This window comes from Muscardinus avellanarius, assembly GCF_963383645.1.
Source record: "Muscardinus avellanarius genome assembly, chromosome: 4".
NCBI lineage: Eukaryota > Metazoa > Chordata > Mammalia > Rodentia > Gliridae > Muscardinus > Muscardinus avellanarius.
The window spans coordinates 109,961,351-110,033,439 of NC_137789.1; the positions used below are offsets into that span (position 1 = coordinate 109,961,351).

The 72,089-nt window shown below is 35.2% G+C and overlaps 1 protein-coding gene across 1 annotated transcript; it reads left to right on the plus strand.

The window, feature by feature from the left end:
- Positions 1-2,292: 2,292 nt before the first annotated feature.
- On the plus strand, positions 2,293-42,018 carry LOC308262388 (phospholipase A and acyltransferase 5-like; the record flags this gene model as incomplete). The annotated part of the gene is given in 6 exon segments (XM_080694808.1): positions 2,293-2,392; positions 18,696-18,927; positions 20,388-20,569; positions 31,137-31,216; positions 41,400-41,855; positions 41,857-42,018. Coding segments are annotated over 6 exon segments (1,212 nt in total).
- Between the last annotated feature and the right edge of the window lie 30,071 nt (positions 42,019-72,089).

Here is a 72,089-nt window from a genome sequence, read left to right on the forward strand (position 1 = left end):
AAGCCAGAAAGGAAGAGAAACTCCAGATAATGGAGGAGAAACCTAAGAAAAGCCAGGAAGAGAGGGTAGAGGAGGAAGAAGACTGAGGTTAATTAACAAAAAAGCTACATTTGAATATGCATATACATGTGAATATAGCATTGTTAACCTGAACACTCAGTATTGGGAGGGAGGGAAAAGGGGCAGGGGGTGGGGGTATCAAGTACTGTGTGAATATATGCCATTATCAACATGATCCACATTATGATGTGAGACTATAGTTCTCCTATTTCAAAAAAGAAATAAAAACATTAGGATCCCTACAAAAAATACATAAAATAAATGTGAGCATGTGGGCCTTTTGTGAGGAAGTAACAGAGATAGGTACTTCTATCGCTATATTTCTAACCCCAATATACACATGTTTGCAAGTACAAATCTATTTTCAGCCCTTCTCTGCATTGTCTTATGACTGGGAGTACTTTTGACACACACATGACTTTCAATTGGATTAAGGCATTGTGAGGTGCCAGCAGGAGGCCAGAGAAGAAACAAGTAGAATTTACTTCTTTTGATCCCTTAATTTCTGCCAGGGACTGTCTTCTAGGACTGTGGCTTCAATCCAATGAAACTTGTTCCATGACTCCAAGCTGTCCTGGGCTCCTTCCTCTTGTCCCCACAGGATTAATGGGGATAGTGGCTTCCCATGGCTGTTAATCCTGGGGTACTTAAGCATCCTCTATTAGCTCCTTTAATTTTGACCACACCTTAGTAAACTGTACTTCATTAGTCTTTGAGCTGAGCCTTGTGCAGATGCCAGCTGTTCCATGCTGAGACTCTGGCTGTGACAAGAGCCTGGTCCATGTTGATCTGCTTGTCAGACGTCCAAGTGAAGATGCACACAGACAAGCAGAAGTGAGTCTGGAGAGATGCTAATGCTAGTAAATTTGGAACAGAAGAGATAACATCAAAGAGTCTTCAGCGCATATTCAGAACAGATAGTCACCACTTCTTGCTTTCCAGTAAAGCACTCATCTCTGGGGATCAGCTACTTGTTAAAACATCAAGAACATTCTAGGTAGACTGACTCATTCATTCTCACGTGCAGGAAGCCTGACTTCCAGGACTAAAACTGGAACTAATTACCTTCTTTTTCTTAAGAGCTTCTCAAGACTAATCTACCTATGCCTCACACCACTGCTTACCTTGGTTACCAAGTTTGCAACATCTTCTTCAAAGACTCTCATTTTCTTGCTGTTGTATACACCCCCATCATATGAGCCAATACTTTCCTTCCTTTCAAGCTCTTCCTTTCAAGTAATTTTAGAATCTCAACAATTTATTATTATGTCTATGCCCATAATGAGTATTTTAAAAATAGTTTGTATTTGTCCAATAAGAGCACAAAATCAGTTCACTTAAGTCACTTGTGCATTGTTAAATTAGCCCAAATGTACTTCATCATAAAAAAATAAAACTCCATGGTAAGCATTTGGCTGTGGGCACAATGAGCCAAATTATACTGATCAGGTTTTTTTTTTTTTTTTTTTTACTATTTTGAGTCACTGACATACATGGCCATAAACAGTTATGGATCTATAAATAGTACCAGTTAACTTTAATTAATTTTCTGTGCAAAATCTCAGGTTATGATAACTCTGGTTATAACTTTGGATAAAAATAAAAATAAAATACCACAGGCGGTTTGTTTTAAAACTTTGACCTAGAATATGCTCTGAGAGAAAAAAAATGAAAGAAAATTGGATAAAGGAGTGGGAAATCAAAGTATGAAAAGATTAGTTACTTTGTAAAAAGCCAGTGTGATTGCAGAAGTATTAAAATCCCTGTAGGAGATTTACAGAGAAGTCTGCCCTGGATTAGAACTTGATATCAAATAATTTAACTGAAGTCATACAATTTCTGTGCCATTTGTAGCTGAGTTAATAGCATATGTTCCTGGAGGATTACAGCCAATGATTAAGGAAATTAGGTTTTGTTTGAATTTAATTTAGTTATATAAAGCTGCTACTATAATTTACAGCTTTGATATTTAATATTTAATAACCCAGATCTTAGAAGAATAGTAGATATAGCTGTGTCATTATGCTTTGAAATATTATTCCCATAAGTCATTTATATTTGCTGGCTGATAAGGATGTTCATCAAGTAGATGGACTCAACACGAGTCCACTGATAAAGCCAAAGCAGTTTTACAGTTTGCTGAGTCCCTTGTATGTTTCCGCTCCATTTCCCACACCTGTAACTTACTGAATCATAATTTATCTGGCCAGTCAATTGTCATAATAAAGAAACATGGCAGCCTTTGCTTCAGCAGCCAGCTGTGGGAATGACTCTGATCCACCTGCCTCTCATATTTTATGTATCTGTGGCTTTTCATCTCTTAAAACCTTAGGTATTTTTCTGTGAATATTGCCCCCTGAATATTTTTTCTTGTTTTTTTTTCCCCTCCGCTTTCTCCCTTATTCTTATTTAATTCTGCAGAATATAGAAATACAGCAGCAGGAATACTAAGAACTGTAGTTTTGCTTGGCACAGTGGCATGTGCCTAGAGCCTCAGCTACTATGGAGACTGAGGCAGGAGGATCGTTTGAGCCTAGGAGTTTGGAACCAGCCTAGGAAACATAGTGAGATCCTGTCTCTTGAAAAAATGTAGTTTTGAAGACACCAGAGGGAGAGAGGAATAAAGTGTCTAATGATGGGTACTCCTAAGAACAAGACAGCTAGTGGTAAGAAGTAAAAGAATAGAACTATAGTCAAATCCAGATGTATTACAAAATTACTTTCAATTACATAAACTTTTAAATAGTCAAACAACTACAGAAGTATTTTAGAAATTATCAGTATTTAGGTGTCAAAAATTTGAGTGTGAATAACATTTATGTCATTTTTAGTTAGTTGCATGAACTTGAATATCATTAAATTTGTGAAGCTTCATTCTTTATCTTTCTCTAAGGAAAACAGTATTAAAATTATCTACATCCTGTACTTTATAGATTTTTAAGAATAGCTACATGAAATGGTGCGTTGAAACATAAAGCACCATTAGAATGTAAATTATTAATATAATTTGGCTTTTTCTTGGTATTCTACTTGTGATAATATTATAGTTTTATCATATTATTTATGAGCAGCTCTAGTTGTTAAGGAGAAATCTATGTCCAATATATAAAAACTCTAACTCTCACACTAGTCCTGGCTATAACCTCTAGTGCTCATAAAATTAAATGTAATCTATTACCTAATAGTAGTTTTAAAAATATTTCATGATAGCTTTCATAATACTCTTTATGTTTTCTATTCTGTATATTAGAAAAGAAAATTTGAGGCTTGGATAGTTCAGTTATTGACATCAGAGCCCTGCATATGCCTTGTTCCACTATTTGCTCAAAATGCAATGCAGTTCCAGGACCTAGAAATCCTAACTATTTTTCTCTAGACTTTCTTGAGCTTAATAATAGCCTTCTTGGGTTGTTTGTTTGTTTGTACTCGGGATTGAACCCAGGGGTGTTCTACCTCCAGGATATGCCCACAGCCCTTTTTTATTTTGAAATGGTCTCACTAAGATGCTGAGGCTATCCTCAAACCTGGAATCCAATCTCAGCCTCCCAAGTACTGGGATTACAGGGGTGTACTGCCACACCTGGTATTAATATCTTTTTTAAAGTTGGTGTCTACATGTGTGCCAGAACCTTGCTTTCCTAGTCCATACACATCACCACTCCAGTAATATCTTCTTCTTATCAAAAGAAGCCTGGTTTGTTCAGATGTTAGAGGGTGATGTGCTAAAAAAAGTGAGGCCTCAAGAGGTGACTGTTGTTTGGTTCCATGGATTCTAAAATATATGGACTTACCTCCTCCTTTGTAGACTAAAATTATTCAATGCTCCCTTCAGAACATTCACAGCCCCCTTATTTTTATTCACCACCACTCCAATTGCACCCAAGTCTACCATCATCCTGTTTGATCATTCCAGCACCCCAGGGGTTTGTATCCCCAACTTTGCAAATCTATGGAATAAATTATGACAATTCTACCACTCTGTTACCCTCATAGGCACATAATATAGTCATGGCCAATGAGATATAAAAGAAAGTCTTGGCGTGGGGGTGGGGGTAGAGAAGATCTCACTGTATATAAGAGATCCAAGACCCCCAAGACCAAAATTCACCTCTCCCTGCCTGGAGGATGTTTACTTCTGTAGCTGTGATGTTTGGAGGTCATGTAAATAATTTGAAATGATGCTTTAATAAAAGTTAAGATCATCGTAGAACAACCAATCCAGGCTCCTTTATCGTTAGCCATTGGATTAGCAGATGTCAAAATTTTTCCTCTCCAGACATTTATATGTGAGGCAATCTGTCAGCCCCACTAGATATTAGCAGGATCTATTGATGCAGGGGTTCCTTCCCTTCTCTTAGATGATCTGCTGCTCCCATAGCTAGTGTCCAGGACCATGACAGTTTTCTACCTTGAGTGCATATACCTCTTCCTTTCTTCTTAAAGGAGCAATGTTAGAGGGTGATGGTGAGATTAAACCTCTTCCCCAAAGCCACATTCTTTAGGGAATAGGATTTATTGGAGCTGGGTGTGAAGCCTCCCCACACTTTGTGTAACATTTTTGCAATGAAGTCCCAGTTGCCTAAGAGGAAACTCACTTAAAACATATCCTTTACTGATTCCTTTCTTTTATTTTCTTTTTATCTTCTCAAATGTCTTTTCTTTGACCTTGGGATAACCCTTTTAGTAAAGTACATATGCATAAGACCTTGTCTCATAGTCTAACTATAAAAAGTCCAAATTAAGACCAATTGGGCATTCTGTTACTTGCAGGTGAAAGTATTCTGATGCAGAAACTGTAGAGCAGCACTGTCCAATAGAATTTTCTGCAATAGTAGAAAGGTCCAACTCTGCATTCTGTATTATGATAGCCAATTGCAACATGTGGCTGTAGAATATGTGAGCTGTGACTAGTACCACTGAGAAACCAAACTTTTCCTTTTAGCTGATTTTAATTTAAATAACCATATGTTGTTGCTGGCTACCATATTGAGGGGCACAGCTCAAGATGCATTCCAGTAAGGACTGAATAATGAAAACATTGCCTCCTTGTCCCAAACATCAGAATTATATGCTGCAATCATACATTTTCGCACAGTAAGGAATTGTGCTAGGCCAGGCTTTGTGAACAATACAAAGATGAGTGAAATAAACAGCTTATGCCTCCTAAAATTCAATCTAGATAAGGAAGCATAATGACAAATATCTAAAAGCAAGATACATATCACAAGAGTGGCAGAAACAAAGCACTATGGGAAATGAGAGGATGCACAGCTTCTGCTATTGGAAGCCAAGAACACTTAACTGAGATAGCACTTGAGTTGGATCTTGAAGAAGAATACATTGCCTTTGGGGAGAAACAGGAGAATAATTACATTTATAATAGAGAAAAAAGTCATAGAGAAGCAGAAAAACAAGAAGTATGAGTACAGGGGGTATGGTAAAGTTGGCTGCAGGTCAAAGCTCTAGGAGAGGTCCAGCATGTGCAGATCTTTGGCCTCCCTAGGGACACTCTTGAATTTTATTATTCTGTGAACAGTAGTCATAAATATGTTTGAGCTTAGGTAGCAAAGACGATGGTGTCAGTGGCATAACTGCTTCGAGAGAAGAACAGTTGAAGACAGAGAAATCACTTTTGAGATTACTGCATTAATCTATATAAGAAATAACATTAATGTGACCTTTTCCAGTAGCGCTGAGCAAACCCACCTCACAAGGGGTCCTGACCATAAGCTGAATGTAGGTATGGGAGAGAAGAGTTGGAGACAGTCTAAAGAGAACTTAAAGGAGGAGCAGGTTTTGGGGGTGGGGGGGAGATAATGAGTATATTCAGGATAAAGATGTTCAGAAGACACTGGGACATGAGAACTTTGGTATTGGTTGTCAGCTGTATCAAAAGATACAGAATATTTATTGTTGTTCCTTTTTCTATGCTGGGATTGTAACCCAGGGCCTCTTGTATGCTTGGCAAGCTCTCCACTGCTCAGCTACCCCCCAGCAGGATGTAAAGTTTGAGTAGGGAGAATGAGAAGAGAGCCTTGAAGTTTACTTATATCATACTTATAAGCCTTGAAGCTTACTTATATCTTAGAAGATAAAACAGTTTAGAAAAGCCAGAGTAAAACCAAGGAGCAGACCAGTTATTTTTCTAAGAACCACATTATGTTTCCAGCTAAGTAAAAGACTGACATTTATTCTTATTCTCTTGCTGATTTGGGTGTATTATTCCAGTCTACTGAGTTTATTTTCTGACTACCAGTCATTGCAATGAAGCATTAGAATTTTTCCAATTTGCTTTTTTATATTTTTAGCCCGAGAAAGCTATTTCAGACCTAAAATAATTGAATAAAAAGAAAAGCTAGTAATTTTCCTAGAAAAAGAAGCAGGATTGTACAAATTGTATAGTGGATACTGGGGCACACCCCGCATTCTAGATGAAGCCACTTATTCCAACAGCTGATAGCTGAGTCCTCCAGGAACTGTCCTTGACTTTGCCCATTACACCTGGGCTTTGGAAGCAACTTGCATCCATTGGTTGTGCTGGGTGGCTCCTTTGTTTCAATTCTGATCAATTTAGGAGAACTATGGCAGTTCCAAGACTCCCTATGAGATCAGCTGTAGGCGCTTTTGTGACTTCATCACCTTTCAGTTTCTTCTTTTGAATCCCTCACTCCATCACAGATGTTATTCCCATAGGCATTCCAAGATAAACTTCCTGCATGTAAATCTCCATCTCAGAGTGGGTTTACCAGAGGTATCCAAACTAAATGAATTGCAAATCAAAATCTCAGTGGGCATTTTATTTTAGCTTAACTAAACCATTTTAGACATCATTTAAAGCATCAGGATTCTTTTTACATTTGAAAAAGATTAATGAGGGTGACTTTTTAAAAGTTCTTTTAATTTAATCAGCATGGCACTGGTACAATAATAAGGAAACAAATGAATAGATGAGAATAGATGTCTCAGAAACAGATACTACTATATACAAGAATTTATTATATTATCAAGGCCATTGACATCAAGAAATATGATAAAGATTAACAGCATAACAAATAAAAGAGGAAGGGAAAGATTATTCAACAAATGATGCTAGAACAATAGGATGGGAAAAATAAATTTAATCTTTATATCATCTACTGAAATAAATCCTAGATAGATTGTTAGTTCAGTTTTACTAACAATCAAGGAAGCAAATTTAGACATCAGTGAGATATTATCTTTCACTTGTCATATTGGTGTGAAAAAGTACCTTCATTTACTGTTGGTGGAAACATAAATTTTTAGAGCTTTTAAAGGACAATCTGATGACATTTACTTGAAAATTTGAAGTGTGTGTATTTTTAAAGAAATATTAAGAGTGATAGACATGTATACATATATATGAGAAACTTCAAAAATCTGTACACATTGTGTACATGTAAAAAGAAATATATCTGGTCAAGTAACCATTACCCAAATCAAGATATAAAACAGTTGCAATACTTTTCTGTTTCCTGGATTGCACCCTCCTCCTTCCCCAAGCTTTCAGAGTGTGTCATGTACTGGAGGTGACAAATATCAACTAAATAATTATACAAATGATTGCTTATTAAAATGATGCCAATATTACAATGGAAAATAAAAGTATGAAAAAGAAAGAAGTGATTTAGATTGGAAAAACTGAGGACAAAATTTAGTTACAAATCTGAAGACATGACACTTATCATGAAAAATGACTAGGAAATAGCCAGGCAAAGAGAGGGAAGGAGAAAGTATCCCAGGGAGGGGAGAAGCTTGTGGTTGGAGTTAGGCAGAGTTTGGAACTATTAAAAAATAACAAACTGTTGCCTAGCAGAAAAGAGGGACAGCAGGAACTGGAGAAACAAGTAGAAGCCAATCTCTGCAATAAGGCCTTATGAAATGGTTCAGAATTATATTTTGATAATTGTGATGGAAGACCACTCAATGGTTTTAAGGGAAAGTACATGTTTAAATGATCTTTGTGGGGCATTGTGATGATAATGAATTGTTGGAAAAATTGATGGACGTTGGGAGATCACTTATTAGGCTATTGCAAGAGATGGTAATGTTTTGCACCAGCAGTGTGCATTGGAAACAAAAATAAAGGAGAGATTGGTAGATGTATTTTGAAGTTAAACCCACTATGCTCAAGGATTAATATGATGAGAAGGATGAGGGTTAAATGGATTATAAATTTATATGCGGCAGAAAATCTTGGAAGGATATAATCAAGTTACTCTCTGATATCTCTGCTTTGGGCTTAGAGGGGCGGGGAAGATGGAGACATCTTCACATGTCATTCTGCTTAGTACACATTAGAATGATGATGGTGTGGTAGTGTTAGTAATAGAAAGGTAGTTTAAGTTATTAAATGGCCTTGAATTATTGCCTGCAATTTATTGCATTGTTTAATAGAAACAAAAGAAATAACAAAATGGTCAATAACTTGATTATATAAGATATTTTTTGTTCCATAAATGACAGATAACATAACTAAAATAAAAAGGCAAAAAAGAAAAACCTGGAAGCAATAACAATGAATTGAGATAATTTCTCTCTAAAATGTACATACAAAGAATTAAGAGTTGGCCTGAGAATGCAGCTAAGTGGAAAAGGATTTACCTAAGCCAGGAATGGTGGCGCACACTTGTAATCCCAGCATTTGGGAGGTTAAGACCAGAGGATCACAGCTCATGGACAGCCTCAGCTACTTAATGAGGCCCTCCAAAACTTAGTGAGACACTGTTTCAAAATAAAGAATGAAAAACAGGCCAGGGGGTGTAGCTTGGAGGTCAAATCCCTCTGGGTTCCATCCCCAGACCCACAATGAAAAAGAAAGAAAGAAAAGGATACCTAGCTTGTACAAATCCATAGGTTCAATTTCTAGCACTGTGAAAAAATGTATTAAAGTCATATGAGGTTCCTCATACTAAGCAGTTCATAAAGAAAAAAATTAGAAATATTTAATAGGCATGGAAGTCAAGAAAATGGAAACCTGGTCTTTTTTCTTCCCTTTGCATCAAATTAACAAAGATTAAACAAAGGAGAATCTGCAGGGTGGGGTGGGGTGGAGGAAGCACAGAGATAGGCCAACTCAACATTAGTGCTACAAGTTCAATTGTTCTGAGTCTGACAATTGGGTAATATTGCACATGCTTCATCCAATATTCACATCCTTTGAAGTGAATTTCTATTTTAGGGACTCTATTCTAAAGAAAAGAAAACAAATATGAAGAGCTTTATTCATAACACAATACTGGAAACAATATGATGCACAGCGGTATGTGTTTATACTAATTTTGGCATATCCATGACTATTATATAGTCATTTAAATTACCATGAAAGACCTGGCGTGATAATGCATGCCTGTAATCCCAATCCTTGGAAGTCTGACACAGGAGGAAAGCAGGTTCAAGGCCAGCCTCAGCAACCGCTTAGCAAGACTTTTTGCAACATAGTAAGACCCACTTCAGAATAAAAATGATGGGGATATAGCTTGGAGATAGAATGCTCCTGGGCTCAATTCTTAGCACCAAAGAAAGAAAAATAAAATAAATGTACAAGGAGAAACTGTCAAGCTGTGATCTTAAGTGAAAGCTTCTTTTTATGTCTTCTTGACCTGATGCCCTTCTTCAGTCCCTTGCTTTGTTAATCACATGTGTAGCCTTTGTCACATTGATACCAGAAACTAGATGTTGCTGGTCTTTCCACTCCATTTCAACCATAGGCAGTCTTTGAGAGGCTCACTTACATACTCGTCCTCTAGATTTTGCCTCCCACTCAGATCTTTGGCTGCTAGGTTTAAAATGGATGTCATTCACTGTCTTTAGAAAACCTGAAATAGAATTCAAGTACATTTGAGTGCTGAAATCAGTGAAATTAGTATATGTCACAAGGGACACATTATAGAAGAATAAGTTATAACTTGAGAATGTGAGATAAGGTGAAATATATTAAAAATAAAATGGCTGATACTCAAATGGTCATTGTAGATGAAAGAGAATACAAACTGGCATGAAGCTTTATAGAAAAAAGAGCTAAGAACCCACACTCCACAGTGAGTACAGGACTCTACCCCGAGTATAATAGGAACTCAAAGTCCATTACTAACAACAATTTTTAAATTACTCTTATCATTCATTAGAAGGCATCGTATATGAAAACTAACCCATATTTATTTATTTTTCCTAAAAAAGATAGGCTGGAGAGAAGTAGATGAAATAAACACAGAATAAATTCTGGGGACTAGGATTAGAGGAGGATAGTAGAGATACTCATTATATTATTTATTCAAATATTTCACATTTTACATTATATTTTTGTAGCAACTGATATATATATATATATATATATATTAATTTTAAGTAACTGATATGTAATCTTATTAAAATGCATAATTATCTTACTATGTTTTACATAATTTATCACTGGTTTTAACTTCACAGATATGGGAAGAATATATATCAACATAAATACATATATCTATATCATCTAAGCTTTATACAAATATCTATATCATATGACGGGCAGACAGATATGTAGCATATATCTATATTACTCATATTCAGACCCAGGATAAGAAGTAGCTACTCAAGCAAACCCAAGATAAAAGTTGTACTGTCAGTGGTGGTGACAGCAGTTACAGTGGTAGAAGTAGTAAAATATTAATAGGTAATAGAAATAGTGCATTACTTTTATGTTTGTTCAATTCTTGTGATTTTAAAACATCATTGCCTTATCTCCTTTGTCCTATCAAACAGCACTGTACAGCCACCATGAAGTCATGTCCCTTTAACTAAAGGGGAAGCTCAAGATATTTGCCTAACAAATGGTGCATAGCCGGCAAATTGTGGAACCAGTACAAAACTGTTATTATTTTTCTAGGCATGTTTAATAATCTCAAGTCAATACACATGCCAAATGGGCACCCCAAATATTTGGGCCAGTAGTACATTATAATTTCAAGAATGCTATACTTCTCAGTAGGAAAAAAGGTAAGAATGAGGCTAACAGTAAGAATGATGATTACAGGGCCTTGTGATTTTTACTTGTCTCATATCAATGACCTCTTCCCAGAGCAGGTGAAACTGAAAAGGTATGAAAGTAAAAACTGGTCAGTCCTTGGAACACATTGTAATTTTGAAGTACTTCTGAGTAGGAAATGATCTGTTATTGTGGCTGAAAATGAAAATTTCCTCGCAAGGTCATCTGGGTTTTGAAAAATATTCTAATGAATCCTAAGTTCATGTAATTTTGTATATGAGCTCTTACCTCACATTAACTTGACCTAATAGATGTCATGCATAAATACTATCTTCCTACCAAAGAAAAGTTCTTTTTTCGAGCAATTCACTTTTTACCCACTAACCTGTGTTTAAAGTACAATTTGAGGGAATTTTGAATTTTAGCATCCATGAAGACTGCTGGCTTAAGTGAAGACTCCCAGTTTAGTGGGTAAGAAATGAAATGATCAGAAATAGACATTTTCTATGACTTATTATCATCAAATGATAGTATTTTGGTATGACATCTTAGCTCCAGTTACTGTGAAATAAGAGTTCATATACAAAATTATATAAACTTAAGATTCATTAGAATATTTTTCAAAACCCAGATGACCTTGCAAAAAAATGTTCATTTTCAGTCACAATAATAGATCATTTTCTACTCAGAAGTACTTCAGAATCACAATGTGTTCCAAGGACTTACCACATTTTATTTTCATACTGCTGTGAATTGGTTCTGAACTGTCATTTACTATTACTTTTCACATGATTCCTAAAACTCTGCCATAGTCTGACGCTCACTGGAATCCTTCCAACTCTATTTTCCCATAATTGCCTGTCGTGAAAACTCATCCTGACCTCACCACCTCCACCATCATTGTCACCCAAAAGGACTTACCTGGTGCCTCCCCAGCTCACACGCTAGTGAGACCTAATTCTTTCCTTGTAAAGGAACCTCTCCTTTTCACTGAATCGTCAAATATCGTATTCTTCTCTGAAGGATCTCAATAGCATTATATGTTTATTTTTGCATTAGTGGGTAATAGTTTTCATTTAGAGATTTATCTCATGAAGATAATATAAAATGATGAATCTGATATTACTGCTGACTTTGAAATCCTAACATTTTACTGGGACAAAACTTTGCAGGGACAAAACTGTGCTATGGACATAATTTGAGCAGAAAGATCTGAAAGCAAATTATTAAGGGAGCATCCCATGAGCAAAAATTTTTACAGTCTAGGAATATTTTACAGCAGAAGACCTTGTAGAAGGGAAAACAAAAGATGAGAAAAACATCTCTTTAACTCATTATATTTTCTTACTCTAGCAATAGAGGGGATTCATTATAAATCAATAATTATTTAAAGCATTTTACATCAATATGTCTTATAAATAAGCATCACAATAACAGTAAAAGCAGTAATCTTTATTCATATTTCTAGATTAGATAACAAAAGCTTAGAAGGGAATATAAATAACTTATTAAAAACAAATAGCTAATAAGAAGCAAAAGTCAAGACTTAGACAAACAACTTTCTTTACAGAGTCTAAACCTTTAGCCAAATTTGAGATAAGATTCATTTTGATTCTATTAGATGAAATAAGTCTAGATTCTAGATTGACAATAAAATTATCAGTAATAATTCTTGAGTATGATATATTGCCTGAATTATATTTTAGTTATTTTATTTATTAAATATATCTGAAGCCCATGATGTGTATTGGGCAATATGTAAGTTTCAGTATTAAAGTTCCAGCATTCTCAGTACAGAGAAAAAAAGAAAGGAAATTATTTTGGATGAATTATGAGGCAGTGAGAGTTACACATTATGGGATAAGAATAAGAAAAGACTGTCTATGCATCAATATAGTGGAAATGATATGGGGCTTGCAACAGATTACAAGTTGCATATCAGTCAGAAATGAAATGCTGTTTGAAAATAACACAGAGGCATAATATGTGGTGACTGCAAATAACGTTCTCTTTGTATTTAACATTGACTAGCTTTTATTGAGAACACATTGTTTCAGTGTGACCACATTATAAGCATGATATGGGAAACTTTAAGAGCCCAGAGGTCTAAAATGAAAATAATTAAAAAATAAGAAGAAAATAAATCTTTGAGGAAATATTTAAGATTTGGGGATTATTGTGTCTGAAAAAAGCAAATATATGAACAAGGAGAGCTTTAATAACTATTTCAATATGTAAAGAAAAATGTTCAGAAGATGTGATACTTATTTCTTTTTTCCACTAAATGAGAAAATAAATAGATGTTACTTAGGAGATGATGCCATACACATGACAAAAAGATAATTATTTATGCTATTCTAGAAGAAACATCTTAAGTCTTCGCTTGGTACTTCTAAGTAGGCAAAACCGAAAATTTTAAGATGATCAGAAGACAAAAGTTTTTCTTCTCACACTTTCCCTGACACACATACCTTCAAAGAATATCCATTTATTAGCCCAACATATACATAACTATACAACATAAATGATTTTCCAGGAAGACTGTACAGCATAAAGGTATGAGAATCTTTTGGTTGGCCATGTATTTTATAAAATTAAATTATTTACCAATATTTAAATTGTTGTTTTAAGAAATAGTCCATATATTTTGTTTCTCCAATTAAAAAAAAGACAAAAGTTTGTGGCAACCTGGCCCTGCATTCTTAGTGGGCTTGCAATGTGTTGCATCTCATAATAGTGCATATTTCCAGTATATCCGATAGCATGCATACCTGACCTAATTTCACTCATTTGTGTTACCTTCCTACAGTCTTTAGACATTTGACTTCATAACTACTGGCATAAGTTAAAAGGATGACAAAAGAAAGACCATTCAATGACTTTGGAAACAGTAGTTTACAGAGTTGCCCCAGAACTATCTCACTCACACATTTTATTTAGAGTTATGCAACCAAATTCATGTTAGTATAGAGTTATTGAACAGGAGTGCACAAAGGAGAGACACAAGAATCCTCCATCGTCTCCTTAAAGTGTTCTATGGAGCGAGGCTTCTCTAGCTAAGATTGGGACACTGTGCCAGGAGCTACCTCTATCCACAAAAATTTGTGACAACCAGATCTCCTTGAAGAGTCACTTTTAGTTAAAGATTAACAATTCAAGACTTAATTTTTGTATTAAAATATGGTGCTTAAGTATGCAGAATTCAAGAACATAACAAAAGTGTGAAATTTCAAAGATATTTGTCATTTGTAACAGAGAACCATGCTTATACCACTGGTCAATCCTTTGTGACACTGTTTGAGAAACAGACTAGGTTCCCACCAATTTCAAAACCTTGCATCTTTTACCTTGTGGCCTCAGCCCCTCTTGAATCTCTTTCCAGAAGTCTTACAGGCACAAGGTTACAGATATATAAGATTATTCGCACCAAAATGAAACAACTCTTCTTTTGGAATGCCATTTTTTAAATGGTTGGAGTACTATTTCAGCATAATGTACTGTTTAAGGACACATTTCTGGAATCAGATTGCCTGAATTCTCTACTACACAATAGCTGTGACCTTAACCTCTACAGACTCTAATTTCCTCACAAGTCCTTCACATGATGATTAAGAGATTTAAAGGTGTCAACATTTATAAGGCATATAAAATAATTACTGGAATATAGTAAGTGATACAAACCTTGCTACAGTGAACGCTGAAGTTCTATTTTTCTAGTTTTATTTTTAGGTAGAAGGAGCATAATTATATTACTCATATAAAAAGTTTCATAACCTCATCTTGAGATAATACCCTTGTGTGAAACACCTATCATCCAATCCTCTGGTGACTCAGTCTTTGATTTAGCACTGTGAGAAAAAGCACAGTACCCCAAAATGAAAACCTTTAACTCTGAACTGCGATTTAAGTGTATTTTGATATCTCAAGAAGCAATAGAAAAACCAGGACAAATGGACGTCCATATAATATTTATTTCAGAAATATGACAGACTTGATCCCCATTTTTTTACACATTTTAAATAAAAGAACAAACATTCAGTGCTCTATTGCATTCAGTGGCATTAAAATTATATTAATTATACATATTTAATTACTGGGTATTTTTAAAGAATTATTGTATTAGTTCATTGCAATTATACATCATAGTGAGGCTCAATGTGATAAAAAATGTGCATGGACACAGCTCTTAGTATATTTCCTTCCACATCCCAACCCTGTTAGAGAAATTGGTTGGAGTATCTTCAGAGTATTTTTTAAATTTGTTTTTGTTTGTTTTGCTTTGCTTTTTCTGTCTAAAAATTTTTAATAGCAGAAGTTCTATTCCAAATACCATATCAAAAAATTAACTATTAAATGACAAAAGCCTGTTTTAAAACAAGGAACCATGGTTTTACTCTATTTTAACAGGCTCATAATTAAAAGGAAATTTATACCTAACAATCTCGGGTTTTTCTGATTAGCCTTGCCCAGTAATTCCCTAACTCTTTAAGTTTAATTATGTTAATTGGCTATATTTTATTATTCTAAAAATGAATAATACTTAATTCCACAAAGTGGAGTTGCCTCAAACATTTCAGTCTCAAAACCACTTTATAATCTTAAAAACTAACAACCTCAAAGAGCTTTTATTCATTTGGGTCATACCAGTACATATTTACATAATTTAAAAATCTTGAAATGAGGAATTTTAAAAGTATTTATATTTTAATAACATTAAAATAACATTAAACCAGATGCATACTAAAATAAACGAAGTACTTTCCTGAAAAATAATTATATTATCCCAAGTCCAGTCATTATTTATAAAAGTTGCATAGCTTTACATCTTGTAAATCACACTAATGTCTGATTTTAGAGATACAGTTGAGTTCTCATATTAACGACTGCATTCAATCTGTTGGGATGCATGTTTAGGATGAAGTATGTGCAGCCAATCTGGCTCTCACAGATACGTACTTTGGAATAAGAAAGTGTTTTAAAAGGCTTTTTTATGCAATTGTGTACATTTTTTCTTTGATACTACACTCAAACCTGAAAAGTGGCAGTTTCTTAAAGATTAGTTGCATACGAAATCTAAAACCATATCAATGAGCATTTTGTACATGTTGTCGTAATATCTGTATTCTATCTTGCACTTTCAATGGATTTTTTTCACCTATGAATTATTTGTAGCATCACTGGCTATTTAGAAAATATGACTCACTAAATTGTATAAACCCTCAAAGTGATGGCAGAGGTATAAAAAATTGCATTTATGAATGTACCATCAATCTTATCAGAAAAGCCTGTCAGAATTGCGATGCTGTCAAGCTTCTGGTGACAGATTTTCCAAAGTTCTACTTTTTGCTTGAAAGCCCAAATGTTATCATTAAGAATAAAAATTGTCATGTGTTTTCTCTAAGTAGGTTCATTGCTAAGAAAGTGCTGAGAAAGTGTTCATTACCAAGAAGTGTTGAAATACTAAGTCAGAATAACTACAGTCTGCTTGTCAGTCATTCTTTCAAGTAAGAAAAAGTGGCTACTTGAGCTGGTAACTCTGCCACACAAATGCTTTCTCCTGAAACCCATCATGCAGAATATTCTACGCATAATTCCTATTTCACCATGCAGAATATTAAAAAGACAATAAAATTCAGGGTTGGAATTTCAAAATTAACAATTATTACTATATCATCAAAGTTATTCTTCATTCCAGAAAATCTGTCATTTCTCTATTTCAGAAAATGCCCCAATTCTAGCACTTGAGATCAGCTACAGCTGGGCGTGATGGTGCACGCTTGTAATCCCCGTGCTTGGGAGGAGGAGACAGAAGGATCATGCAGGTTTGAAGCCAGCCGCTCTGGCTTAAGAGACCCTGTTTCCAATTAAAATATAAAAAATAGGTCTGGGAGTGTATCCCAGAGGTAGAAGGGTTCCATCCCCAGTACCAACAACAACAAAAAAAAAAAAAAAAAGGAAAGAAAAGGAAAAAAAAGATCAGCTACATTTTTCTGGTATAAAGGCAGGTGCATAAGTAATGTAAGCTACTTGAAGTATACCTTCAGAACAGAGTAATTGGTTCATTAGTGGGTACACGTGAACAAGAACAAGAACTTTTTCAGAATAATATGTAGGCCAACAAGTACTTTTTCAAAATAATATGTATGCTAGGAGGAAGTTAGAGATATATGTATGCTAGGAGGAAGTCAGATTATTAGTTATAAATACAATGTAAATCTAGTATATCTCTTGGTCATATTTGCTAAACATGAAAAAATATTCTCTGAGATTCTTTTTTAAAAAAAAGTCAGAAGTCAGATAAGGAGAGATAGACCCTTAATGACCCTACTTAAACTCCTGGGTTTAGGATCTTCCTGACATTGTCTTCCTTCATGATTTTGACTTCTATGAATCAATCGAATCTACTTTTCTGGTCAGAATTAGCTTAAATTAAATTTTCCTTCCTTATAACCAAAAGAATTCTGATATAAAATGAAAATAATATGTGAAAACAAATGTATAATTTGCATTTTTTAACGTTCACAGTATCTAATAATGCCTTGAATATGACAGCCTTGGCTCGCATTTAATTGAGCCTTCTCAGATTACATACCTTTCTAAAATGCACATCTGAGTCCAAGGTCAATCCTGGCTTAAATGTTTCAACTGTCCTTCAACATGGGGATTGAGATAAGGGGAGTAATATTTTTTAAATTTGTCATAATAAAACACTAACCACCTTCATAGCCTCATCTATTTTTTCCACTAGAACGTTTATCTCATTTGCTTGTTCTCAAAATAGCCCTATCCTTTCTTGCTACCAAGACTTTGCATGAGCTATTCTCAGCATAAGCCAGATACATAGTTGATAAACTCCTAATCAATCTAGATCTTTCAAAGATCACCTCCTCTATAAAGTCTTTATGTCTCATCATTTGCCTCCCTTAAAATGTATGCCTTTTGCATTCTTTATCAAACCTTCACAAACTATATTAAAATTGTTTTCATATTTATCGGTTTAGCCTATGAGTTTATGAACTTCTTTACTTCAAAAATATCTTCTATCCATATATCCCCAAACTTGATCCAGAAATTGACACGTACTGTGTATACTTTAAATGTTTATTAAAAGCAAACAACTGAAAATAACAGAAGGATTTTAGTCATTGCCTTTATATCCGCCATTTCTTTGCCCCGTAACCTGTGCAAAATCACTCATGCTACTATAATCCTGCATTTCTTCATAAAATTGGAATAATAGCGTCTGCCTTGCCTAGTATGCTAATTCCATGGACCAACAGGCAAAAAGAGAAAATGATCTCCCCCAAAGATGCCTATGTTTTCATCTCTGCCACCTGTTAATATGTTACCTGAAATGGCAAAAGGGACTTGAAGATGTCATGAAGTTTATAGATATTGATATGGTGAGACGACTCTGGATGATCTGTCTGGACTCAATCAAATCACAGGAATCATTAAAACAGTAGCATTTTCCAGGTGAGGAGCAGAGTAGGGATGAGGCAACATGGAGGAATGTCAGAATGTTTCAAAGCTTGAAAAGGACTTGATCCACCATTGAGAGATTGCAGATATAGAAGGGAGGCCATTAGTTAAAGAATATAGGAAGCCTATAAAGGTTGAGAAGAACCCTTACCCTATACCCTGTATGCAGCAAAGACACAGAAACCACAAACCTACAATGTGCAGTTGAATTCCACCAACAGTGTGAAGGTGCTGGGAAATGAAAAGACTCGGATCCTCCGGGATCAAATCCCTCACTCATCTGAATGTCAGCTTTCCCATGTGTGGCGTACAGAGTCAGCCGAGCCAACTTGTGCCTGTGCTTTTGACCTACAGAACTATGACGTAAGAAATAGCTATTGTTTTAAGCTGCTGAGTTTCTGGTAATTTGTTATGACAGCAAATGGAAACTAATACATATGTAATATTGCATTTTATAAACTAAAAACATCAGGCAAATATGTGCTCTTATCATTTGATACTATGATCTGTCAGAAACTTTGGATTAAGGAATGTACTAAACCAATGTTGCATCTATAATAAGGAAGATAAGAGTGAAAGAAGAAAGAAAGTAATGTTAAACTCATGAATTTAGTTTGCTTCTCCAATGTTTAACTTTGAGGTCGTCTCTTTCCAGATCCCTGGAGATTTGGCCTTTCTGCATACAGAAAGATTTTTTATTAAAGCTCAAGTCCCCCTTATAAAAGCTTTTAAAAGCTTTCTTTTAAAAAAAAAATCGTCCTATCTCTTCTTCTGTACCATTTCCCCTAAATGTAAGAAAGTGCAAAGATACCAAAGAAACATAGGAGACAAAATTAAATCAGGGGGCCTCGTAGCTCCTCCATTATTCATAGCACTTAGTGGACTATAAATGATTTAAGAGTGATACAACCCGACTTCTCAGAGTAAATAGTTTTTATTTCCCTGATTGGTAAGCAGGAGAAAGATTCCATGTTTCTATTATCAAAGACTTTTACTTATCTTTTGCAAAAATATGAGAGTATGTATCTTTCTTCCAGTTTAGTCTGTTTTTAAAAAAAATATAAGTTCAAATCAAGAAAAAAGGAAAGGAGATTACAACTTCATTGCTTTTATTGGGCCATTATGATATGCCAGCTGGCTACAAGACACTGCACAGAATATAGAACTGAGACCCTGAGTACATAAACTATCATTAAGTGAAGTCAATCAGAATCTAATATTACTATTAAGTTCAAACCAACACCATGGCGTTTCTCATAACCACGCTTAGCACTTGGAGTAGCCGAGACTCACAACAGGCTCCCTAAATGTTAATTAATTATGCTGGACTTAGAGTTAATTCCTCCAGTGAATAGAACCTATGTGAAAAGATGAGTCAGCCATAACCCGAAGCTCGCTTTAATTCAGGATTGTGGGATCAGCTAATAACAATCACAATAATAGCTGACACTTGTAATCTTCAAAACACCCTGAAAGCATTTACTAATCAACCATTACACCACCCTGTGGGAAAGATAAATATTATTCTCCTCATTAGTAGCCTAAGAAATTGTAGCTTTGAGTGAAAGGTTTTGCTCAGGAGTCCCCAAGAAAAGCCTAACCGAAGAGAAGAGAATTAGAGTCTTATATAGACCATTAAGAAGAAGCTTGGCAAAATGGAAAGAATAGATGATACCTTCAGAACTCTCCTGCTCAGGGAGTTTCCTTTAGCCACGGTGCATATTTTCTTAATTGTTCTAGGACATTCAGTCCTAAAGTAGTCACCAAACAGCTTCTAAATGGGGATAAAAGACTTCATAGATCCCACAAATAGGCCTGTCTGGCCCACATAGTGTTTTTATTTTTACGGAACATATTTAAGGTGCAGCCACACTTGTCTCTACTCCTTTGCATCTGAGATAATGGCATCTGATGATGCCCTGGTTGTGATACCTGTGAAGAGCACCATGGAAAGATGCCTTTTTACACCCAGAACCACCACCAGCTCAGGAAAGATGCTGCTGCATTTTTTTGGGGGCGGGAAGGGCAACACCCTAGGCAAAAGTAACTGACAGAGGACATGATAGTACCCCACTGCACTGTTGTGGCTTTTCTCTCCATTCTTCCTCCCATTCTGTTTCCTTGCCAACTGCTCATTCCTTCTGCCTCTGCATCTGTCCCTGTGACTACTATTTCAGAGCATCCATGCTGGCTTTCCCTCTGCTGGGAATGTTCTTATTTCTGCTTCTTATGCATCGTTGACCTTCAGAACTATATGGGTCTCGAATGTCTCGAACATGTGCCTAGCCAATGTCATCCCACCTCCCTCTCACTCTCTAGCCTGCTTTATGTTTCTTCATAGCAATTATCAATTCTGAAATTATCTTTTATGTTTTCTTAGTTCTCCTTGAGGACAGGTCTGTTTTATTTACTGCCAAAATACCTAGTTCAGAGCCTGACACATAATAGGCCTGCAAACATATTTAACAATCAATGAATTCGTAAATTGTGAACATATTTCCATGTATATTTGTTATTACTTAATAACTGTATAATATTCCAATAGCATCCAAATGTTTTTAAACAATGTTTTGGTTTTAGAAAATGAGGTAGTTTCAACTTTATTCTTTTAAACTAGTGAAATGTGAAGGTCGTATCAAAAGTGTGTAGAAAGAAGAGATCAAGGTGAAAAAGCACCCTGTCTTTCAATAGTTGGAGGGCTGTTCCAGTGTCTGCGGTGGAGCTGATTTCTCCTGACTACATCTCTTTTAAGCCCATCAGCCCTCTCTGCTCAAATGCCCTCCTGATATATTTCATTCCTAAGTCTAGTTTTCTGAGCTGGGTTCCTGCTTAAAGATGATGAGATACAGAACTTAACGCATCAAGTGTTCTCTGTAGATGTTAAGCCCTTTCCTATCCCTACTCATCCAAAAGAGAGACAACTACCTTGTGCTTCCTTTACCTTTGGGTCTTATCTTGTGTCTTATCTCTTTGGGGGCCAATCATGGATAATGAAATTATACTAACTTAAGATAATGTATTTGTGCAAATAGTTAGAGCATCCAAATACACCCACTACTTCTGAAGCCTTTAGGAAGGATTATTCAGCCGTGTGATTTCAAAAACAGCCCTGGGAGGAGTTGGAGGAGGTCAGGGGCAAAGTGAGGATGTCCGTGACTACTCTCTAGTGAGTCAAATAATCTGGAAAATATAAGTGCTGAGTTCATAGGGAAATCCAGGGCCCTGTTCCTCCCCCACCTCCTCACTTACAGTATGTATATTCAGCCACGAGGATATGTCAGGCCTATCCTAAATTCTGCCCTCAGTTTTCTGATGACAACTCTACCTGAGAGTAAGTGATGGAAGGTTCATGTTCAGACTGTGCATATACTTGGCTGAGGATAGACTTTGGTCTTACATTGCTAATAATCCTCCCTAATTCCACAATGCATTCCAAAATAGAACTATGTTCTTCTAATTATAAAATGCAAGACTGCTAGGTGTATTTCCCAGAGGCCAACAGTATTAATTCGCATACCTGAAATGCTAGTTTACTATGCGTCTTTGTAAAGCATCTGTAGGTTTTGTCATAAACACATAGAGTTTAAGGAAACTAAATTAATTACATGCACTTTAATATTGAAAGCACAAAATAACAAATCCTACCTACAATGAATATTTTACCCGTCTTGCTGAAAGGAAAGACAGATGAAAGAAAAATGTGTAGTTAAATATTCATTTAATAGTGTGGATGGTGAGGGGCAAACGTGTGGATGAAAAATGAATGCTAAAGTCAGATATTTTTGAAATAAATGAGATAGAAACATTTGTGCTTAAAACCTAAGTATAATCTAAGCAACTACTGAAACAAATATCATCACTAATAAGATATTTCTGGAGGCTCACAAAAATATAATCAATTTTTCAGTTCATAAAATTTCAAAAAATTGAATTTACATTTGCTAAACCAATTAACAAATTCTAATTTACACAGTGTTGGTGCTTCTAATTGGCAGCCCTGCATTTTTATGAGTCTTCTTGTTAATCTCTTATGGTAATCAAACTCACAAATTTAAAATTCATTGGTGTTCTTGATACGTGTAACTAGTTAAAATTCTTAATTAAATTAGGGTGACTAAAAGAAAAGTCGTTTTAAAAGTAAAATCATAAAGTGTTATGACTAATGCTGTACAAATTAGCATAAAGTAGGTTTGGGGAGAATCATTCTGAAGACTTCGCAATTAGGAGCACCTGCTATTAGTGCACTTGTTAAACTTTCATCAATTAATCATTACTCTCTCAAATAGCAAGAAAAATTGAATGTTGTGAATATGAAGAGAGTGATTAATTGCAAGTGGCAAATTGCTGACTGGTTCCATTATTACCTGTGCTTTAAGAATTTCTAGAAACAAATGTCTATTAACAGTTTTATGAATACATAAATTATACTAATGTGTTCAGCATTGGTTAGTTTTCTGTCTCACTTATTCTGTAATAATTGTTTTCTCAAAGTTATAAAGACGACTTAGACAGCATAGATTCTGTAATAGGATATTATTATAGCTTCATCAAAAACATTTAACGATTGCATTATTTAATCTCGATTCTCTAAATATGTACTACCCATATTTTCTGTTAAGAGGGGCATAGGAAGAGGGAGCAGTTGTTTTGCTATGGCATAGAAATCAATCCCCATTTGGAGTACAATTTAGGATTAAACAATAGAGCAGTATGGCTTCAAAATGTTAATTAATTCTCAATTTGGCCTGCTGTTCTCAAACCTAAGCATTTAGATTGCAAAGGGCACTTTGGTTAAGACTCATTTTATTACAAGTTAAAATTACAAAAAAAAATTGATTTAGAAATGTGTTTCTAAATCAATGCAGCAATAGCATAGTACCCAAAGTCTTTGCTAAAATGTACTTTTCATTATTCCAAGATTCACACAGGGATCTCTAATGGTCCCTGAAAATCCAGAGATTATCAAGAAATGTGACTTTAAGTACCATGAAATTGCTATAGCTATTTATCTTAGCTATTCATAGATAAAGCCATATAACTGTTAGATGAAAAAGAGTTTCAAATGTAAGAAAGACTTCAGCTACATTTTATATTTTAGAAGACTAGAAGACAGGGTCCAAATTAGAAATACAGGGGAGGGGTTGTGGGAGGGAGATGACCTATAAAGCAAACTTACAAATTCCAAACTCAATCAAAAAGTAATAAATATATAACGAAGATGCTTTTCTTATCTTCTGGAAAAAGTAAGTATTATACTTGGCATTGTCTTCCATAGCAGCTCTGGGCTCATGACTATGTTCATACTGGTCCAATCTCCCACTGGCTTTTTATGTCATGTGTGGTCATGACTGCCTGAATCATGAGAAAGATTTATAATTTATAACAGTTCTTCCCTGGAATGGAAAGAGAGGTCTGAATTAAAATGTCTCTGTGGATATTTTTGGCCAGATCATTTTTTTGTGTGTGGTTGGGGCTCTTGGTAGTGGTGTATGTTAATCATCCCTTGCTTCCATCTACTAGATTCCATGGCACGCCCACAACTCTGACACCCTTAAATGTCTCCAGAAGTGTTAACATATCCTCTGGTTATTGCACACATCCTTGGATGCCAAAATCACCCTCCATTGATTATTATCAGCCTAGATTGATCGAAATTTCTAGATAATATTATGTGGGTAAGTCAGCTAAATTCAGCTCCCGGCACTGATATTTTCTTTCAGAGGTTGGCAGCTATACTTCCTGAATTTATTTTCTAGTTCTACTACATGCTAACCTTTTGATCTTTATTAACTCAAAACTTCATCTGTTCAACTAAAAATGAAGATAAATTCTGGCTTAGCAAGATTGTTATGAAGAGTGAATAAGACAATGAATGGAAATACATAATATAGTGTCTAGCACATTGTTAGTCCCCTGTAGAAGTTGGTTGTTATTTTTTTCAGCATCATTTTTTGTGTTTGTTGATTCAGTATCATATCACTTAGTGAAATTAAAGTATCTAGATGTCATCTCAAGTGGCAAAAAAGAAAGTTTTAAGCAAAAGTAATAATATTTTATAGCACTTGAGCATCTAAATGCTATCACAGAGATTATTTTTTATTTTCCAGCAAATACTTTATCTTATTTTTTTTTACAATCAGCATGCCCAATAGCTTATTGAACATTGTAAAGTTAAAAAATAAGTCTGGTTTGGATGCTCAGAGAACTTAGAATTTAGTCAGAGAATAGGATCCTCTACACACAAAATCATTAAAGGAAAATAGATGTGCTGTTTCATACATATTAACTAGATTGCCAGCTATGTGAGGATAAAGATAATATCTTAGACACCTCTCTAATTCACCAATGGTACGTTATAAGTAGAAGGAACTCCATAAATATTGGCTGGGTGGAAAAATGGAAAGAATGTCAGAATAAAAATTAATTTTCTTCCAAATTGTCCACAGCTTATTGCATAGCCTTGTTGAAAGCAGTTCTGTAAGTTAGCCCCTCAATAAATGGGGAAAGTAATAATAATGCCTAATTCCTGACATATATATAGCCCCAAATAGTTTTCAAAGCATTTCCATTTACATTATCCTATCTCATGGCAATTCATCATCAGTTCCATTCTTTTCTGAGAGATGAGTAATTTAATTGCTATTGCTATATCCCAGGTCTTGTCCCTGGCATTTTTGCAACCTAGGGTATGGTTCAGTCTTTAAATGAACTGGATCCTACAAGAATCCGGGGTAATAGCACAAGATCAAGTTGAGTACATATAAAATTATGTCGCAAATAGAAAATCCCTTAAAATTTATATTTATGGCACAGAATCACAGAACTAGATAGAGCCCTAAGAATCTGGTTAGTCTTATCTTATACAGATGAGGAGATACAGTCCAGCGGGTTAAGAGAATTTCCAGGTTGTCACTTGGCGAGTCTCTGGCCACATCAGAATTAGAAGCTGATGACTCCTCCATTGTCTCATGGCATTACTCATCACAAAAGACAGACGATTTAAATCTAACTCAAATAGTCACACTTTCTTTGGCTCTGCGAAAATGCTTTTCATGTAAGAGTGTGCACATTTGTTAGCCTTTCATTTATGAATCCAATAAACTAATGAGCACATAATTTAGTTAGCTAATATGGAAAGAAATAATGTCATGAACTGACATCTCTTCACCAGTCATTTGCTTCTGAAGTCCAAATGGAATTTTTTCTCTTCCATTTCTACTTTAACATCTAATATATGTTGAAATAATTCCCTTAATTGTAGAGATATTCTGTAGCTGTCATTAAATACAAATTAACTAAATATTTTCAAGCACTCCATGCATCTTTCACTAACTTTTATTTTCATTTTATTCTCACATATTTGGAGACCTAATGAGCTCTATCTATGGTATGCATGATGTATTTCCTTGTAGATTCAGACAGTGAGGCTCATTCTCCTTTTGGACAAATGTTAATTTGCCCCAAAACTAAAAATATTCTCAAATAAATATTGAAAATGTTGGTGGCTACCCACAAAGATTTTAAAGACCACAACTATAATTTATGCACTAGGTCTGCTGAACCATCTTTCTATAATTTGAATATTTATAGAGTTTTTATATAAAAGCTTTAATAATAAATACATAAAGCTGGGTGTGGTGGCACATGCTTGTAATCCCAGCATTCGGGAAGCTGAGACCAGAGGATCGAGGTTCATGGAGAGCCTCAGCTACTTAGTGAGGCCCTCTGCAACTCTGTGAGACCCTGTTTTAAAATAAAGAATAAAAAATAGGGCAGGGGGCATAGCTCGAAGGTCGAATGCCCCTGGGTTCCAACCCATACCCACAAATAAATAAACAAATAAATAAATAAACAAGTAAAACGAGAGATAAATAAGTCAACTAGCAATAACTATATTCAGTGCTAGAATTAAGGACCTTAGTTATGTAATCATTGGTGAACTATGAAAGATAATTTAAACTTTCTTTGAATATGTTCTGAAACTAGGGTCATTTCTCAGGCTAAGTCTGAATGAAAATAGAAAGACTATGGTTAGCTATAAAGTTCTAAAGGACAGACAGCATATTCTATCTATTTCTGTATACATTAGCAAACAGTAGGTATTCAACAAATTTTTAAGCTGAACAACTTTGTCTGTAGATTGCTAAATATTTTTTAGTTCTTTCCTGAGATCTAAGAAGAGCAAACTTTTAAGGAATCCTTTGCTTGCCTTATATGCACAACTCAGTGTAACCATTTGGGTTACTTTATGTGGATGCTAACTAGTTTCTAAATTTGAAAGGCATTATTTTGCTCTCCTTTTTGCTGTGTAGAATTTCATTGTATGGATATCTCATAATTTTGTAATCCATTCATCCTTTGATAGATACCTAGTTTATTCCATAATTTGGCTATTACGAATTGCACTGCTATAAACATGGATATGCACATGTGTATGCCGATTTCAGTACCTTTGGGAAGATATGCAGGAGTGGTATAATCTGAATCATATGGTGAATTCATTCCCAGTTTTCTGAGGCATCTCCACACTCATAGCAGCTGCACTAATTTTCAATCCACCAACAGTGTAGAGAGTTTCTATTTTCTCACATCACTTCCAGTATTTATTGTTATTTTCTTGAACATTGTCATTCTGATTGGAGTTAGATTGAATCTCAGTATAGTTTTGATTTGTATCACCCTGATTGTTAATGATGTTGAACATTTTTTCAAGTTTTTATTGACCATTTATATCTCTTCCTTTGTGAGGTGTCTATTTAGTTCCATTGCCTATTTCTTGATTGGATTATTTGATTTTTTTAGCATTACATCTCTTATGGGCCTGCAGAATATCATGTTAAGTGAGATGAACAAGTCACAGAAAGGGAAGAGTCATATGTTTTTTCTCATATGCAGAAGTTACAGAGTAATTGAGATACCAGAGAGACTTCAGATAATGGAAGAAAAACTCCAAGGAAGCCAGTGAGGTGGCTCCAGTGAGGTGATCTGAGGGAAACTCCAGTGAGGTGGTCTAGAGAAAGGGGTGGGGAGGCAGGACCAATGAAGGAATCACTTTCACTGACATCATGTACATATGTGAGAATACCAATGTCAATCTCAACACCCTCTATGGGAAATATGGGGATGGTAAGGGAGTCAGGGGAAGCCCAGCAAGTGCTATGTGCATATATGTTACCATCACTATGAACTGCATTATGACGAGAGACTATAATGCACCAATAAAAGAATGAAGAAAGAAAGAGAGAGAGAAGAGAGAGAGAGAGAGAGAGAGAGAGAGAGAGAGAGAGAATGAGAGAGAGAGAGAAAGGAAGAAAGAAAGAAAGGAAAGGAAGCTATGCTGACCATTTTGCTTCCCTTTTTCCTATAAAAGTTTTAGAGTCCATGTTGGATAATTTCTATGCTACCCTTCAACCTCCCTACTGTTTTTGATAAGCCAAAACTATGGTCTATTTAAGTAAAAACTTCTAAATCTTAAATCAGTGCTAACTCCAAATCTTAAACCCCAAATCAAAAGAACCATAGCATCCTTAAAAATACCTGGACACCAAGGTCAATTGCAACAAGTACCTAAGAAATAACAATAAAAATTAAGGAGAAGTTGGACAGAGTGAAATCCTAGTAGAATTAAGTAAATTATGTCAATTGTGGACATCCTCTTAACTTGCCAAAGCCCATGAAAGGCTACCCAGGAAAACACAGACTATTAATACATTAGGGGAAGGAACCCATTTATCACAGTCAACAAGCTTATTTCTCTTAGACAAAAAGAGATGGCCATGGCTGGTATTCTCCAATTCTTTGTCCATATTCTTAAGGGACCAATAAAAATTACATTACCAAAGGATTACTTTACCTTTAAAACCTCTCCCCTAATAATACACATATAGTCTAGAAACTTCAATCATGTCTCCCTGCAAGATTCCACTTACACGGGCTTGCTTTTTCTTACAAAAGGCCTGTAACATTAGTATATAACCAATGGGCCTTTACTTAGCTTTAGGAACAGCCCTTTCCAGAATGAGGGGCTGGCCGTCATCCTTCTCAGTCATCTACTCCCGTAGGAAAAAGTCCTTTATCATCTTTCAGATTTGGTTATATCACTAGCAAAGGTATAAACCTCTTCCCACATCTCCAGAAACCATAAATTTCCAAAAATGCAAACTCCTGCTCATAAATGTTTTCCATGGACCAGATCCAAGATGAGCTCTCATTCAGAAACTGCAGGTTCTGGCCTCTCTTCTTCCTATGCAGAAGTCCAACAGCTTCAGTGCTTCATGCCCTCTAGGCTTACTGGTACTTCTTGAAAGGCCAGGTTTCATTATCAAATCAGTGTGTTGCATGTTCTACAGCTAAGAACCAGATGGACTGAACTAGATGGTTAGCAACACAATTTCTATACCAGAAACCTACCTTTTAGGGCATTCACTTCTCCAGATTCATGGCGTTTGATTCATTATGTAGAGCATTGTGCACTCTTTCTTCTGACTTGAAAGAACTTGCAAAATAAATCGCTAGCAAAGGTTGGAGGAGCAACCTTAAATTGACTGCTTTTTGAGTTACATACTTCCTAGAAATAGAATGTCTTCTATTCAGTACTGAGTTTTTTTTTTTTTCTGATATGGTAGGTGCAATTTGTTCTAGCACATAAATTCCCTTGTCATGGAAAGCAACACCCACCTATATGAGTTATTTTCAATCTCGGCTACACATTAGAATTACTTTGAGAGCTTTAAAAATACCAATATCCAGGGTTTACCCTCAATATTCTTCCATAAGTGATCTGGGGCAATGTAAACCAATTAGTATTAATGCTTTTTAATTCCCCGGGTAATTCTAATGGATGCTCAGAATCATGAACTTATGCTTAGATTTATAATCTTTCCCTCTGATAATCTTTTAAATTTATTTGGCTTTACAACATTCTACAAAGGTAATATTCCCTGGAGGAGTGAGGGTAAGATTGATGATGAACTCAGTATTTCCCTACCTAAAGCCACTGGGAAATGGATTGGCCATCACTCCCCACTGGGCCTCTATTTTAGATATAGAAAAATTAACCTAAAAGGGATATTTATCATCAAATGTGTTCATGAACTAAACTTGGTGGTGCTAAATGGTGGATATAAATTCAGAGGAAATATTGCACTTGTCCCTAGATCAAATATTCTTACTTATCATTTATCATCTAAAGACACATTAAAAAATTCTGCCTTAGTGACTCAGGGAAAAGATTTTTCCCTCACTTTCTTTTAACAGATTAATAATGAATTAAATCCAGTCTGCCCTTGATCTTCTAGAGTCAGAATTGGCAAGGAGGGTTGAGCAACTAAATGAATCCCAGGCCACTTTACTATGAAACTCATGAAGCAAAAGACAAATGCTGTTTGTGGTTTTCATACATTTTACATCTTTCTGTGGTGCATAATTCTGGCTCTGCCAGGATGGAGTAGCTCTATTCTTCAAAGGGTCTCCTTTCCACAATTAAAAACAAGCAAGCATTGAACATCACATAAGCAAGCATAGAAATTCTCACAAAGGGGGAAGAAGAAATCTGGCTCAAAGGGACCTTAAAACAATTAAAGAGAACTCAAATAAAGGAGTAGATATGCTGGTGAAGCAATGGAGAAGGTTAAGAGAAGGGAGGATTGGAAAAAGATGTAATGAAGATAATAATTTAAATAATTATATATATATATATATATACAAAATTATTAACACTGGTCTCAATGACATGTATGGGTAAAGGGAGGAAGTGGAGTGGTATCTTGAGTGAAACATACAAAGTATCGTGTGCATGTATATTCCTATCTCACGGTACCTCCTTAATATGTATAATTACAATGCACCGATTTAAAAAGAAAAGACTTGAGAATCAACAAGGGGGTAAGTTCCCTGGGATTCCTTCTTTCTTCCCACTTATCCAAGATGGAGCAGCGAAGACTCCAATTTTAAAAGAGCCAGCAGGCACAGATCAAACAAAATAGTTCCAAGAAAAATCTGCTCATCCCAAGCCAGGGATGAGGAAAATAAGGCCGAACATTAGAACACCTTCTTGGAAATGCCAGTCCTACACTAGCCAAACAGTAAGAGAAAAAAAAAAAATTCCACCTGAACCCACACAGTTTCAGCCATGGAGTGGAAAGTTGATCCCCCACTCGAGTCTCCTGCCCAGGTGAAAATAGCCAACATTCTGATTCCCCAGTATCTTCTCAATGTCCAAGGGGCTGAGCAAGAAGATGATATTGCATACCCAGCTTGGCAGAGTAGGCAGTGCTCTATTTTTTCCACTAGAGGAATCGCAGTGGTATCCAGAGCCTCTACTTTCACCCAACACTAATGATATTGAACAAGGTGGTGCCAGTTGGGTTAACGCATACTCCATTTTCCCCTCCTCCTTAGTGTCATCAAGACCAATACCCTAGCATTAAGGAGTTGAAATAAAGTAGTAAGAGGCTGCATGGTTGATAGTGAGGTGGTTACACCATACACACTGGGATCAAGAAGGCCCATCAAGGGGCTAGGCCTCCATCTCTACCTAGAATCAAAGAGGCAGAAGAGGTAGTGGGAGGTAGGGAAAATTGGAACTCCATTCCTTTTCACCTTGTTTCAGAGAAGCCCCAGTGTGAAGCAGATTCAATCTATACCTTGCAGCAACAAAACAGAGTGAGTCAGGGCCCACCTTTTGCCAGGGTATGGTACATGAGACCTATAAGAATTTGAATATATATACACCACCCATTCTTAAAGGTGCATCTTAATGGCAACATGGCCTACACAAAGAGAGAGATGGTTAAGTAGGAATGAGAGTCTCACAGTACAATATCCAAAACATATAGGATACAGTTGAAAACTAGGCATCACATCAAGAACCTTGAAAAATCGCAATATGAATTTAGAAATTCAACCTACAGATTCACCAACAGGTTCCAGCACCAAGATGAAATAAATGTTGAAAAATTTTGTCAGTAATTTGTTTGTTGGTTGGTTGGTTTATTTGTAGTGGTATTGGGGATCAAACCCAAGAGCATTCTACCTCCACCCCAGTCTTTTTTTTTTTTTTTTTTTTTTTTTGAGACAGTGTCTCACTATTTGCTATCCTTAAATCTGCAATCCTTCTGCTTCAGGCTTCCAAAGTTTGGGACTACAGGTTATAGCCATGTGTCACCATGTCTTGCTTGTCAAGGATTTTAAAACAACCATCATCCAAATTCCCCTTTGCAATCTAATTTTCTTGAGACAATTGTTAAAAATAGAAAATATTAGTAAAGAAATTTTATTTTAAAAAGCTGAAAATTTTAGAATAAAAAGTACAATAACCAAAATTTAAAAACTAATTGAATGTGCTCACTAGTAGATTGGGGATGACAGAGGATAATCCCAGCGAACATGGCAGATTAATAGAATTTACCTAGTCTGAACAATAGTGAGAAATGAAAAGAAAATAAGCAAGGTCCAGGGAAAATAACAAGAGAGAAAACATCCATCTCATCGAATTTCTAGAGGGAGAGCTGAGAGTGGAAGTGACAAAATATTCAAAGAAATAATGGCTTAAAAATACCCCAAATTTGGTGAAAGAATTGAATGAACCTACAAATTAAAGAAGCTAAGAAAACTTCAAATAGAATAAACCTAAGGGAATTCATACTAAAGTACATCAAAATTAAACTTCTAAAAACTAATGACAAACTATTCAGAGTAGCCAGAAAAAGTAACACATTATTTATTTATAAGAAAAAAATGTTCATATCTAATATTGTGGAGGTCAGAAAAAGTGACACACTTCTCTAGTATCAGAAGAAAGAAACTCCAAAGCAAATTCTTCATCTGGTGAATATATCCTTAAAAAGTGAAGGGGAAATAAGGATATCATCAAAGGGAAAATAGAATTCATTGTTAGCAAATCTGCTGGTAGAGAATGGCTAAAGGAAGCTCTGTAAGTAGAAAGAAATATTAATGAAAAATTATTGGAATTTAGAAGGAAATAACAATGAAATTGTTAAGGATATGGATAAATATAATGTGCAATCATACTTCATTTTTTCCTGTTATATTTGATGATTAAAGCAAAAATCATAACACCATCTAGTATAATACCCCACGTAATTAGGGAAAATACCTAAAAAGCGAGGGACTTAGTAGAAGTAAAAGAGAATAGAAAAGACACAATTATTATTCTCAGATATGATCCATCTCCTAGGTGACCTTTTTTTTTACCTTTTCAAAGACCCAACTTTGAATCTCAGTCTCTCTCTCTCTCTCTCTCTCTCTCTCTCTCTCTCTCTCTCTCTCTCTCTCTGTTTTCTCTTTAATTTATTTTTGCTCCTCCTTTTACTTATTAGCTTTAACAGACTTGGGTTTTATTAGCTCTTGGTTTTTGATCATAGAGGCTTAGTTTCTTGATTGCATATCCTTCTACTTTACTAATATAAAAACAAAAACATTAATTTCTCTGAATATTCTGCTTTAAATGTATCCCAGAAATTTTAAAATGTAGTTCTTTTCTTTACATTTAGTTTTAAATATTTTATAATTTCCTTTGTGAATTTTTTCTTTGACCTAAGAATAATTGTGAAGTATGTGGACTTTTTTTTTTTTCCTGAGGAATTGGGAATGGAACCTAGAGGGTATTCTACCTCTGAGCTACACCCTCAGCCATATTTTTTTTAATTCTTTATTTTAAAAGGGGTCTCATTAAGTTGCGCAGGGCCTCAATAAGTAGTGGAGGGCTGCAGTAAGTAGCTGAGGCTGGCCATAAACCTGAGATCTTCCTGTGCCAGCCTCCCACGTAGTGGGATTACAAGGGTGCACAACCACACTTATCTGGCTATTATCTAATATTTAATTTTCTGGTTATCTTTCTCTATCCAATTTTATTACTTAGTTTTCTCATGACCAGAGAAAATACTATATATGATTTCAATTCCTTTACATTTATTAAATTTTGTGATCTTATGTGGAAGACAGAAAATAATCCCTCAAGTCTCCAGAATCTATAAATGTGTTGCCTTAGTTGACAAAAATGAATTTTCAGACATGACTAAATTAGTGATGGTGAGTTGGGAGATTCTGGGTTATCTGGCTTGGAGGATGCATACCCATACACATTGTGCTGTTACCTAAACCTGTCCAGAAAGAATTAGGCCATTTTGCAATTGTTTATCAGCAAATACCATTATCGCCATTATCTCTACCCCTGAGGCTTTGCCAGTAGAGTATGTTGTCAGATTCTGATTTTTTTCTCTTGCCAGTTTGAAATGTTTAAATGTGTATATATTACTAGAGTTTTTTAAAATTCATTTTTAACTTAATTGTGATCAAATTAAGCCTATTTTCTATGATAAAAATCATTTGCATTTTTCTATGAACTATTTATATCTCTACAACATTTTAATTTTAATAAATTCTGTCTCTGGTAGTTCTTTATATGTCTGGAATATTAACCCTATTCTTGTGATAAAAGCTGTAAGCATTTTACCCCAGTTTAGTTTGTCTTTTTTTTTTTTTTTTTTTTTTGCTTATAGTGTCCTCCCTCTAGGCAAAGGTTTAAATGACTTTTCACTCAGTTTTCTAACTGTACATCTTTAGCAAAATACACTTTAAAGGGGGAAAAGAAGTGAAACAAAATTTTCAACCTTATTCACAGTTGATTTTTATATTGGAGTATTTATAACTGTTTTATACATATCTTAGAATAAACTAAATATGCCAATTAGTAATCAGGATTTCTAATATAAAGCATACAGCATAAATAAGAATCAAAGAAATTAAGAAAAGCACTCTAATGTTAAATTTGAAATGAGAATACCAATATGAACTCAATGTATAATTTTACTTATATTTACATATGTCTTAGCTTTATCCGTTGAAACATCTGGAAGTAATAATACCTCAGTAAAATGAGTGATCCTGACATGTAGATCTTGATTTTTAACTACAAGTTCCCAGTAAAAGAAATTAAAAGTATTTCTGTTTGAATTTAAATCAAGGATAGAAAATATAACGTAAAGCTGTAATATCTTACTAGTCTTTAGAGCAAACAATTAATCAATTCCAATGTAGTTTTAATAAAAATACACAAAGGCACTTCTTTTTTTCTGTTGCGATGGTTATCGAACGTAACAACATTATATGTCCAAGCTACACTCCCATCCCTATTTAATTTTTTATTTGAAATCATGGTCTTTTTACGTCTCTGAGGGTTTCACTAAGTTGCTGAGGCTGGGTTTAATGATTGCAGTTGGAAATGACTAAAGCATAGATGCATAGAATGATTTTATAACTTATTGTCAATCTGATACATTTTTTTGAGAGTGAGCGGGGTCATAATAACTAATGCTGGAGAAAGAGACAATCAGACTGTCCTGTACAAACAGAAATATGTAGTCATCAAACTGTTGTATCAGTTATTTACTCTGACATCTGGTAAATAAAAGAAAGGATTTGAGGAAAATTACAGAATAAAAACATTTTTTTTTCACAAAAGAAGGTCAGAAAAATAGAAGAAATAACAGCATTACACACTCATAGTTTTCAGAGCCCCAACTTTCCCGGAGAAATAAGTAACTCAGGAAAACATCATTTATAGAGATAAAAAATATTAAGTAGAATGTTGCCAGATGGTTGCCAGAGAAAAACATACCTTTCATTGGAGAGATCTGCTAACCATCAATCAACAGATTCATCAAATTGAGCTTCATCGATACTGGGATACCTTGGCATTGAAAACTTATTGATGTGATGCAAGATGAAATGCAAAGCATTACCTATGAAATACTGTTGTCCAAAAGATTTATTGTGCATCAAGTCAAGTCTTTAGAGCAACACTCCAGTCCTCCAGGCAGATGGGATAAAGAAAAAAAATGAACATTAATAATGAACAATCAGATACATTTAGTATGTGGAGCAATCAATGAGAAAATTGACTTGGTCTTTTCATAACATATGTTTATTGCTGCATTGTAATTATACATCATAAGGAGGGTCAAAGTAATACAAACATAGATGCACACTGCATTCCCCACACCATCCCCACCCCCACAAACCCAGCCTTCCCTGTACCTGTTAATGAGATTGATAAGTGATACTTTCATGTATGGACATAATATTATTTGAACCGTTTCTTTCATCAAGTCTCCCTTTGTTCCTCAGTCTCCCTTCTCCAACCCCCTTCCATCCACCCTTCTACTGGTTTCTCTCCTTGTTTATCAGAAGTTCTTTGTGGTTTCTATTTTCTCTCTAGCTTCCACATATGAGAGAAAATATATGACCCTTGACTTTCTGAGACTGGCTGATCTGATTCTTTATGGCTGAGTAAAATTCCACTGTGTATATATATCACATTGTTTTGGTCTTTGTCTTTCTTTGAAGGACATCTAGAGTGGTTCCTAATTTGGCTATAGACAATATATAAGATTGGAGGACACATTAGTTGTTTCCAGGAGGGAAAGGTGGGGGTAGATACTGGAGGAAAACTGTGTTGATATAAAAAGACAAGTGTGTGGAACTCTTCTGTATCTGGACTGTAACAGTATCAATCTCCTAATTATTATTTTATACTATAATTCTTCAAGATGTTATCACTGAGAAAAACTAGGAAATAACACATTAGAAATTTCTGCATTGTATTCCTTATTTTTGTATATGAATCTATAAAATTTTCAAAATAAGTTTAATTTTAAACAAAAATGAGTATACTTAAATAATAAATAAATCAAAAGGCTAGAAGACTATTGTAGATTTTAAAATCCTAAAGATTAAATATACAAATGCAAATGTGTTCATTACCTATTGCTGAATATTGATGGATATTCATCTTTTGTCAATTTTTTCTGCACATTTGCAATTTTTCATAATTAAAAATTGCCTTGATTTAAATTTTAATTACATTGATAAGAAATTGATCAATTCAGCCAGGATAGTTAAAAGGAAAGTGTATTAACCTTATTTGAATTTTTATCTTTATGATCATCCAATCAGTTAACAGGACATACTATTTTTAGTGACTCTATTATTTATATTTGCAGACAATATAGAGTGCTCATATCTGGGAAAATATTCATTCAATTAACAAGAATTTCTACTTGATTTATTATGCAAAGATGATGGCAGTGTTTTGATTCTGGGCAACATCAAAAAGAATAGGAAGCCAGTTAGACACTCGACTCTTTTATTTGGTTTTAATTGTGTGAATCATCCAGAGAGTAAGCCAGCTGGTATGTTGAACTCAGAGCTAAAATAAAATGATCACAGTGGGCACCAACTCTGTCTGCTTTTGCAAAGTAATATTTTATGTCTTTAATTAAGTTTGTCACAGGGATATTTAGAAAAGAATGCTTAAAATTATGCATCCCTTTTGCTTCCAAAGCATTAACAGAAATGATATCGTTTAAAGCAAGCATTTTGATGTAACTCCTGGCAAAAAAGTTTCATTATAATTCTATTTTTTAAAGTTTCACTGCTTGCAATTCCCATCAAGTTTTTCAGGAAAGGCATTCTGATATCTTCTTTCCTTATTAGTGGTTTAATTATTTATTTCACTTGGACTATAGCATGAAACTCTATCTCAGTATTATAGAGCTTAGATTGTGAACTGCTACACAGTGGATGAATAGATATACAATGAGTACCTAGCAGGGCTTTAATGATTCAGAGGGACCAGAAGCACTTCCACTATGTTTTTGTGGGTCTGCCTCTGATAGGAGCCGTGATTTATAAGAGAAAGTCAAACACTGACCACAGAAAAAAGAACACTCAAAATGCCTGACTTCTTATCAATGATTGTGCAACTGATATTTTCATAAGCCAGAGGTTGACTTTTATTTTGCCTATAAAGGGCCAGAGACACTGTGGACCAGACTTTCTCTGTCCCAAATATTCAACTCTACCATTTCAGTACAAAAGGAAAAATAGAATATACACAAATGACAGGGTATGGCTGCGCTCCAATAAAAGTTTATAAAAATAGGCATTAGGCCAGATTTGGCTTGCAGCTCATAGTTTGCAGACCTCTTTCATAGATGATCAGGTCATTCAATAAGCAAGTGTCACCTAATATAGAATTTGATTCCTGAAAATGTGAAATTCAGGAAATTAAACTATTTTCAGAAGATAGGAAATTGCCTATGTTTTCTCATTTTGACTTATTAATCAATTAATTCTTATATTCCATTAGTATGAAAATGTAAAAGACATTTAATATATATAGGTATATATTAAAAAAAGGAACAGAAGGCTGTAGAGGACAAAGGAATCAACTTAACCACAATAAGCATTTTGTATAATTTTCATTCATTTTGTTTCATGAAATCCTGCAAAGTTGAAATTTTCCTCTTTTTAAGAGAGGAACATAATGTGTTCTTGAATTTTTGTCTCAAACCCTATTCTAAAAAGGTGCAATATCAAGCAATAAAAGTCATATATATGTTAGGACCCTATGCAGAAATATGCCATATGCACTATCGAAACATGTTGGTACATTTTGAAAGACACTCTCGTCCAGCGGCAATCTCCTGCCTGATGGTGAGCAAGATCCTGACACACAAATTCTACAGGGGTTGGGAGCTCAAGGTCTGGCACATCCCTTCCTTCAGAAAAGGGTTGTGAATGGCCTGTTCTATGGGCTATGTGTTGTACTGCTGAAGAGTGTGAATTCTAGAGTCACACTGATGGGATGAATCACAGTTGTGTGATGTTGGACAAGTCACTTAACCTCTGTGTACCTTAACATACCTTATCTGTAAAGTGAGGCTGATAATATCTACCTCTCAATATTATCTTGTAGAAAAAATTAGCAAAGATGGATGGATCCCTTAGAAACTCTGGCTTAAAGATAGGAAATCATAAGTTTTTGATGAATTTATGTCAACTGATTTTTTTAGCCTATATCTGAAGCTTCAACTTCTTTTAAGGCTCATAAGTAAAGAGAATGAGGTAACCATGAGCTTAGTAGATAATTATCTCCTCCTATAATATTCAAAACAGAATTATAAGTCCATGTTAGATATTATTGTTCCTCACAGAAGAATTGTATTTTTCTCCCAGTTAAAGTTACCCATAGATGGGACATTTTGGGCCAAATGGGCCAAAGTGTGTAAGGCTCTGTCTTTTCAGTCTCACTTGGGTCTATTTTCATGGTAATAGGCATTCAACAAATTCTAGGAAAATTATGAGTACTAGCCCTTGATATGGTAATGAAAATGTGTTTTAAATCTTGATTATGTGAGGTAATTATTTATTTAAAATATAATATTTCTAAGAGATTGAACCTATTTGATATTCCTCTTTTCTGGTCACTTATATACAAAGAGTTAATTCAATTTTTTCAAAATTCCTCTTCTCTAATTACTACTTTTCACTATTCTTTATCACTTTATTGTAAACAGTCATTCAAAAGTTGTTTCATGCATCTCCTCTTGTCTTTCTTCTCCATATAACTGATATAGCACTGACACACAAGCTTTTTTAAAAAGTCTGTATATATGTGCATATGCATATATATACATACATCTCTCTCTCTCTCTCTCTCTCTCTATATATATATATATATATATATATACACACACACACACACACACACACACACACACACACACATTCTTTCTCACTGTTTTTTGGTAGTGGGGATGGAACCCAGGGGCATTCTACCTTCAGGCTATACTCCCAGTCCTATATGTATGTATGTGTTGTCAAACAGGATCTGACTAGGTTGCTAATAATCTCACTAAGTTGCTGGGACTGGTCTCAAACTTGTTATCATCCTGTCTCAGTCTCCCAAGTACAAGCTTGGTGTGAGTCACCAAGCTTGGCAACAATGTACATTTGAAACAAAAATTATAATTCCAAAGAATAGCTTATAGATTTTTTTCAACTTCCTTTAACGGTGACATTTTGATAGGATGCACAGAAACATATATAAGTTTAAATCCTGGGTGTATCTAAAATGGGCCATGGCCTGTTTTGAGCACATTATTTATGTATCTTCTTCTATATACTCTGAATACCACTTCAGAATGTATTTTACAAAGGACACTGACATTCATTGAAAGGACATTCACTGGGCCCCTGATGTTTGCCAAGTATTGCTGCAGGTGTACTTCATGTCACTTTATTTAATCTTACCAACCATTTAGACATAGTATTATTATATTTTAAGACAAGGAAACAATCTCAGAGAAGTCACTTTCCAACTGCCCATTTAGAAATGAATTTGGCTTTTTCTGTCTGTCTCACATCTCTGCTCTTTCTATATTATTACACTCCAAAAGCTTTTTAGAATGAATTTGTATTTTTAATAATTTTCATACGTTCCTTAGCCCTTCTCATCACATAAGAACTTTGTTGTTTTGGCAACAGACAGAAAATATCAACAAAATGATGTGCTGGGCGCCCGAAACCTTTCTATTGCTGCCTCTGACAACTGATTTCACCAGTAATTCAAGACTCCATATTCCAGTAATTGCATATTATCCCTGCTATCAAACAATTTTCTCCAAAGGGAAGAAATGGAACATTTTTTAAATTGGACTTTTCAAAAGTAAACACAAAGTAAGTAAAAGGATAGAAATAATAAAGATAATGACAGAAGTAAATGAGATTAACAATAAATAAAAATAAATAGGCACAGCTGACTCAGCAAAATGATCAGTAGAATGAATTGTCTTTTAGTTAGAATGGTCGGGAGACAGAGTGAGAGAGAAAAAATAAAATCAAAAGTTATTAATATCAAGAATGAAAAAAGGACAACACTATAGATCCTAATAACGAAAGAATAGAAAATGTTATAAATAATAATTTTGAAATGCTTAATCATAAATTTAACTGACTTTAAGCTATACTACAAAGCCATAGTAATAAAAGAAACAGCATGGTACTGGCACAAAATAGATATATAGACCAATGGATCAGAATAGAAGACTCAGAAACAAATCCACAAACTTACAGCCAATTGATTTTGACAAAAGAGGCAAAAATATACACTGGAAAAAAGCCTATTCAATAAATGGTGTTGGCAAAACTGGTTAACCATAGGCAGAAAAATAAAAATAAACCCCACTTTCTCACCCTGCACAATAGTCAATTCAAGATGGATCAAAGACTTGGAAGTTAGACCAGAGACGTTGAGGCTCCTTGAAGAGAGCATAGGTGCAACATTGCAACACATAGGCACAGATAAAAACTTTCTCAACAAGACCCCAAGGCACGAGAAATTAAAAGGCTAATCAATATGTGGGATTGCATATAACTGAAGAGCTACTGTCAAGCAAAGGAAACTATAAAGAAACTCAACTGAGAGCCAACAGAATAAGAGAAATATCCAAAACAATTCTAAAAAGAAATATTAAATTTGAAGAAGTAGTACATGGGTACTAAGTTATAGTTAGAAGTAATAAATTCTGGTGTGCCTCAGTGAGGTTATTATAGATAACAGTTATATATTCTATATTTTAAAGAGCTAGAAGTCACAATTTTGAATGTCTTCACCATAAAAAAGGTAGATGTTTAAAGAGACAGAAATGTTTAACCTGATTTTAACAATACACAATGTATGCATGTATCAAATCATCATATGGTGCCCCATGCACAATTTTTATGTTAAAAACAAGTTTAAAAAAAATTGTAGTAAATTTTTCCTCTGAAATATATTCTGAATAATAAATTTTCCTCTGTAGTTGTTAAACCGGTTAAAAAAAGGAACAGATGAAATAGATTTTAATGGGCGCCGTCCCTGAGAGGCCTGGGGGCGGTGGCCGCCGCAGCGCCAAGGGCCTGAGCCCGGCCTCAAGGGGGAAGAGCTGGTACCCCGCCCGACCGCCCGGCTGCGCCGCGCTCAGAAAAATCGGGGGAGTACCAAGAGTTGGTCCGGTTCCTGCCCAAGGAGCCCCAGCAGGACACGGCAGAACAGGGCCCAAGCATCCAACAGGGAGAGAAGGCCGTAATTAATCTGGAGACCACACCCTGCCAGAAGAAAGAAGAGTCGAATTCAACACCCAAGCCTGAGAGGGAGGACAAGTTAATAAAGCAAGCAGCTGAGGGCAAACCAAAACCCAGACCTGGAGACCTGATTGAGATTTTTCGAATTGGTTATGAGCACTGGGCCATCTATGTGGAAGATGACTGTGTGGTCCACCTGGCTCCTCCAAGCGAGGAGTTCGAGGTGGGTAGCATCACCTCTGTGGTTAGCAGCCGCACAGTGGTGAAGTACAGTCGCCTCGGGGACGTGCTGCACGGATGCTCCTGGAAGATCAACAAGCTGGACGGGACCTGCCTGCCGCTGCCCCTGGACAAGATCATCCAGCGCACCAAGAAGATGATCATCAAGACAGTGCAGTTGCAGCCTGATCGAGGGCAACTGCGGGCACTTCGTCAATAACCTCAGGGACGGTGTGCCCAGGAGCCAGCACGTAGAGCACGCCTTCAGGGAAGGCGTGAAGGCTGCAGGAGCCGTCATCTCTGCCATGGTGGGTAGCATCAAGCCCAAACCCATCACTGCCTGAAATTGCTGAAAACTCTGAGCAGAAGAAGAACTGTGGACACCAAGAGAGAGACCCTGTCTCCTCACCTCCACTTGACCTGCTAAGTAGTGAACAGACCTGCTCCTCTCTCTCACTAGACCTGCTAAGAAAATTGTTAGCTTCTGGGTGAATCTAGAATGTATCCGATTACCCCTCCAGAAATACATCCAATGTATGTGATTGTAGGCCCATGGATGCTCAAGATGGGAAGAACTGATTAAAAAAAAATAGATTTAAATGTTCTATTTAATCTGATGTATCATTTCAACATGCTTCCAATACAAATTATTAATGAGATTTTACATTCTTTTTTTAATACTAACTGCCTTAAATCTGATATTTAACACTTACCATCTCTTTCTATTTGGACTATTCATATGTTGCTCTGTAGTCCCTGTGACTGATGGTAGAAATGCATACTGGACAGTGAGTTAGAGAGACTGCATAGGAGCAGAACAGGAGTGGATGCAGTGAGATCAGTTAGGAAGAGATGATCATGGTCCAGGTGAGCTCGGATGGCGACTTATGCCGGGGGTTGTAAAGCATTTGCAGAAAAACAGACACATATTAGAGAAATAGTTGAAAGTAAAAGAAATAGACCCTAGTGATGGTTTGGATATTGGGAGGTAGAGGTGGATGAATGAAATGGAATCTGGGTCTGACTGGTCTATTTTGCTCTTTCAAGAAGAGAAATGAAAGCAGAGGACACCTGCTTTAAGAAACTCTGATGAGGCCATTTATCTCTTCTAGACTGTCCTCAGAATTAACTGTAAGACAGTTGAAATCATAGCTTTTAAAAATTGACACTACCATCTGCGATTCCACAGTGAGTGAATGTGGATGACTAAGCCCTCCTGTTCACTACTTATTCTACAAAAACATAGCTTCTCTGCAAATGCTTTAATCTTCTCAATGAAAAGCTACATGAGGGTAGAGATGATGGTCGGTTACTGCAGAGTTCCCAGAGGCTAACATGATGCCTGGCACGTAACGTGTGCTTAGTAAACACATGTTGAATGAGTGATTGATCGAATGAACTAATGGATCTGCTTATTTGAGCTCTGATGGTCTCCTGGAACAGTTTCATATATTAGATGCTTTGCAGGAATCTGAGCACAAAAAACAGTTGTATTTCCAAACTTGATGTATTTAAAATCCATTGGCCGTTAGCTGCTAATGTTTGTCGGGATGAAGGTATTAGATTTTCCTTATCATTGATCAAGCTTAAACTTATGTATGTCTGTTGATACGTACATGTGTATTTATCCTGGACTTAAAATATATATCCATTTCTCTTTAAAGCCTAAAATTATAAATCTTCTACATTTCTCTAAATGGTAATATGTTCAAATCAGATATCTAGCAAGTTCCTGATGACTTTGGGCTCTGTCTCTGGGATATGGCTCACTTGTCAGTCCACCTCAACAAGGTCAAGAATTACAAAAAATTGAATAATCTTTCCTATAGCTACATTCGATGGTATAGGTTCTTTTTAAAATACTTTTATTGGTGCATTATAGTCTCACATCATAATGCAGTTCATAGTGATCATGACATACATACACACAACACTTGGTGGACTTTCCTCTGGTTCCCTCCCCACTTCTCCATCCACGTACAAGATATTGAGATAGGCAAATTTTCGCATATGTAGATAATGCCAGTAGGAGTGTTTCTTTTATTAAATAATTTTTCTGTCTCCCCCACATGCCCCAAGACACCTCCTTCACTCCACTGGAGTTTCACAATGGTATAGGTTCTTACCAGAAACTTTTCAAATGTAAATTGGAAGCATGACATCATTTTGAAATCTGTTTATTAAAGAAGTTATAATTTTCTTATATAAAATACAAATAGTGTGCATATAAATACATATACATTTATAGGTATACACATATTTATATATATATGATAGATAGATAGATAGATAGATAGATGATAGATAGATTCTTATCATCTGTGTATATTTGCCAAGGGATTGAACAAATCCCCCATTCTTGGATTTCAGATTGCTCATAGAGGTTAACTATTTTAAATAATGCTGCAGTAAGCATTTATGTTCGGTGTTTCTAAACTTTTGTTATTTTCTAAGGATAAATTTTTTGGAGAAAACGAATTTCCATGTTAAAGGTTATGTAAATGTTACGGGTTTTATTACTACCAAACTGTCTTGACGGAGGTTGCATCAATTTCTGCTTTTTCTCTCCGTATAGTACTAGATTCTCTTAACACCACACATCTGCCCAACCAAATTCTTCATCTTTGCCACTTTAACAGAGAAAAAGGTGTCTTCTATTCTTCCTGTTAATTTTGTTTCATTACTAGCAAACATGTATGAACTTTGTCCCACACACATGTATATTGGTGAGTTTTATTTATTTGTGCATCATTATCAATACTCTTAGCCTATTTTTCTCTTAGAAAGAGCTTTTTCTTCATTACTAATTCAAAAGCCTTTAATATGATAAGAATATTAGCCCGTAGTTCCATATGATTTAAGCAATTAACCAGTTGATCATTAACTGGGAGTAAGAAGTCTTTTGTGATATTTTGGCTAAACTTTTTTTTTTTTTTTTTTTGGTAGGTAGTACTGGAGATGGAACCCTTCTATCTACACTCCCAGACCTATTTTATATTTTTATTTGGAAACAGGGTCTCTTAAGCCAGCAAGCCTGGCTTCGAACCTCCGCGATCCTCCTGTCTCTGCCTCCCAAGTGTTGGGGATTACAAGCATGTGCCACCACGCCCGGCTTGGCTAAACTTTTTTAAGCAGAAGTCCATATTTTTTTTGTGTGTGTGTGGTACTGAGGGTGGAACCCAGAGGCTTTCTACCTCCAGGCTATACTCCCAGACCTATTTTCTATTTTATTTGGAAACAGGGTCTCACTAAGTTGCTGAGAGCCTCACTAAGTAGCTGAGGCTGGCTTCGAACCCATGAGATCCTCCTGTCTCAGCCTCCCAAGCGCGGGGATTACAAGCATGCGCCACCACGCCCGACTGTCTGTCCATATTTTTATGCAGCTTTTACCTATACCACAAGTCACTCATGGGCATACGTTATTGCTATGGTTTGAATGTCCTCACCAAACCACGTGTTGAAATGCAATCCCCGTTGTGATGTACTGAGAGGGTAGAAAGTTAATCCACATATGTTATGTGAAGGTGGGACTTCAGGAAGTAAATCGGGTTAAATAAGACCATAAGAATGGGCTCCAGTCCAATGGGACTATGGATTTATAAAACGAGTAGGGACCTGAGCTGGTTCGTTCCGTTTCTGTCACCATATGTTGCTCTGCACAGTCCCACAAGCAAGGAGGATCTCACCAGATGCAGCTGCCTGACTGTGAACTTCACAGCTTTCAGAACAATGAACACATTATTAAACCTCTTCTTCTTCTTATAAATTTATCAATTTATGGAATTCCTTGATAGCAACAGAAATGAACTAAAACAGTTTTATAAACATGTATTGATAATTTATGTTACTTTTATAATTTTGTTATGAATATTTAAGTATAAAATCCATAGAAAATTAATTTTGGTAAGTATGAATAAATACACGATTTAGTTCTTTTCCCCAGGGTGATTCAGGTAGAAGAGCATACCAAAGAACATTCATTCTTTATTCATTGACATGATTCTCCAACTTTATTATGTAAAAAAGTCTTCTGCAATAAAATAATGCAGCACTGAGTAAAAGGGGAAGATCTTAACAGAGAACATAAAATAGTAGAAAGAGCTATAAATATAATATGTATGTCTAGTTTTTCTAAAACTGAGTGTTAGGTAATGCATATGTAATTACTAAAAGCCTAGATTAAATATGAAATTAAACTATAAATAAATTTCCAAAGTTGTTTCTTATCTCATAGCTTTAGTTTTCAGTTTTTTCAGTTTATTTGAAATGGCTTTTATGAAGCAGAAGAAATTGATTGGGAAGAAAATTTGCCAGTGTTCAGCTTGAGCAGGTAATTGAGTTTCTGACTTAAATGGTATCTTATTAACTTCCTTGAAATATTAATCAAGAGAAATTTAATATCAAAAATCTTCTTTTGATAAGGATTTCATAACTGGTATTAGTAAGCATACAAATCTGAATTAATGAAAACATCTTAACTTTTTATTACAGAAAAACTGTAAACATACATTGACGTGTAGGGAGTATTATAATCCTTGTATACTAACTGCCCAGCTTCAACAATATTAACTCTTTTTTTGTGTGGTACTGAGGACGGAACCCAGGGGCATTCTACCTCTGAGCATCAATCCCAGCCCTATTTTTTATTCTTTATTTTGAAGCAGGGTCTTACTGAGTTGCATAGGGCCTCACTAAGTAGTAGCTGAGGCTGTCCTCAAACCACGATCCTCCTGTCTCAGCAATATTAACTCTTGAATAGAATTCTTTTTAACATAAAATGCAAACTATCACCTAAAAATATAAAATATGTTCTTAAATTCTTTGAATATTATTCAGTATTCATGGGTTTCCAATTGTCTTTTTTCTTTTTTCTTTTTTTTTTTTTTTTTTGGTGGTACTGGGAATGGAACGCAGGGGCTCTCTACCTCCGTGTTACACTCCCAGACCTGTTTTATATTTTATTTGGAAACAGGGTCTCACTGAGTTGCTGTGAGCCTCACTAAGTAGCTGAGGCTGGCTTCAAAACTACGCGATTCTCCTGTCTCGGCTTACCAAGGGCTGGGATTACAAGCGTGCGCCACCATGCCCGGCCCTCTTTTTTTCTATTTTTTAAAAATATGTACCTACTTGATTTGTGATTCAAATAAAAGTGCATACATTGTGCTTCACTCATAAAACTTTGTCTCTTTACATATTACTTTCACATATTCTGGACTTTTATCTTTGCACTTTTTATTGCTGATGTTGTTAAGAAAATTGGCTCTTTTGTAATATAAAATTCTTATATTACTGATTGCTTCTCCTTGTGAGATAGAAGAGAATATTTAGATGATGATGATGATGATGATGATGATGATGGTAATTTCTATCTGTAGCATGACTATTCATAGGTAGTTTTGTGTATTTCCATCAGGATATGAATGCTGTCTGTTATCTCTAGTCATTGATGATCATTACAAGATCCACCAAATCAATACTAAGAATATTCTAATTCTACCACTTTTTCCAGAAGAGGAGAGAAACTTGGTGTCATTTGGATATTGCAAATTGCAGATCACATGGGAAAGCAAGAATAAGTATTTGGATCTTCCCTTTTGTTGACTAGGTTACCAAATAATGAACTATTCTTTAGTATCCAGAAATCATCATGAATGCTGATTTTTGAATATTTTATACTTTGTTGTTGTTTTGTGTGGAGGGTATTGGAGATTAAACTCAGGGTATTCTACCTCTGAGCTACACTCCCAGTCCTATTTTTTAGTTCTATATTTTGAAAAAGGGTCTCACTATGTTGCGGAGGGCCTCTCTAAGTAGCTGAGGCTGGCCTAGAACCTGTGATCCTCCTGTCTCAGCCTCCCAATTACTGAGATTACAAGTGTGCACCACGACGCTCAACTAATACTTGATACGTTGAATGTCACTTTCAATTGATCATCATTCTTTACCAGTGAAAATTGATTCAACTTAACTATTGATTCCAAAGTACTTTTTTGGGGGGGATGTGGTATATCGTGAGTGGAAGTGTTTAGAATAAAGCCTACCTATCATGTACAAAATGTGCCAAGTTTATTTTCGCACTTCTTCAACCAGACCCAGAATTCAGTCATTTCTCTAAAATTCTGATTTTCCCATAGTGGAAAATGATATTTCTAGACCATAGCATGGGTGCTGGTGGGACTCACATAGGCTGACCATTATTTCTTGGCTTTCTCAGAAAAACAAGTAAGAAAATACTTATTTTATCAAAATATATTTTATAGCCTATATTTATGTTTCATTTCAAATACAGGACTATAGGTTTACCTCTGTATCTTCTTTCCCCCATGCTAAAAAGCTTGGTTATCAATGATATTAATATAATTACTTACTAGCTTTATCCTGCAGAACACACAAAACAGTCTCAGAATAATTATAGCATCATTATCACCAACGATGCCATTATTGAAAATAGTTTAAATTTTTTTGCATTTTTCTTTAGGGCATATTCTGCTAGTGATATATAATCAAATTACTGAGTTTTAAAGTAACTTGGAATAGTTTTTCTTATGACATTTCATCAACTGGATATTAGTTAAGTTTATTTGTTCTGACTTTACTTTCTCTATAGAGAACGCAAATAATAATAATTACGTATTTTATAATATATCTATTATTTTTGTTTGTCTTTAGGTACTGGGGATTGAACCAAGGGGGCATTCTACCTCATAACTACAAAGCCCAGACCATTTATTTATTGTTTTTAAATTTTCAAACAGGGTATTGATAAGTTTCTGAGGCTGGCCTCAAACTTGCAATTCTTCTCACTCAGCCTCTAGAATACTGGGATTACAGGCATGTACCACCACACCCAGATGGATTTTAAGATGTGTGTGTGTGTGTGTGTGTGTGTGTGTGTGTGTGTGTGTGTGTGCACACGCTTGCGCGGTACTGGGGATTGAACCCACGGGCATTTTACCTCGGAGCTACACCCTCAGCCCTATTTTTTAGTTCTTTATTTTGAAGCATGGTCTCACTAAGTTGAGGAAGGCCTCACTAAGTAGCTGAGGCTGGCCACAAACTTGCGATCCTCTTGTCTCAGCCTCCCAAGTACTAGGATAACAGGCATGCACTACCACACTGGCCATGATATTTGTCATTAATTTATTTTTTATAATAATGTAAGAAACTTACCTTCAAAACAAAGTAAATTTGAAATGTTTGGCTGCTTTCCTACCATATTTCTCCCTCCCACTATAGGTAAGTTTTTTTCTCCCTTTATTGTTTATGGTACAATTTCATTATTTTTTTCAGTAATACCCATATTTCCACATTTTTGTTAAAATTGCCATACTTTCACTACCTTGGTTTAGCTCTTACAAATTTATCTTAGGGATTGTTTCATAATCATATAGAAAGATTTCTCATTCTATCATATGGGTATACAATAGTTTATTAAACAAATTTAAGTAATTCTCTATTGATGGATATTTGAACTATTTCTAGTCTTTTCTACTACTTCTGATGATAAGTCTTGTACAGCTTCTCAAGTCTTTGCTGGCGTTTATTCATAATAGATTCCTATAAATGTAATATTGGAGAAAGGGTAAATACATGTATAATTTTGCTAGACATAGAGCCTGTACCACTTAATTCTCACCAGCAGTATATTAAAAATGTCTTATTTACTTACAGCCTTTCAAACCAAGTATGCTGTCAGATGGGATTTTTGCCCATCTAATGAGAAAAATGTTTCTAACAGAACTTTTAATTCCCATTTCTCTTGTTTTAAATAAGGTGAGGCATCTTTTCATAAAGCCAAGAACAATTTGAATCTCTCTTTCTGTGAACTGTCTATTCACAATGCTAGCATATTTTTCTATAGGTCATTTTTCTCCATTTTCAGAAACTCTTTATATTTTACACATTATTAGCTTTTGTAATAAAGTACAAATATTTCCCAGTTTCTAATTTGTATTTTGAATGTGTTTAACTATGCAAATTTCTTGTTCAGTTTTGTAGAATCAGACATATTGTTCTTTTTATTTATTGTTTTTAAACTTTTTAGGGACATTTTTCCAAATGCTATATAAAAAAATGCAGCCATGTTTTCATCTTGTACTTATACTTGTGTAAAGTTATTGTTTTTGTTTTTTCTTCCTTTATTTTTGTGTCTCTGATTCATCTGAAAATTAATGTGGTATGCAAAAGTGCTGGGATTATAAGCCATACCAAAAAGATGAAAGTAAAAAACATTTTGATACCCAATCCATAATTTTAATGATCTATTTATTTTCTCAATTTTTCTACAACACTTCTATTTTGTGGTGAAGAAAATGCCACCTGTTTTATATTATCATTCTATGGTGAGTATATTATCATTGATTTTATTTTTTATTTTTATTTTTTAATTTTTTTATAGGTGCATTGTAGTCATACATTTAATGGGATACAAGACTTGTGAAGACATACATGCACACATCACCCAATTAGCCCTTACCCGATCCCTACCCCATTCCCTCTCTCCCTCCTTCCCATGCTTGGCTTAGTGATTGATAAGTTTGTTTAAGTACATCCTGTGCTTTAGAGAGTTTCCCTCTTCCCCCCTCCCATCTCCTCAGTAAGGTCCCCTTATTTGCTGCTCTATAGGATCTCCTTCTTCATCTAGAGTTCCTCCTGTTAACCATTTCTCCTTAGCTTTTGCATATTAGGGAAATAATTCGATTTCTTCTTTTTTGTGACTGACTAATCTCACTTAACATAATGTCCTCCAGTTCCATCCATTTCCCTGTAAATGTTATAATTGTGTTTTTCTTTATGGCTGAGTCAAATTCCATTTTGTACATACCCCACAGTTTTATAATCCATTCATATGATTTTATTCTTAACTCCACAAATGAACAGTTGTTGTACCTGTGCCCAATAAACATGCTATCGAAAATAGAGATGTAATATTTTCAGCTTTCCTGGTATATTTTCCATTATGTCTCAAATATAGTATCACTAACATTAACATTTTTTCTATTTTCACTTAATTACCTAATAACCTCAGGATCAATTTAAGAAACATTCCAAACACTAAAATTTTCATAAGCAAATGTAATGACGGTTTCCCGAAAACTCTAAATGACATAGCCTAGATCAAAAGAGTTGGGATAAGCATATATATAAAATCCACACTTTGGTTTTAGAGTAGCTTAGGGATGTCAGTTGCATAATTACAGAAACTTGTGTGGATGAATTTTGACACTGGCCATACCAAATGTGTGTGTGTGTGTGTGTGTGTGTGTGTGTGTGTGTGTGTGTGTGACTGAGGCTTGAACCCAGGGGCATTCTATCTCCAAGATACATCCCAGCCCTTTTATTTATTTTTTGTTTTGAAAGAGAGTCTCACTGGGTTGCTGAGAATTTTACTAAGTTATTGCGACTGCCCTCAAACCTGTGATCCTTGTGTCTCAGCCTCCCAGGTACTAGGATTATAGGATGTACTGCCGTGAATTTGGCTCCAAATTCATTCATATGTATATTATATTATATATAAAACACGTATATATAATACATATATTATATATAATATATGTAATAAATGTACATATATATGTGTACAGCAGGAGCATTCTACTCTGAGCTACACTCCTCAGCCCTTTTTATTTTTTTATTTTGAAACAAGGTTTTGGTAAATTACTGAGTCTCACAAAGTAACCAAAGCTGGCCTTAAACTTGCCCTCCTCCTGTCTCAGCCTCCCAAGTACTGGGATTACAGGTGTGCACCACTATATCTGGCGCCAAATTCTTAAAAAAAAACAAAGTCTACCTATTAAGTTCCATTATGTAGGCACACAGTGGGTTTTTTTATATGTGGGGGGGTCTGGGGATGGAACCCAGGGGCATTTGACCCCTGAGCTACACCCCCTGACCCATTTTTTACTCTTTTATTTTGAAACAGGGTCTCACTGAGTTGCAGAGGGCCTCACTAAGTAACTAAGGCTGTCCATGAACTGTGATCCTCCTGTCTCAGCCTCCCAAATGCTGGGATTACAAGCGGTTGTGCCACCATGAATGGCTCAACACAGTGTTTTAATTCGTGTAACTTTGTATATGTCTTAATATCTGATGGAGGTCTCACAAGAGAAACAGAGTTAGCACTTTCTCTCTTCACTTGTTCCTCTTCAGCTGAGCATCCTTTTTAGGACACAGAACAACCACTCCTAGCAATGATACTTTTGTGCTTTACTCCACTGATACACATTTTAATCTCTAAGAATATCATAGTGAGAGTATGACCATGTATGGTAAACAAAATAATGTCTCCCTCGGCAAGATGTCCACTAATCCCCAGAATCTGTGAATAGGCTGTTACCCGAGAAAGGGGGATTAAAATTGCAGAATTTAGTTACCGTCTCTAATCAGCAGGTATAGGACAGAGAGAGTATCTTACATTATCTGGGTGGATCCCTGTAATCATAAAGCTCCTAAGAAGTAGAAGAGAAGGCAACAGAGTCAGGGTGATGCAGAATGAAAGAGACTCAACCTGCCATTGCTGGCTCTGGACGGGGAAAGGCACCCTGAGCCAAGGAATGTGGACAGTCTCTAAAAGCTGAAAGAGACAACAGAGGGGGTCTCCCTTAGAGCCTCCACAAGGAACACAGAGAGCTGGCACCTTATTGTAGCCCAGAGAAGGAAGACTGAGGTTCATTAATGGAAATACGACCATCGACTACTTGCACACATGTGAACGTACCATTGTCAATCTGAGTACTCTATATTGTAGAAGAGGGAAATGGGGAAGTGGGGGAGCACCAAGTGATATGGGCATGGATGTCATTGTGAACATGATTTACATTATGATGTGAGACTATCACACACCAATAAAAACACACACACAAAAAGAAAACTACATTAGACCTTAAAAAGTATGAAATAACAATGTCATGTTGTTTTGAGTCAATACATTTGTGGTTTGTCTGTATCAGCCATTGGACATGAATGCACCATGGAAGACTCTCTTTTTTAAACATTCCACAAATAATAGACAAGGAAACAATCATTTTAAATCGGGCTTTGAATTTGAGTTCAATTGTTCATTTATTATCAGAGATATCCCATACCCAGGCAAGAATTAAGGTCGACACAGGCAAATTAAATTATAATTCTGTCTTTAAAACCTCTTTTTCTATTCAACAATTATTGATAATAGGCCTCTCTTAGGAACATGTAAAATTCTCATATCTGTGTACGTGTGAGTCTACATGCAAGTTAGTTTGTACGTACGCAAAACTAAACTTTTGTAAGTTCCAAATATTCTCCTCCCCTCCTTTCCTTTCATAGAACTTGATATACTGAGCTTATCTTCAGCTATTTCTTGCTACCAATTTTACTTCTCTTATGTCTCATTCATCCCTCACTCAGGAAATGTTTATTGAATACCTATGAGATGCCAAAAATATTGCAGATACCAATGAAGGTACCTTGTGTTTCATGGATGAGGAAAGTATTTGCAAACCACTGGAAAGATTTCGGTTTCAACAAAGTACTGGCATAGTCAAAACATTGATAATACAAGAAATACAGGAAAAGAAGGCTAAAGATATGGAGCCCAGTCAGGAAACGGTGAGGTATATCCAGTGAGAGATGCTTTCCATGGTAGCAACAAAACAGTGTGGATTAGAGAGAAACAAGTTAAAACTAACAGAATTAGATTCGGGGTTGGGGAGAGCAAAGACAAAACTGGACATGACTCTGGGCAATAACACGGATGGTTGTGGCAAACTCAGATCTGGGGAGCATGGCAGTGGGGAGCATCTTTGAAGAGAAAGCTGCTGAGGTAAGCTATGAAAGATGGTACCTGTTCAACTAGGATGCAGAGGTCATCAAGCATCAACACTTATACTATAGTGTGTGCTAATATCTAAAAGGGCTTGCATCAGTGGGGATCAAAATCAATTCTATGGCCTCTTTATTTCCTAACTCAAAGTAATTACGAGTAACAAAAAATTCAAACCAGGATGGAGAATGTAAGGTCAACCTAAAAAGGCCAGAGTAGGTGTGGAGGGACTTCAGAAGGAAGATGTCATTTTTGGAGTTCTTCATATCATGCTATGGAGTCAGAGGCCTGTCTTGTCTGCTTCTTGGATCACCCCAGTGTATACTTATCCCACATATGGACCATAATATACTCCCAACAAAAGTAGTGACCTGAATTATCCTTAATGAGCCAAAAATTAAGGATGCAATGACAATTTTCCCTGAGCTATTCAGAGAGACTGTGTTCTCAATGCATCAGTGACAGAAGTCCCTGTTTGAATTTGGTCATGTAGACACTGCCAAAAGGTACCACCATGGAAGCCTGGCCGGGGACTTGTAAGACTACAGGCCATGTGGAAGAAAATAAAATGCAAAGACGATCTTAAGGGGAAATAAAATGAAACTAAATATCACCTTCCTAGCACCCTGATTTTTATTTTGATACAGATTAAACTCAGACTGATCACAGAGGTCTTCTCTGACCTTGAAAAAATTATCTTTTTTTTTTGTGGTACTGGGGATGGGCCCCAGTGGCATTCTACCTACAAGCTACATCCCCAGCCCTATTTTTTAGTCTTTATATTTTGAAACAGAGTCTCACTGAGTTTGCAAAGGGCCTCACTAAGTAGTAGCTGAGGCTGTCCTCCAACACTGACTCTCCTGTCTCAGCCTCCCAAATGCTGGGATTACCATGCCCAGCTCAAGTATCATTTTTGAAACTGTAAATATAAAGTTCTCAAAAAGAACTAATCTTTCTCAAAACATAATTCACTGACCCCCCACCCCCAAACAAATCCACTCTGGAGAAACTATGGGAGGAAAAGAAGTATTGATCTGAGGAAATTACACACCAAAAAGTTGTGAGAAACCCAAAAGATATTAAAGGCTGTTGTGAGTTAGTCTAGGGAGAGGAGGCCCGAGGAACAAGAACAGCCTGATACCAGGAGTGAAGTGTGGACTGAGACAGATGTTTTAAATTCAGTTCTTGCCTCACCTCTCATTGTCTTGGCGTAATAATTGTTTGACCCTTAGCCTCAGAAATCACCAGTAACTGTCAATAAAATAGGAATTGATGGAGACATTGTTAACATGATTATATATACCTACCTTTCCATTTATCCATCCATCCATCCATCCATCCATCCATCCATCCATCCATCCATCCAAAAACTGGTCTCACTTAATAGGGAAATACTGGAAGCTGTGCTACAAATTCAGAGAAACAAAATCCTGATCAATCACTCCCATGAAGTTACATATTATGCTGGAATTACTGATGAATGCTAGACAAAAGTGAGTACAAATAGCATGCTACCTTTAATTTTAAAAAGTAAGTTGAGCTGGGTGTGGTGGCGCATGCTTGTAACCCTAGCATTCAGGAGGCGGAGACCCGGAGATCACAGTTCAGGACAGCCTCAGCGACTTAGGGAGGCCCTTTGCAACTCAGTGAGACCCTGTTTCAAAAAATAAGAAGACTAAAAAATAGGACTGAGGTGTATCTCAGAGGTGCAATGCCCCTGGGTTCCCTACTAGTACTGCAAAATAAAAAAAATAAAAAATAAAAAATAAAAAGTTGATATGCAATTTTAATAAGTGGTTAATTACAAAGTAGTAGAGAAAAACGATGGAAAGAATGTCAATTCAATGAAAAGAGGATTGTCATTTCAGTAAATGCTTCTGGAACAATTGGATATCCATATAAAATCTTGACACAGTTCTTATGCCCATCACATAACTACACATGGTCTTCCCATAAAACCAAGCAGTTGTACTCCTAGGTAGACCCTAATTGAATTGAAAACTTGTGTGCACAAAAATACAACACAGTACTGCACTATTATTTATAGCAACTCTGCCATTCCTCCCAATTGAAACAAACATATCTATCACTAAGTGTATGGGCCAACTGTGGTATGTCTATAAAATGTAATATTATTCAGTATAAAAATAAATGAAAAACAATGGAGAAATAAAAAATGTCTATTGTTGAATGAAAGAAGTAAATCTTTCTTCCTTCTCCTAGCGACAACCCAGCCCTATTTTTTATTCTTTATTTTGAAACAGGGTCTCACTGAGTTGCAAAGGGCCTCATTAAGGAGCTGAGGCTGTCTGTGAATCTTGATCCTCCTGTCTCAGCTTCCCAAATGCTGAGATTACAAGTGTGCGCCACCACGCCCAGCCCAATTTTATTCTTTATTTGGAAACAAGGTCTCACTAAGTTGTGGAGGCCCTCGCTAAGTTGCTAAGGCTGGCTGCAAATCTTTCTTCCTCCTGTCTCAGCCTCCCAAGTACTGGGATTACAAGTGTGCGTCACCACAGCTAGCTGAAAGAAGTCAATATTAAAAAGGTATATATTGTATGATTCTTACAATATGACATTTTGGAAAAGACAAAACCATAGAAACAGTAAAAAAAAAAGTTAATTATTAATAGCCTCTAAGGCTCAGGAAAGAGAAAGGGAAATGCATAGGAGAATTCCTAGGCAGAACAACTCTACCTTATGAAGCTCAAATAGTGACTACATGTCGTTAGTAGTGTGTTGAAACCCATACGCTGTATAATAGACTGAATCTTAATGTGTGATTGACTAAAGTTATACTGTATCAATAATGGTTTATTAATTTAACAAACCCACCACACTAATGCAAGTGAATCTTAATGTGTGATTGACTAAAGTTATACTGTATCAATAATGGTTTATTAATTTAACAAACCCACCACACTAATGCAAGTTGTTCCTAACAGAGAATCCCTGGGTGCAGGAGTGACTGCTTGGGCATTTTGAACTGTGTATCATCTTTTAAATTACTCTATCAATCTAATAATGTTCCACAACAAAATCCACCTACTATTTTTAAAATAAAATAAATGAGATAAAACAAATGAATACACACGTGTATCTAGCAGTGGCATTCCACAGGTACAGAAACTTCTCCAAGACACTGAAACATAGCAATTTGACTACATATTTCTAGCGAGTCAATCACGAGGATAAATGAACTACACAAATCATAAGACGTTTCGAGAGTCAGATTAAAATATCATAAGATGTTTCCAGAGTCAGATTATTGGTGGTAACAGGTATTGTTCTGATACTTTTTTGTTTTGTAATGTGGGATTTAGCAAGTGGGGATCATTATTTGAAAGACTAATGCTGTCAAGCCCAGTGTTATTGATAACTGGGATTGTTGTAGTGGTAGAGAGAGCAGACAAATGTAATATAAAAAGGTTTAGTTAAGAAAATCTCTAATCTCTGTGGTCCTGAATTCAAATTATAAGAATTGATTTTATATTTCCAGTGTGTGTGTGTGTGTGTGTGTGTGTGTGTGTGTGCACGCGTGCACGCGTGCACGCACACACACACTAGGATTGAAGCCAGGGGCATTCTACCTCTGAGCTACACCCCAGCCCTATTTTATTTTTTATTTGGAAACAGAGTCTCACTAAGTTGCTGAGGCTGGCTTCAAATTTACATATGATCTTCATATCTCAGGCTTCCAAGAACTGGTAATACAGGTGTGTGCCACCATACTCTGCTCATACTTCCACCTTTATCTATGAAAAAATACATTTAGCTATATCTAAATATAATGATCTTTGCCTCTAATACCCTGATGTTGGCCTGGAAATAGCATTTTATTCTTTTTTCTTTTTTTTTTTTTTAAAAAAAAAAAAACAAGTTTCCTTGGAGAAATCACCGATTGAAATTTAGGACAAGAAATATACACAATGACCATGAAATACTACATCGAAAGGAAAGAAGCTGTCAAAAACTACTATAGTTATGTCAGAATGATTTATAAGATTTATAAACCAAATTGAAGTGTCCAAGGATAAAACAACTTGACCATCAGTAATGTAAATATTATCAATAGGTGAAAATTTGTCAATATGTTTAAGCCCATGATTTTATTCTTCAAAAGAAATGGAAAAGGAAAATTTTAAAAAATTGCTGCTGTTTGAAGACAAAGGGAACCGCCTTATTATTTTGAAAATGAAAAAAAAAATTTATTTTGCATGTCTATGTGAATTATATCATTATGCAATGAAATAGTAGATGAGAAGTTTGGCTTTGTTAATGAAGTCCTGTTAAAAATGAAAAAAGTCCTAACAGAATTAAAATAACATCATTGTGCATCCCCCTAATAAGTTTATGAATCTAGGACGTGATCAGTACAAAGTAGGGTGGAGGAGAACCTTGCATATGGCCCTCCTCTGTTTCTTTTTATTAACATGTATTAATTTTTCAAAATTAATGGGGTTTTCTGTGACATTCCCATACATATATATACCATATATTAATCACCTTCACCCCCTTTTTCACTCCTCTTTCTTCTCTCTCCTCTTGGGAAACTTCATAATCCCTAGTAGTACCCTTTCTACTTTCAGGCCATTTTTTAAAATTTACTTGCCACAAAAGAATAAAAATACATCATACTTGTATGTATTCTTTTGCTTAAAATGAGGTTCTCCAGTTCCATAGATTATCCTGCAAATAACAGACTTTTGTGTGTATGTTGACTGAGTAATACTCTATTGTGTATATGCTGTACCATCTTTATCCTTTTGTTGAAGGGCTCCTTTTGGGAAGTGTCACAGTGGACTTGGGTATTCAGTATCTCATTTGTATGCTGACTTGGGGATATACCCAGAAGTGGTATAGCTTTGTCATATGGTAATCCTACTTTTAGCTTATTGAGAAAACCCCGTATTGTTTTCCATAATAGTCATACTAATTTATATTTCTACTAAGAGTATTTATTTATTTAATAATAGCCATTCTAACTAGGTTGAGATGAAAGCCCAAGGTTGTTTTGATTTTATTTTCCTCATAGCTAAAGATATTGAGCATTTTTCATATATTTTGGCCATTTGTGTTTCTTTTGAAAAGAGTTTACTCATATTGTTTGTTCATTTTATTGGATTTCTTGGTATTTTGTTAAATTTTTGAGTTTTTAATAAATTCTGGATATTAATATAATCTGTCAGGTGAATAGCTGGTGAAGATTTTTCTCCCATTCTGAAGGTTGTTTCTTCACTCTGCTGATAGGTTTTTGTTGTGCAGTAGCTTTCTAGTTTGATGTAATCCCATTTCCCAATTCTTGTTTCCTGAGGTATTGGAGTACTATCTAGAAGATCATCATCGGTGACAATATCTTTTGTTTCTGCTATGTTTTATTCTAGTAGTTTCAGAATCTCCCATCTTACATCGAGGTCATTGAAACTTTTTGTGGTGTTATGGAAGGTGAGAGGCAGAGATCTAATTGTAATTTTCTATGTGGGCATTCAATTTTCTCAGCACTCTTTGCTGGAAAGGCTGTCTTTTTCCTTATAATATTTCTGTAATCTTTGTCAAGAATCAGTTGACTGAAAATGCATAAATGTTTTGGTCTATGTGTCTGTTTTGTTGTTACTATAGCTCTATAGTATGTTTAGAAATCAGGTATTGTTGTGTCTCCAGTACTGCTTTTTGCTCAGGAAGCCTTTGGTTATTCCAGGGTTGTTGTTGCTTCTGTAAGAACTTTAGGATTGTTTTTTTTTTTTTTTTTTTGTAGTTCTGTGAAGAATGTCATTGGTATTTTGATAGGATCACACTGAATATATAGGTTACTAATAATATTGGTTCCTATAATTCATAGACATGAGAGGTCTTTCTACCTTCTAGTGTCTTCTTTTTTTTAAGATTTTTCTCCAGTGTTTTGTAATTTTCATTGAGATCTTTCATATCCTTAGGTAGGTTTATTTTTAGGATTTTTTTTGTGGCTGATGTGAATGGGATTAGTTTTCTGATTTCTTTCTCAGAGTTCAGTATCAGTGTATTTAAAAGCTCCGGATTCATATATGTTTATTTTGTATCCTGTGACTTGACTTTGCTGAATCTATCACTTCCAACATTCTTTTGATGGACTCATTTGAATTTTCTCTGTATAGATAAATATTAGCAAACAGGGGAATTTGACTTTCTCCTTTTCTGTTTGTGTGGTTTTTATTTCTTTTTCTTCCCTAATTGCTCTAAGAAACATAGAACTATATTAAATGAGAGGTGAGAATAGACCCCTTTGTCTTGTTCCTTATGTTAGAGGAAATTCTTTCAGTTTTTCCGCATTCAATCTGATGTTGGCAGTGGGTTTGTCATATAGAGCCTTTCTTAATGTTGAGGCAAGGTCTTTCTATAACTAGTTTATTCAGAAACTTATCCAAATCCAGCTCCCTCTACATCTCCCAGGTTGCTCATCTGTGAAAATTATATACCTGCCAGGTACTGAATTCTTCCCTAGTGGAGCTCACTGGGATGTTCCCATTTCACCTATATTCTTGCCAAAGGGATTCTCAACCTCCTCTGTATGCTGCCCCCTACTCATTGCTGGGGCATCTGTTTCTCCAGCTATTCTATTACATCAAATCCCAGAGTTTCTCCAGTTCTTTGTCTTTCTACTTTTAAATTTTAGCATTCTCCTGTAGCCACTCACCTCTAACAAGCCCTAGAACTGTTGTTTTGGTTCTGTCTTATGGAGCAGCCAGAGAATGCTGGGTGCTTTTAAACCACCATTTGAATCTTGCAACATCTACCCCTCTATTAAAAAATGAAGCAGCACATTTAAAGAAGTCTTGGGGCTAATTTGGTGATGTGTGTATGTATGTCTCTACCATCTTGCATCCCATTAAGATGTATGAATATAATGCATCAATAAAAAAATAAAAAAATAAAGAAGTCTCATAAGGTCCTACATCCCAATACCAAGTTACATGGAATTCATTAAGCAAATCTTAAATGACAATTACAGGGATACAGTCTGTAAAATGTCAACAGTGTGAAAATCTACAGAATAGGCAATATGGCTTAATCAACATAGCAAATAAAATAAATTTCAGGGAAATAAAAATTATGAAAAGTGAGCTTATAGATAAATTATTTTAAAAATAAATTTGTCATAATGGGGGCTTATTTTTGTTCTAGTTTGGAAAAAAGAATTATAAAATAAGTTATAATGTGTAAGTTTAAATTCTATGATGAGGTAAAATAATGATGTAATAATCACTTTTGGTTTTTAGATTCCTTATCTTTTAGTGACTCTCGCTAACAAACAAGAATAAAGTGTTGTAATATTTGGGATTTTGCTTCAAAACAATGCAAAAGGAGAAGTGAGTAGGGATTAGAAGTGAAAAATCAGGAACTAATAATTGAGAATAATAAGTTGATGATGAGTTGAGGATGACTAATAGTTACTTTTTGTATGCTTTAAAATGTTTTAAGTTTTCCTTGACCTCAGGTTTTTATTTATATTACTAATATGTAATGAAGAATAAGTTTCATCTGAAAATTTCTTAAAAATAAATCAATCAATAACACTTGTTCAGTCATTTAAAATGAATGTGCTCATAAAAGATGAAGAAAATATTGGAAAAGACAGGAATAGAAGCCAACCTCTTTTAATTTGTAGATTTACTGTTGGAACCATAAAACTGTTTTACATGGCTATAAATGAAATTCAATCAAAAAGCAATCATTAAAAAATCTAAAAGTGCAACAAATGAAGCTAATTCAATCTCCAGTTGGTGGCATAATCACACAGACAAGATCTATTTCAAATGACTTTAAGATACAGTAATTTGATTTTCCACTCTCAATGGAATATAATCTAAAAATAAACCATTTTGTAATCAGATTTTTGGTGGTAGTTAATGGTATTATCATGCTAATACTGGCATATTTGTAACCTGTGACAGAGCAAATAAGTAATTGCTTTTTGTCACTGAACTGAAATTTTCAGCAGGAGAGAAAAATAGATATTGATAGAAATGTAATGAAAGTAAGTAATTCTCAGTAATTCAGAACTTGAACTTGACTTGGAAATAAGAGTACAACCATATTATGTATCTGATCTTCTACAAATATGTACTACATATACACATGTTATGTATGTATATATGCAATGTGTATACATGCATATTTTTTCTTGCTCTATCAAAAAAATCTTAGAAACAACGACTAGTATTTTAAAACGTTTTGGATTCCTATTGCTGTTATAATTTACCACAAACTTAATAGCTTAAAATAATATGAATAGAAATTTGCTCTCTTCTGGTTCTGGACATTCAAAATCAGTTGATGGAGCTAAACTCTGTCAGCAGAACATTTTCCTTCTGGAGACTCTAAGACTAGAGGCCCCTTTCCTCTTTTCCCACTTCTGGGATGCTGTAAATAGGTTTCTGGTTTCTTTCTCACATCGGTCCACCTTTCACTTTCAACATCATATTAATTTTGTTCCTCTAGTATCTGTTTAAAGACTATGACAATTTTCCAACTGTATAATCTAAGATAATTTCACCATATTAAAATTACTTAATCTCATTTTCAAAGTCTATTTTTCCACATAAGGTAATATATTCATTGGTTTTAGGAATTAGCACATGATATATCTGAGCAGGCATCTTTCAGCCTATCATCATCTGCCCCTTAGACCACAAAGATGACATCTCTAAATACAATCACCCCCATCTCGAGGTCACCCAAAGTCTGGACACATCCCAACATTAATTCAGGTCTAAAATAATCTCATCAAAATGCCATCACGTCAAAAGTAAATTATCTCATTACTTAAGGCTAATAAATCAAGGGCAAGTGAGAGTCTGGGTATGATCCTTTATGATTCTAAGTGGTAAAATACGTATCCATCTTTGAACCTATAAAATTCAAAAGATAAGTTATCCTCTCCTAAATTATAATGGTATGCAAGTATTCAATAATATAGACATTTTAATTTAAAAAGGGGAAAATATAGCTGGCGCACACTTGTAATCCCAGCATTCAGGAGGCTGAGATGGGAAGATCATGGTTTGTGGACAGCCTCAGCTACTTAGTGAGGTCCTTTGCAACTCAGTGAAACCCTGTTTCAAAGTAAAGAATAAAAAATGGGTCTGGGGATTTAGCTCAGAGGATATAATGCCCCCCGGGTTCCATCTCTAGTACTGCAATAAATAAATAAATAAATAAATAAATAAATAAATAAGGAAAAAAACGAAAGGCAAAAAGTGTTTCGTTGGTTCCAAGAAAGCTTTCAATTCAGCTGGGCAAACATTAATAATCAAATGCTGCGAATAACTCTGTGGCTCATGGCTCTGCCCTCATAGATATCCTTCTATTCTTATGAAAGGTAGCACATGTTTGTATCTGAGTAGATTTACGCCTGTGTCCTGCCTATACAACTCGAGGAGGTCAACAGCCTACTTTCATTTAGTCTATTTACTGGCCCTTTCAGAACAAGCTGGCCATGTTTCTGCTAGCGTAAAATTCACAAAAATTTTGTGCGTCTTTCCTTTATCCCATGAGGATTTACTGTATGAAGCATCAAAGATAATGTCAATGGGCCTTTTTAATACTTTTAACACTCCGACTGCTCTTGAAAACCATGGTGCAACAAAAAAAGATTTATATTCTTTATAAGATGGTTATACGGAAGGGATACAATTAATATAACAGACACCTTGTTGTATTAGCTGGCTTTTCATCTCTGGAACAAAATACCTGAGAAACACAACTTAAAGATTTATTTGTCTTACATTTTCAGAGGTTTCAGTCAGATGCCTCCATTGCTTAGGGCCTGAAGCAAAGTAGAAAAATCATGGTGGAAGGGGGTAGTGTAGGAAAGAGCTCACTTAGTTGCAGCTGGGAGTAGAGGAGGGCAGGGAAGGGGCTCAGACAAGAAATCTTTTCAGGGCATGTTTCCATTTTGACCTACTTTTTCTTTTCTTTCTTTCTTTTTTCTTTTCTTTTCTTTTTTTTGTGTATGTGTGGTGGTACTGGGGTTCCTGGAAACACTTCTACCTCCGGGCTACACTCCCAGACCTATTTTATATTTTTATTTGGAAACAGGGTCTCAAGCCAGCGCGGCTGGCTTCGAACCAGCGCGATCCTCCTGTCTCTGCCTCCCAAGCGCGGGGATTACAAGCCTGCGCCACCACGCCGGTATGACCTACTTTTTCTAATTAGACTCCATCACCTAATGTTTCCACCACTTGCCAATTATGCTATCAAACACTAATCACTCATATTTGATAGCATTTCAAATATGAGGAACCAATAGTAGAGTGTTTCTCATATTTTAGTATCTACTTGTTATAAATTAATTTTGTATTGAAATGTTGATTCAGAATAGGTTGCTTTTCTGTGGAACCTAAAATTCTGCATTTCTGCCTAACTTCTAAATAATGCCGGACATTCTGCAATTCCGAAGAACGTGACTAAAAATAGAATTATTGACTAATCAAATATGAACACATAATTTAAGACATAAATAAGGAAATATATTGTAAGGAAAAATATTGTAAGGAAAAGTTGATGAATAGTGAGGAAAATGCGGACATTGAGAACTGAGTTACGTATGATAATTATCTAACCTTTGTAAACTTTGATAATTATATTGTGGTTGTTTTTCAGTCTTTGTATTTTAGAAATATATTCTGAAATGTTTTTGAAGAAATGATAAAAAGGCTTGAATTTGCTTTATAGTGACGCTGGAGGTGATGGGATAGCAGAATATAAGGAATTCAGTAGTAAAACAATGTGGGTTGAGCATCTCTTATCTGAAATTTTTTGGCTCAGATGCATTTAATACTTTCTTAGATTTTGAAATATTTGTGTAAACATAATAAGATACTCTGTGGATTGAACCCAAATTTAAGTACAAAATTCACTTATGTTTGATATACACCTTATTCACATAAGCTTGAAGGTAATTTTATACAATATTTTATATTTATTTAATATTTTTAGCTTAAAGTTGATTTTATACAATATTTTTATTGTCATCTGTCACCCTAGGTCAGTTATGGAATTTTCCACTGTGGAGTCATGTCAGTGCTCATGAAGCTTGGGATTTGGGACTTGAGACTTTTAGATTAGGTATACACATTTGTGTTGGTAATGTGTTCCTAATAGTTAAATAGGAGAGTTTATATAGTGGTCTTATTATATTGTTTTCTCTATTTTTAACTTGATAGAATAGAATATTCAACATAACAAAAGTATTTTACAAAAATATGGAGACAAGAATCACAGGTATGATTCTTAGGTTAAGGACAGGCACTATAGAAACAAGGATATAGCTAAACAAAAAGAATTCACAGCATAATTTTTTTTTGGGGGGGGGGTCTGAAGATGGAACCCAGGGGCATTCGACCTCTGAGCTACACCTGCCCTATTTTTATTCTTTATTTTGAAACCGGGTCTCACTGAGTTGCAGAGGGCCTCACTAAGTAGCTGAGGCCGTCCATGAACCATGATCTTCCGGTCTCAGCCTCCGGAATGATGGGATTACAAGTGTGCGCCACCACTCCTGGCTCACAGCATAAATTTTTGTGGGCAAAAGTAAACCAGGTTTATTCAAAGGAAAATAGAAAAGAATAAAAATAAAAGTAAAAGAAACTATTAAATGATACAACAGAAAGAAATTATAATATAACAAGAATTATAATAATTAAATTTTATCAGTTAAGATTCAGATGTTTTCAAATTTGGAAAAAATAAATGTTATTAATAATTTATTTAGTAGATTTATTTAAAACAAAAACAAAAGACAACCTCAAATCTTAAAACATTGAAAAGCTGCACAGAAAGAGTATGTATGAGAAGTTGTGATAGAAACTTTAAATTGTGTCAAAATAAAATTTAAGGTAAGAATTATTGTAATGCACTATGATATTTTGGTTTAAAAGAATAGTTGAAAATATAATCCTAAAATTTAGCCACAAATTATATAAAGTGACAACCTGTAGAAAATGAAGATTTTTAACACATCTCAGTTATAATAAATGAAGCAGATAAAACTAAATAAAGGCATAGATCTCTTGATATTGCTTTGCTCTCTTTGATTGAATAATAAAATTTATATGCTTGAAGTACTAATTATACATAAAAACTACATTTGAGAGAGAATATTTTTCTCTTTCAGAGAAGTATTCAGTTCTCTTTAAGGAATGTTTGTTGTTTGTTCCATATTCTTTAATATAAGCCCAATAAATCCTAGTGAATTAATATTACAGACTATGTTCTATGATCAAAATGCAATAAACATAAAAAGTATTAAGAAAAATATTGCTACAATTAAATTTTAGAAAAAATATTAATTCTAACCTTCAGAATAACTAGCAGTGGTAAAACTATTGTAAAGTAAAAATTAAATAATACATATCAGAATTGGTGGGACAAAGCTAATTCAGAGAGAAAATATATGGGTAAGTATTTAGAGGAGAAAATATGACCATATAAATAATTAATGAGAATAAAAAGGTTAAGAAACAAATGAGCTAAGCATTTGTTTCAATGGGAGGAACGATTTAGATCTCCCAAACAGTAAAAACAATAATAATGATAATGATGATGATGAAAATAAAATAAAATAATAATAATAATAACAATAATAATGCAGAGCTATCTCTCAATGTAGAACAAAACAAAATATAAGGGGGAAAATAAAATTAGAGATTAGTTAAAAAATGCAAAGTGATAAAAGGGAAATTTTAGAGTATGCTTTTTAAATCTAGTATGCATAAAATTAAAAAGTTATATAATTGATAAATTCCTGAATACATTATAAAGTTGGCACAAAAAATAGGACATGAAAAGACAAATAAACATTAAAAACTGAATTTATAATTAAACATCTTCCTTCTCAACACAAAAAATAGAACATAAAATGACAGATAAACATTAAAGAAATTGAATTTATAATTAAATATCTTCCTTCCCAAAACACCCTGAACCCACAGTATTAGGTAAATTCTACTACATTTTCAGGATGCATGTGAATCTTTCACAAGTTGTTCCAGAAAAAGCTATATGAAGAGAGAGGGAGAGTGATGCTTTTTTTCTGGCTCATTTTATGAGGCTAGTATAATCTTGACTCCAAAACAAGAAAAGAAAAAGAGAAAAGAAAAGAGAAGCAAAGGAAAAGAAAAAGAGAGAAGAAAATAAATTATAGGTGCATGCTACATAGAACACGCTTGCAAATGACCTCCATCAAATATGAGCTATATATTTAAAGCAAGCATCCTGGTCCCTGGAAAGCAAGGTCATTTTTGTCAATATGTTTCCAAAAATGAAACATCAATATGTTTCCTCAGACAAAAATGAAGAAAAATACTCTTATTACCTCACTAGTTTCAGAAGTCTTTGGGGACTCCAATACTTCTTTATGATTTAAAGAAAAATATTGCTGGCAAACAGCCATCCAAAACTTTATACAGCAAAACCTATAGTAATTTTATAGCTAATAGAGAAATACGTTGTCATGGGTGAAACTTTTTATACTATTTTTTACAGATTGCGGAAACCACATAGATATTTTTTTACCATCATTATATAACATACTACTCAGGGATCTGATGCATATTTTGAGGGGAAAAAAGGTAAACAGGAATTATACGGATTAGATGAAAAAAGTTAAAGTTGACATTATTTTCAGGTTATATGATCATTCAAAAAATGAACAAATTGAACAAATTTTAAACCTAGTAAGAGAATTCAGTAAGGTAAACTAGGTGATATTTATGTAAATCTAAGGCATTTGCCATGAATACTTATGTCCAGAAAAAGTTATCATCAAAAATGTTTGTAATAACTTTATTCTCAATGATCCCAAACCAAACAACATAAATGTTACCAGTAGAAAAATGAAGACACAAATTGTGATATTTTACACTGAAATACTACTGGAAAATTAAAAATAATGAACCACCATAAATAAACCTCACAAACAAAATACAGACATAAATGAGTTTATAACATATGTTTCACCTTCATGAAATTAATATAAATGGTAGAATTCATGAAGGAGCCTTTGGAAGGCTCCTTCTAGGCTCCCTAGAAGAATTATACATATCGATCTGAGTGATAGTTGCTGTTGGCAAAAATAAAAATTTATCCAGGCATGGTAATACATGCCTGTAATCCTATTACTTGACAGGCTGAAGCAAGAGGATTACAGGTTCGCAACCAGCCTCCGAAACTTAATGAGGCCTTCAGGAACTTAGATCGTGTTTTGAAATTAAAATAAAATAGGGCTGGGGTAGAATGGCCCTAGGTTCAATCTCCATTACCACACACAAAAAAATCACTAAGCTATATTCAATACTTATGCAATTTACTGTATGTAACTTATATCCCTATTAAAATAAACAAAACAATCAGTAGCATTTCTGTATGAGCAATAATAACAATAGAAATAAAATAAATGAATGAGTCTATTGATAATAGAGAAAAATACTATAAATAATCTATGACTTAGAAAATATTCAAAAATTTTCAGGATAACTTAAAATTATAAAAGGACATACATATAGATTCAAATACATGGGAAGATAGTCTATATTTTTGGTTCTTATGATTTACTAATATAAATATATCAATGTCCCTCTGAGTTTTTAAAGAAGATAATAAATATATTCAGCAATTTATATGGAAAAAATTTAATAAGTAGATGAATAAAATATAAAAATGTAAAGCAAAGGAGACTTATCTTACCAGATATTCACATACCATAGAGACATTCTAATAAAACTTTTACAAGAACAGATAAATAAAATAAAGAACTCAGGGATGAATAATTTTTACATGATATAAATTGTCCTAGAGCTGGGTACCATGACACATGCCTGCAATTGCAGTATTTGAGAGGCCAAGATAGGTATATAGCAGGTTCTAGGTTTAAAGCATTGTTTATTATTTCCTGTCAGTTTTACTTACTCCTAATGTTCTTTTGTTCTTGTTTTGTTTTTTATTTACATAAGTAGGGTTGAACCCAGGGGCATTCTAACTCTGAGCTATATCCCCAGCCATATTTTTTATTCTTTATTGTGAAAGTGTCTCACTAATTTGTAAATGGCCTCACTATGTAGCTGAAGCTGGCAATAAACCTGAGATCTTCCTGTCTCAGCCTCCCAAGCACTAGAATTACAAGTGTGCACCACCACACCAGGGTTTTTATTGACTCCTAATGTTTAATGTCGTACAAATTTTCATTGCTTAACTATTCTAATGAGATTCATCCTTTTATGAGCTGTATGATTTGTTTTAAACGTCTAACATGTATAACATTTTAAAAATTATTTTCTGTAATGGTGTCATGTTTCTTTTAGTTGATGCTTATCTTGAAAAATTTTTATTTATCCTTCATTTCTAAAGGATAGCTTTGTTGGATATAGCAATCTTCATTGGCAGTTACCTTCTTTTAGGGCTGACTGCATTTTCCTTCAATCTTCTTACCTCAATACACTGACACAGAACTGTTGCTTTATCTCACTCTTTTTTTTGGTGGTGGTACTGGGGTTCCTGGAAGCCCTTCTACCTCCAGGCTACACTCCTAGACCTATTTTTACATTTTTATTTGGAAACAGGGTCTCCTAAGCCAGCGCGCGCTGCTGGCTTCGAACCTGCGTGATCCTCCTGTCTCTGCCTCCCAAGCGCGGGGATTACAAGCGTGCGCCACCATTCCCGGCTGCTTTATCTCACTCTTAAGGGGCTTCTCCAGTATTGTGTTTCCCTGATCCACCAGTTTTATCTAGGACTATCTTAACCCAACCCCCCAAACGCAAGCCATATGTAAAAGTTGTAGACTTCCACTGCATTGAGGGCACCACACAGAGAAACATTCAAGTTTAATACATTCAGGAAAATGGATGTACATATAAATTACGGATTCACTCCTCATAAATGTGTAGAATAAGCAGGACACGTCAATGGTAAAAAAAAAAAATAGAAATCAATTAGTAGAACATGCAGGTAAAATTGGCTCATTATGATTCTCAATCTATTTTTGATATTATTTTATTAATGCATAATTTCCAAGCAAATCAACCGCTGATTCATTACAAAATTGCTTACTGGGGTTCTTTCACATATATGCAACATCTCTCCACTATCACCTTTGGAAAATAGGAGAACTTCTCAGAACTTTTATCCACCCCCCTCCCATGATGAGCTAAGAGAAGCATTTCAGGAACTCTCAGAGATTGGGAAAATTTAAGACAGAAGCACCCCTGCCCTTCCTTGTTTCTGAGGTATCCTCAGGGATTAGCTAAGCCAAAAAGGGATTCAAATCCTAGATACCATGTAATTGAGTTCCAAAGCATTCCCAAGTAGATATCTAAGCCAAAGGCACCTCAAAACTAAGATCCACACCTGAGATCTACACTGGGAAATTTGGGCCATTTTTTGTTTGTTTCTGTGTCGGGAATCCAGCCCGACAGCTGGCGGGGCTTGGCGAGATGATGAGTACCAACGACTGGAACACAAACCCACGAGCCGGGAGTCAAGTCAAGCAAGATCTCATTTAATTCTCTCCAAGCAGTCCTTTATATAGCACCATGCCACGAGGGGAATTTCCATGAGAAATAGCCTAGCCTATGCGGGATAAAGATCACTAGCACGTAGTTTACAGCCAATCCCAGGCCAGTACATGAGCCATTCATGTGTGCGGAAAGCTCCTTTAAAGGTAGAAAGGGAAAAACCCGCTCAGTCTCCCCACCCATAATGAATGGGGAAACCACGCCTTCCTAGCTTCCTCCAGGCGCCATCTTTGCCCCTTTTTTGCTGAATCACTTTACTTAAAGTTTTGCCTTCGGTAGTAGGCCGCTCAGGCTGAATCTCCTTAGGCGCTGTATAGACACACCCCATCATTTCTGGAGTACTGTACTGGTTACCTAAGACATTTCCTAGGAATAATAAGCTTTTATGAGACCCTCAGTTTTAACAAAGTTTCTCAACAAATGGAGCAAATGCAATACCAGACTGGCAGGCCGAGAAACTTCCTAAAATAAGTGCAGCTACCAGTCTTATTTCACAAACTGTTATGGTTAGGTATAGAATGTTCCCTGAAGAGCTCATGTATTAAAGTTTAGGATGTAATTAATTTATTAGAGTTGTAATCTTATCAGATGATAAATCCATTGCAATGAGTTGACTGGAAGAGGTGTGTCCCTGGGGTATGGCCTTGAGGATTATATAATTTTCCTCCTCCCCTTGCACTCTGTTTCTGGCCTATGGACTGTGAGAGCAGAGCCCTTTCTTTCTTTCTCTTTTTTCTGTCACCATGCTCTGATCTCCACAGACCTCACATGGACTGAGCCCTGAAATCTTCAAAACTGTGAATAAGTAAATATCCTTTCCTCCAAGTTATGTGGACAGTTATTTTGGATTATAGCAGTGAAAATATTGACCAAGACACATGTTATTTTCTTGCTCTCCAAAATATTTTCCTACGTATTAACTTCTACCAGAGATCCAATGCTCTAGGATTGTTTTATAGATGTTCACCCCCTCCTAGTGGGTTAGCCTTTCCATGTTCTCCCTTATACAGCCCAATACATTTAATTTTTCTCTTCAGTCTCCCCTCAACTCAGCTCACTTTTCTCTGCCTCAGGCTTCTGTTTATCACTAGCTGACAAAATAAATAAAAGTAGGAATGGCTAATGTATAATGGCAGAGTATGAAAAACTTCCCAAATGTTCATATTGTAGCTAAAGCATCCAGTCCTTATTCAAGCAAATGAATAACAAATACTCCTCATATTCTAGAATAGTCTACAGGAATGGTTATAGAGAGAGCCTGGGATAGGAGACAGATTCACTAAGCAGAGCTCCAGGGATCTAACCACCATTTTGAAATCAACTATTTTGCTTTCTCCTTCTTTTGTGATTTGGTTCTGAATAAAATTGAAAAAAAAAATTCTACTTGAAATCTTAAAAAGAACAAACACGGAGTAAAAAAGAGTGAGGCAGAGAGTTGTGTGAACTCCCTAAGGATGCCTAGAGGATCTCTAAACATGAGCTCTGCTGATGCCTCATTCTGTGTCAGAAATTCCACCTTCTCGGGATGTCCCAGACCAGTGGGAGTGGGCAGAAGCATTACTTTATAGAGTACTTGTCTCCATATTTTATATTTGTACAATTTACTTTATGCAGTTATGAAATGCCCTTGGAAAATGAAAGCTTTTTTGTATACACACATTCTTAAATCATATCTACTACCAATGTTAATCATTAACATTTTTCCATGGAAGTATTATTGTGTTGTAATTATAACAAAACAAATTTTTCTTCTTTTTCATTTGAAAACACTTCTATCTGCTTATTTATTAAAGCCTCCTGTAGTGAGACCAAAAAAAAAAAAAAAAAAAAAAAAAAAAACACCTTGCAAAGGTTGACAGACACAGGTTTGCTTCCCTAAGCAGAGAACACTGCAGGGTGCTTTTATATATAATGAAAACTCTCCAAATCTCAGTCTTAAAAGAATCCAGGTATCTAAATTACTGATGCATTAAATTTACTCACATAATACAGCAGTAAATAAAATACCCTTTAACGAAAACAACAACCGGTGTCTAGGAGTTTTCACAAATTAAAATGTATCTTCATAACC